General features: G+C 37.2%; 3 protein-coding genes across 4 annotated transcripts; 1 reads left to right on the top strand and 2 right to left on the bottom strand.

Annotated features, from left to right (window-relative positions):
• Positions 1–34,427: 34,427 nt before the first annotated feature.
• On the bottom strand, positions 34,428–38,470 carry LOC136206070 (auxin transporter-like protein 1). The gene is made up of 9 exons (XM_065996986.1): positions 38,130–38,470; positions 36,967–37,371; positions 36,436–36,621; positions 36,237–36,349; positions 35,979–36,162; positions 35,801–35,898; positions 35,495–35,649; positions 35,298–35,406; positions 34,428–34,724 (listed from the first exon to the last, which is right to left on the bottom strand). Exons 2-6 carry the CDS (start codon positions 37,021–37,023, stop codon positions 35,827–35,829), a joined length of 612 nt encoding a protein of 203 aa, XP_065853058.1. The 5' UTR covers positions 37,024–37,371; positions 38,130–38,470; the 3' UTR covers positions 34,428–34,724; positions 35,298–35,406; positions 35,495–35,649; positions 35,801–35,826.
• Positions 38,471–45,702: 7,232 nt separating this feature from the next.
• LOC136206448 (uncharacterized) lies at positions 45,703–54,317 on the top strand. Of its 2 annotated transcripts, none has more exons than XM_065997505.1 (7): positions 45,703–45,845; positions 49,225–49,314; positions 49,490–52,738; positions 52,824–53,066; positions 53,169–53,327; positions 53,461–53,619; positions 53,838–54,317. In XM_065997505.1, exons 2-7 carry the CDS (start codon positions 49,237–49,239, stop codon positions 54,072–54,074), a joined length of 4,125 nt encoding a protein of 1,374 aa, XP_065853577.1. In that variant the 5' UTR covers positions 45,703–45,845; positions 49,225–49,236; the 3' UTR covers positions 54,075–54,317. The 2 variants fall into 2 exon arrangements, with proteins under 2 accessions (XP_065853577.1, XP_065853578.1); XM_065997506.1 differs by having other exon boundaries at positions 45,728–45,845; positions 49,209–49,314.
• A 1,537-nt stretch (positions 54,318–55,854) lies between these two features.
• LOC136206112 (uncharacterized) lies at positions 55,855–59,711 on the bottom strand. Its single transcript, XM_065997038.1, has 5 exons — positions 59,433–59,711; positions 57,173–59,307; positions 56,849–57,050; positions 56,572–56,771; positions 55,855–56,481 (listed from the first exon to the last, which is right to left on the bottom strand). Exons 2-5 carry the CDS (start codon positions 59,286–59,288, stop codon positions 56,426–56,428), a joined length of 2,574 nt encoding a protein of 857 aa, XP_065853110.1. The 5' UTR covers positions 59,289–59,307; positions 59,433–59,711; the 3' UTR covers positions 55,855–56,425.
• Positions 59,712–72,089: the final 12,378 nt, after the last annotated feature.

The following is a 72,089-nucleotide window of genomic DNA, read 5'->3' as shown; positions in this document are numbered from 1 at the left end:
GCCCCACGTCACCACAATAGTGGCACCTTCCTTTGGGCTTCTTCAATTCCTTTCCCATTATTTCGGTGAGCACAGCCTCCTTGCCTTTATCAGGATGGTTTGGATCGGGAGAGATCCCTTTCCTCTTCTTTGATCCTTCAATAGCAAGGTCTGATATCTCCTTGTTTTCTTTTATATTGGGCTCGACTGTCTCGAGCATATTAGCAAGCTCTTCAAGAGAGGTTTGCAAGCCACTCATTTGGTAGTTCATGATGAACTGTGAGTAACTCTCGGGGAGGGACTGAAGAAGTAAGTTCTCACTTAGTTCACGGTCCATCGCATCTCCAATACTAGAAAACTTGGTGATAAGGCTGATCATCTTAGCACAATGTGCCATTACAGATGTGCCCACCTGCATCTTGCATCTATATAACTGCTTTGTTATTTCGAAGCGTTCGCACCAAGTTTCATTCACAAATAACTCTTTCAGGTGCTTGACCATGGAATAGGCATCCATATCTACATGCAGTTGCCTTTTTACTTCCGGTGTCAAGGATGCAAGTATGATGTCTCCAGCTTGATCGTCATCAGCCTTATGCTTCAAGTAAGCATAAAATTCTTGGTAGGGAGCATCATCCTTTGGGTAAGGGGGTATCGGCGTATCAAGTACATACCCTTTCCTCTCCAACTTCAAAACAATTTTGAGGTTGCGAAACCAGTCGGTGAAGTTTGAACCATTCAATTTGTTATCGGTAAGAATGTTTTGCAGATTGGTTTTAGTCATGATTTTAAGAGTGATTTTATAAACCTGAGAGTGAGAAAGAGTAAACGTATGTTATTCATTTGCTTTAAAGTGTATCAATCTAAAATTATAGGCCTTTTGTTTATTTTAGATTGCTCCCACTATTTTGCCAAATTAATAGCCCTCCATATTAATTCGAAGAATTTCACAAATCCTTTAGTGAGCTAGGATCCTAACTCCTGAGATTTCGCCTTGAGTTTGCTCAACAAGCTAGTCTCATTCGTTAGGTAGATTCATGTAATCAATCACATATTTAATGTGATTCCCAGGTTATTGGGTTACTAACCACATTAGTAACTAATATGCTATTCACATTAATCCCAACCATATTGCCCATTAGTTTATGACAACATGAGTTTGCTCATCCAATTATCATAATCTAATTTAAGTATTACCCCATATTCATGAAAAGTAATTTTCGATAATTCAGGTGTTACCGTAAGACCCCGAGCTAGAGTTTGCTCAACAACCCAAAGGCCCCCAGTACTGCCGGCTGAATTATAATATTAGGGAGGGGCAACCGATTTTTATAACTTGTTTATTTACTTAACTTTTTAATGAGGGATTTTATTTTAGGTCTCATAATCTAACTTAGTCTTGATTTGCTTTAGCATACATCAGACACATACATTGGCGTTATGGACATATCATCTAAATTATTCCGTCGAGCCATAGACGGAATAAAAGGCCAAACCTAAGGAAATACTAACTATTATATATTTCTCTTTAGGTCCTCCGTCTTCTCCATGGCGCCTTGAAATTACATATTAATTTCTATACTACTAAAGAAAACTTCAATTGAATTGAAGGGAATTAGATGAGAGGAGAAATTACAATATATAGTAGAAAGGCAGGACGCGCAGACCCCATTTCAAAAATACCAAAAGTTTAAAAGAGGGTCCAAATATGTCCATAACTCCAAACATGCATAGACTCAATTAAATAAATTTAATTAGTTGATTACATCACTATTTTATGTAATATTTATGTTAATCACATTAACTTATCAAATTAACTTTTATCCAATTTTACTTCTAATAGTTTCGTATCTTCTATATTAATCTTTTAGATTAATACAACTATACAAAACTTTAATTATGCACGTCCCAATTATTTTGATTTTAATTCATTTAATACTTTTGATTTACAAAAGGGTAAAACAAACTTTTAAATAAATTTTCATTCGATAACCAAAATAGAAAACTATCAATTTCTGAAACATATATATTTAATTATATAGAAAACTGATTTTAAACAATTTAAAATTCAAGTGGGTCTTGGGCCGGGCCCGAGGTTGGGCTGCTGCCGATTGGCAACAGCCCTAGGGCGGCTGAACCGCCGCTGCCTTGCGGCAGCGGCGGCCAGGCGCCGCACGCGGCCGGTCGCGCCGTTAGGCGCGACCCGAGCTGCTGTCGTATTTAATTTTTTTTTAATAATAATTTTAAATATATATATATATATATATATATATATATATATATATATATATATATATATATATCAGTTCTAAAACGGTTTTAAAACGATTTTCAGAAAATAGGAAAACCTACTATAAATTTTCGTTTTATCTTTAGAATTAATAAAACTGATTTTATCAATCTAACTATAAAACCAATAGATTTTATTATAATGATTATCAACCAAAATAATTAGGAACATACGCATAATCTGTTTTAATTAACAAGTAATTAAAACTTATTTATCTTTAGAATTAATTAATAAAAAATTATTTGTTAATTAACCTAACCATAAACATTTATTCAATCCTATTGAAAAACTTCTAAATTTTCATATATGAAATAACGGATTTAACGATGTCTCTGATACCAATGTTGGAAAAATAGGCTAATGTATAGCAGCGGAAATATAAAAAATTTAACCTATTTCCATAAACCATAAGATCCGTTAACCGTTATTTCATATAAAGAGGGATAAGAAGAAATATCTTTTGATGTTCTATCTACCGTTGTAAACGAAGTGCCCACAACTCTTACTTCGAGTTCCCGAGCACAGAACAAAACAAATGTAAGATCAAGTTAGAATCAACCGTTGAATAGCAACCAAAGTAGATTGCCTCTAATTAATCAACACAAGATCAAGGATAAAGAAAGAAAGATGAAATCAATTGAATCGGTAGGAAGCGGTGGAAAATCTCGTCCTCGAGCTAGGGGTCGAAATTCTCTCTCTTGTTGCTAGGGTGGAATTCGAAATTCTCTAGCTTATTTTTAGGGGGGGGATTTCGAAAATCCCTATAGGGGTATTTATACTCTCTCTTGTATCTAATCCCTAGTTAGATAGAATTAGGTTATTGAAATAAGAATTCTATTCGGAATAGGATTCATAATTATTATCCATTAATATATCTAATATATAAAGGATAATAATAATAACCTTATTGGATAATAATAGGAGTAATTTAATCTAATTAAAACTCCTAACTCATTTATCCTTTAATTAATTTAATTCATAATCCTAATCTAATTAGAATAGATAAAATCAAATTAATTATTTATGTATTTACATACATAAATTTCGACCCCCCTCTATTACTGGGCCTTACTGGGCTCAGTTGGGCTTCCATCAATTAATTAACATCTGTCTCTCTTTTGGGTTCCAAGTCTTATGTGTGACCCATTAGGTTCTTATTGCTTCTAGCCGTATGCAACTATTAAAATTAACTTTCAAAGAATTATATTTAATCTTTGCATAACAGAATGATGTACAGAGTATGTGATTAGCAAGTCCGTAATCATTCCCCTAGAGCTATAAGAAGACAGGTTGATTCTGTCGTTGACCTTTCAGTATTAGTTACGGTATAATTCGATCCTTTATCAACTACGTCCTTGAACTTAATCTTATGACTATGGGTAATGTCAAGTCACATATAGCGAGACGTTCGTTTTACTTGTACAGGCCGAGTCAACTCAAAATAGATAGGTTAAGTGAAATCTGTATTTCAAGTCTTAAGCTATCACCTTGCAAGGATTTAGAGTCGAGTCTTCCACAAGCGATCCATGGACATATCTCCCATTTATCGGGAGTGATAAATGCTCAATCCAATATATAACGATCCCGCAATCACTTCCTGTGATACCCAACTTCTGCTGTTCACACCCTAGAGTCATCTCTGTTAAGGATCGTGTTACACCAGAGTCAAAGCGTCACATTCCGTAATCCAGAATACCAATTAATATTCCTTTGAGTCTGAGGATTATTTACACCTATTAATACCAATGAGATGAACAAGTGACAAGGATGAATCTACCCATCCTGTTATCTCAAGCCGGGTCCCCAATCCTAATGAACTACTTTTCATCGGATCCATGTAACTGTCCAGATATCTGTATATATGAAGCTTGTGAGATCAGCTTTCTGTCGGACAGAAGACATTGTTACATGCAAGTCTCAACAGTGATATATCAATCCTAAACATATCACTTGACTTGGGGTGGTTTTAAGTTTATTAGTTTATTATAAAGTTTTGTCTCACTTCATGCTTGTATGAACACTTTATAATCACTTTAAAACAAACTTACGGATTTCCTTTTATTAGACTTTATTTAGTGCTTAAAAGGGATTGCCTTTATATAGTTATAAAACATATATCTCATTAAAACAAATAATATAAAGAACAATTCATTTACATTAAGTTTGTATCCTAGAACAATTGTCTATAGGACACTAAACCCCAACAAGATTCCTGCTTGGGTTGTTGAGATTGGAGAGATGTCATGACACTCAGAAGATCCTTGAGACCTTTGATTTCAGTCAAGACTCGACTCTAAATCCTTGCAAGGTGATAGCTTAAGAGTAAGAAATACAGATTTCACTTAACCTATCTATTTGAGTTGACTCGGCCTATACAAGTAAAACGAACGTCTCGCTATATGTGACTTGACATCACCCATAGTCATAAGATTCAGTTCAAGGATGTAGTTGATAAAGGATCGAATTATACTGTAACTAATACGGAAAGGTTAACGACAGAATCAACCTGTCTTCTTAACGGACTCTGGGGGAATGATTACAGACTTGCCAATAACATACTCAGTACATCATTCCGTTATGCAAGGATTAAATATAATTCTTGAAGAAATTAATATAATAGTTGCATACGACCAGAAGTAGTAAGAACCTAATGGATCACACATAAGACTTGGAACCAAAAGAGAGATGGATGTCATTAATAGATGGAAGCCCAATTGAGCCCAGTAAGGCCCATTTAATTAGAGGGGGCCGAAATTTATATGTAATAATAAGGAATTATTTTAATTCCATTAATCCTAATTTGATTAGGAATATGAATTAAATTAATTAAGAGATAATTAAGTTAGGAGTTTTAATTAGATTAATATACTCCTATTATTATCCAATTAGGTTATTTATTATTATCCTAGATATATTAGATATATAATGAGATAATAATTGGGAATTCTATTCTGAATTGAATTCCTATTAAGTAACCTATTCCTATCTAACTAGGGTTTAGATACAAGTGATTATATATACCCCCCTACTACATGAATTTCGACTAAGCCATATACAACTCCCCTTTGTGATTTTCGAAATTTGCAAGTAAGAGAGAGAAAGAGAATTCGACTCCCCTAGTTCGTGGACAAGAATTCATACGGCTTCCATCGATCGATTAATTTCATCTATCTCCTTTTTCTTTGATTTTGTGTTGGTTAATTAGAGGCAATCTATTTTGGTTGCATCTCATACGGTTGATTCTAACTTAACCTCACCGTGTTTTACTTCGTGCTTGGGAACTCGGAGAAGAGTTGTGAGCGCTTCATTAACAACGGTAGATTGTTCTTCAAAAGGTATTTCTTCTTACCCCTCTTTATATAAAATAACGATTAACGGATCCTATTGTTAAAAGGAAGTAGGCTAAAAATTTTTATATTTCTGCTGCTATACCTTAGCCTAATTTTCTTCAGTGGTATCAGAGCCATCGTTAAATCCGTTATTTCATATATGAAAATTTAGAAGTTTTTCAATAGGATTGAATAAATATTTATAGTTAGGATTAATTAACAAATTGTTTGATTAATTAATTCTAAAGATAAATAAATTTTAATTAATTGTTAATTAAAATAGATTATGCGCATGTTCCTAATTATTTCGGTTGATAATCATTATAACAAAATCTATTAGTTTTATAGTTAGGTTAATAAAATTAGTTTTATTAATTCTAAAAGATAAAACGGAAATCTATTTTAGTTTTTCCTATTTCTGAAAATCGTTTTTAAAACCGTTTTAAAATCTGATATATATATATATATGTTTTATATTAAAAAAATATATATATAAATACGACAGCGGCTCGGGTCGCGCCTCACGGCGCGACCAGCCGCTGTCGCGCGGCTGCTGTCTCGCGACAGCAGCCCGGCTTTGGGCCCCCGGCCCGAATCCCACTTGATTTTAATCGTTAAAATCGGCTTGAATATAATTTGTATATATAAATATATGTTTTGGAAATTAATAGTTTTCTGTTTTGATTATCGAATGAAAATTCGTTTAAAAGTTTGTTTTTACCAAGTTGTAAATCAAAGTGTTAAATGAATTGAAATCAAAATAATTGGGACATGCATAATCGACGTTTTATATGGTTATATTAATCTAAGAATTAATATAAAGATACAAAACGATTAGAAGTAAAAATGGATGAAAGTTAATTTGACGAGTTAATGTGATTAACCTAAATATTACATAAGACGGTTATGTAATCAACCAATTAAATTTATTTAATTGAGTCTATGCATGTTTGGAGTTATGGACATATTTGGACCCTCTTTTAGTCTTTTGGTATTTTTGCAATAGGGCCTGCGCATCCTGCCTTTCTACTATCTATTGTAATTTCTCCTCTCATCTGATTCCCTTCAATACAATTGAAGTTTTCTTATAGTAGTATAGAAATTAATATGTAATTTCAAGGCGCCATGGAGAAGACGGAGGACCTAAAGAGAAATATGTAATAGTTAGTATTTCCTTAGGTTTGGCCTTTTATTCCGTCTATGGCTCGACGGAATAATTTAGATGATATGTCCATAACGCCAATGTATGTGTCTGATGTATGCTAAAGCAAATCAAGACTAAGTTAGATTATGAGACCTAAAATAAAATCCCTCATTAAAAAGTTAAGTAAATAAACAAGTTATAAAAATCGGTTGCCCCTCCCTAATATTATAATTCAGCCGGCAGTACTGGGGGCCTTTGGGTTGTTGAGCAAACTCTAGCTCGGGGTCTTACGGTAACACCTGAATTATCGAAAATTACTTTTCATGAATATGGGGTAATACTTAAATTAGATTATGATAATTGGATGAGCAAACTCATGTTGTCATAAACTAATGGGCAATATGGTTGGGATTAATGTGAATAGCATATTAGTTACTAATGTGGTTAGTAACCCAATAACCTGGGAATCACATTAAATATGTGATTGATTACATGAATCTACCTAACGAATGAGACTAGCTTGTTGAGCAAACTCAAGGCGAAATCTCAGGAGTTAGGATCCTAGCTCACTAAAGGATTTGTGAAATTCTTCGAATTAATATGGAGGGCTATTAATTTGGCAAAATAGTGGGAGCAATCTGAAATAAATTAAAAGGCCTATAATTTTAGATTGTTATACTTTAAAGCAAATGAATGACATGCGTTTACTCTTTCTCACTCTCAGGTTTTGTTTAAACACACTCTTAAAATCATGACTAACACCGATCTGCGTTACATCATTACCGATAACAAATTGAATGGTTCAAACTTCACCGACTGGTTTCGTAACCTCAAAATTGTTTTGAAGTTCGAGAGGAAAGGGTATGTACTTGATACACCGATACCCCCTTACCCAACTGATGATGCTCCCTACCAAGAATTTTATGCTTACTTGAAGCATAAATCTGATGATGATCAAACGGGGGACATCATACTTGCATCTCTGACACCGGAAGTTAAAAGGCAACTACATTCAGATATGGATGCCTATTCCATGGTCAAGCACCTCAAAGAGTTATTTGTGAATGAAACTCGGTGCAAACGCTTCGAAATAACCAAGGAGTTATATAAAAGCAAGATGCAGGTGGGCACATCTGTAATGGCACATTGTGCAAAGATGATCAGCCTTATCACCAAGTTTTCTAGTATTGGAGATGCGATGGACCATGAACTAAGTGAAAACTTACTTCTTCAGTCCCTCCCGAGAGTTACTCACAGTTCATAATGAACTACCAAATGAGTGGCTTGCAAACCTCTCTTGTAGAGCTTGCACATATGCTCGAGTCAGTCGAGCCCATTATAAAAGAAAACGAGGAGATACTGGCCCTTGCTATTGAAGGATCGAGAAAAAGGAAAGGGGTCTCTCCCAATCCAAACTATCTTGATAAAAGCAAGGGGGCTGTGCTCACCGAAATGAAGGAAAAGGAATCAAAGAAGCCCATAGGAAAATGCCACTATTGTGGTGACTTGGGGCATTGGAAGAGGAATTTCATGGAGTACCTAACCTTCCACGAGAAGGAAAATAACGGTGCTTCAGCATCTGGTATGTTTTATATTGAAATAAATACAGTTTCACTGTCTGAATCTTGGGTACTTGATACCGGATGTGGATCTCATATTTGTACAAATATGCAAGAGCTAAATCAGACTAAGGAACTAAAGAAAGGAAGCATAAACTTGCGAGTAGGAAATGGAGCAAGAGTTGCCGCCCTCGCAATTGGAGATTATGTTTTACCTTTGCCCTCTGGGCTTGTAATAGAATTAAGGAATTGTTTATACGTTCCTGAGATGTCTCGTAACATTATTTCTATTAGCCGTCTTGTTGACGACGGTTTTCATATTTCAATAAAAGACAAGAGTTGCAATTTTTATAAAGATTCGATCTTTTATTTTTCAGGAATTTCACAAAATGGGATTTATGTGTTAGATAACAAAATTCCTGCTTTTGCAATTGATACCAAAAGACATAAGCTAGATAATTAAACTTACTTGTGGCATTGTCGTTTAGGCCATATAAACAAGAGACGCATGCTAAAGCTACATTCAGATGGGCTTATAGATCCAATCGATTCCGAATCATTGGAAACATGCGAATCATGTTTAAAAGGTAAAATGACAAAGACACCCTTTAGCAATAAAGGTGAGCGTGTATCAGACACTCTAGGACTCATTCATTCAGATGTATGCGGTCCTATGTCGGTCCAAGCAAAAGGAGGATTCAGATACTTCATAAGCTTCATAGATGACCATACTCGATATGGTTACATCTACTTGATGAGGCACAAATTAGAAGCTTTTGACAAGTTCAAATGCTTCAAGAATGAAGTGGAAAATCAATTAGGAAAGAAAATAAAGACGCTTCGATCCGATCGAGGTGGCGAATATCTTTCTGATGATTTTCTGAATTATCTAACTGAATGTGGGATATTCTCACAATGGACACCTCCCTACACACCACAACACAATGGTGTATCCGAGAGGAGAAACCGTACCCTATTAGATATGGTACGATCCATGATGAGCATGGCCTTACTTCCAAAGACGTTCTGGGGCTATGCCTTAGAAACTGCCCTTTTCACCCTGAACCGAGTACCAACTAAATCCGCTAGTTCCACACCATATGAATTATTCGTTGGTAGGAAACCCGTGTTCTCGTTTATGAGAGTATGGGGTTGTTCAGCGTATGTCAAACGCATTGCGTCCGACAAATTAGATTCTAAATCTGATAAATGTTTCTTCATTGGATATCCTAGGGAAACCATAGGGTATTACTTCTATCATCCAGATGATCAGAAAGTAATAGTATCCAAGCACGCAACCTTCTTAGAGAAAGAGTTTCTCGAAGAAACACAAAAGGGAAGCGTGATTGAACTCGACGAAGTTCAAGAAGAAGAAACACCGACTGAAACAACAGAAGCGGTTGAGGTACCCGAAGTAGTCCCATTAAATGAGACTCCAGTGGCACCTATTCGTAGATCACGAAGAGTTCGTGAACTCCCAGTTAGATATGGTTTTCTAGTGGGAGATGATAATGAGGTTCCCGTGTTAGACGACGAACTCGAAAACTACGAAGAGGCTCTTACTAGTCCAGATTCTAAAGCATGGCTTGAGGCCATGAATTCTGAAATGGATTCCATGTATACTAACCAAGTGTGGACTTTGGTTGATCCACCCGAAGGGATAATTCCCATTGGGTGCAGGTGGATCTTCAAAAAGAAGACTGACATGGATGGAAAGGTTAGCACCTACAAGGCTAGGTTGGTAGCGAAAGGATATCGTTAGAAGCAAGGTGTTGATAATGACGAAACCTTCTCTCATGTTGCTATGTCCAAATCAATCAGGATCATGCTTGCTATTGCCGCTCACTACGATTATGAGATTTGGCAAATGGATGTGAAAACAACTTTCCTGAACGGAAACCTGCTTGAGGATGTATATATGATGCAGCCTGAAGGTTTCATATCGAAGGATGCAAATAAAGTTTGCAAACTTCAGAGATCCATTTATGGACTCAAGCAAGCATCTAGAAGCTGGAATAAGCGTTTTGACGAAACCATAAAACAATTTGGTTTCGAACAAAATTGCGAAGAAGCTTGCATTTACAAGAAAGCAAGTGGGAGCTCTATAGCATTTCTCATACTATATGTGGACGATATACTGTTAATGGGAAATGACATTGCTTTATTACAGTCGGTAAAAGTATGGTTATCCGGTAACTTCTCAATGAAAGACCTTGGTGAAGCAGCTTATATACTTGGTATAAAGATCTATAGAGATAGATCGAGAAGACTGCTTGGTCTTTCACAGGCTACATACATTGAAAAGGTGCTAAATCGGTTTAGCATGCTTGAATCGAAACGAGGTAACTTACCCATGCTACATGGAGTAAAGTTAAACAATCATCAATGTCCTAAAACTGATGATGACAAACGACGCATGGCTGTAGTCCCGTACACCAGCGCGATCAGTTCGATTATGTATGCTATGCTATGCACTAGACCCGACGTAGCGTTCGCGTTATCTGTAACGAGTCGTTACCAAGGGAATCCGGGAGATGAGCATTGGATTGCCGTCAAGAACATTCTTAAGTACTTGAGAAGGAATAAAGATATGTTCCTAGTGTACGGAGAAGGAGATCTGAAAATTAAAGGATTTTCAGACGCTAGTCATCTCATAGATGAGAATGATTTTAAATCCCAATTAGGATACCTGTTTATCTTGAATGGGGGCGCGGTCAGTTGGAAGAGTTCCAAGCAGGGAAGCGTAGCTTTCTCTACGACCGAGTCAGAGTACATCGCTGCTGCGGAAGCAGCAAAGGAAGCAGTTTGGATTAGAAAGTTCATTACAGAACTAGGTGTGGTGCCTGACATTGTCAATCCCGTTACTCTGTACTGTGATAACAATGGAGCCATTGCGCAAGCAAAGGAACCACGGTCTCATAATGCATCCAAGCACTACCTAAAGCGATACCACATCATAAGAGAGATTATGGCTAGAGGAGATGTGAGAATAGAAAGAGTACCTACAGAGGACAATGTTGCAGATCCGTTGACAAAGCCTTTAACCCAGAAAGTACATGATCGTCATTTAACTTCTACTGGGATAAGTTTTAGAAACAATTGGCTTTAGTCCAAGTGGGAGTATGTTGGGGTTTAGTGTCCTATAGACAATTGTTCTAGGATACAAACTTAATGTAAATGAATTGTTCTTTATATCATTTGTTTTAATGAGATATATGTTTTATAACTATATAAAGGCAATCCCTTTTAAGCACTAAATAAAGTCTAATAAAAGGAAATCCGTAAGTTTGTTTAAAGTGATTATAAAGTGTTCATACAAGCATGAAGTGAGACAAAACTTTATAATAAACTAATAAACTTAAAACCACCCCAAGTCAAGTGATATGTTTAGGATTGATATATCACTGTTGAGACTTGTATGTAACAATGTCTTCTGTCCGACAGAAAGCTGATCTCACAAGCTTCATATATACAGATATCTGGACAGTTACATAGATCCGGTGAAACGTCGTTCATTAGGATTGGGGATCCGATTTGAGATAACAGGATGGGTAGATTCATACTTGTCACATGTTTATCTCATTGGTATTAATAGGTATAACTAATCCTCAGACTCAAAGGAATGTTAATTGGTCATCCTGAATTACTGAATGTGAGACTTTGATCCTGCTGTCCCACGATCCTTAACAGAGATGACTCTGGGGTGTGAACGGCAAAGGTTGGGTGTCATAGGAGGTAATATCAGGGTAGTTATACATTGGATTGAGCATTTATCACTCCCGATTAATGGGAGATACATCCAAGGATCGCTTGTGGAAGACTCGACTCTAAATCCTTGCAAGGTGATAGCTTAAGAGTAAGAAATACAGATTTCACTTAACCTATCTATTTGAGTTGACTCGGCCTATACAAGTAAAACGAACGTCTCGCTATATGTGACTTGACATCACCCATAGTCATAAAATTCAGTTCAAGGATGTAGTTGATAAAGGATCGAATTATACTGTAACTAATACGGAAAGGTTAACGACAGAATCAACCTGTCTTCTTAACGGACTCTGGGGGAATGATTATAGACTTTCCAATAACATACTCAATACATCATTCCGTTATGCAAGGATTAAATATAATTCTTGAAGAAATTAATTTAATAGTTGCATACGGCCAGAAGTAGTAAGAACCTAATGGATCACACATAAGACTTAGAACCAAAAGAGAGATGGATGTCATTAATAGATGGAAGCCCAATTGAGCCCAGTAAGGCCCATTTAATTAGAGGGGGCCGAAATTTATATGTAATAATAAGGAATTATTTTAATTCCATTAATCCTAATTTGATTAGGAATATGAATTAAATTAATTAAGAGATAATTAAGTTAGGAGTTTTAATTAGATTAATATACTCCTATTATTATCCAATTAGGTTATTTATTATTATCCTAGATATATTAGATATATAATGAGATAATAATTGGGAATTCTATTCTGAATTGAATTCCTATTAAGTAACCTATTCCTATCTAACTAGGGTTTAGATACAAGTGATTATATATACCCCCCTACTACATGAATTTCGACTAAGCCATATACAACTCCCCTTTGTGATTTTCGAAATTTGCAAGTAAGAGAGAGAAAGAGAATTCGACTCCCCTAGTTCGTGGACAAGAATTCATACGGCTTCCATCGATCGATTAATTTCATCTATCTCCTTTTTCTTTGATCTTGTGTTGGTTAATTAGAGGCAATCTATTTTGGTTGCATCTCATACGGTTGATTCTAACTTAACCTCACTGTGTTTTACTTCGTGCTTGGGAACTCGGAGAAGAGTTGTGGGCGCTTCATTAACAACGGTAGATTGTTCTTCAAAATGTATTTCTTCTTATCCCTCTTTATATGAAATAACGATTAACAGATCCTATGGTTAAAAGGAAGTAGGCTAAAATTTTTATATTTTCGCTGCTATACCTTAGCCTAATTTCCTTCAGTTGGCTCAGCTTGTTCTTCAACCTGCTCAGCGACCACTGTTACATGTTGCTCAACATCTGCTGTTTCCTCTGTGTCAAGCTGACTTCCTAGATTACCCAACTCTTCTTCTTGGTCAGCATGTGGTTTTTTGAGATCAATTCCTTGGCTTCTCACAAAGTGTGAGTCTTCAGAAATCTCCGAGGCAAGAGGGGGTGCAGTTATAGGGTTTAACCCAAATGAAATCTTTTTCTTCTTTCGCAGAGGCTGCTCGGGAGTGTCTTCTTTCTCTTCTTCCTCAGGCTCAACTTGCCTCTTTTGTTTTTCTGCTGACTTAGGTTCCTCCTAACCTTGCTCAGCTTCAGCTTTCTTTCCTCTGGACACAAATCGAATCTTTTTCGGGGCAGCATCAGTGTCTTTGGAAGAGGTTGAATCGATTTCCTCTTTCTGTCAGTGCGAGCTTGCTTTACTTTCTTCCTTTCTCTGGTCAGCATGCCCTCTGTTTCCTTAACCGCGGCCCCCTTTCCTTTCTTGGGCATAATGGGCTGGTCGAAGGCCAAACCGAACAATATTCCAGCTGTAATCTCTGTACCCCAGACATTGATTTCCTCTACTAAGCTCACTTGGTAGTATTTTAGGATTTTGGTAATTAGTGAGCCTAACCTGAGGGTTCCAGTACTTCGTTGGAAGGCACCGATGAGAAAGACCGGCATGTTGATTGGTTTGTAGGTCAGCATATGCCAGATAAAGCATTGCTCAAAATTTGACGCTGAGGATGTGGAGTTGACCTTGGGGAATAGGAAGTTCGTCAGGATGTAATGGGCCATCTTCTGGTTCTGACCCATGGAAGTGCTAGCGATTTCCCCTGCATGACCGGCAGGCTTGCAAAACTCAGTGCGATATTCGATTTTAGTGTGGTCGTTGGTGGTTTTGAGTTTGGCACCGCTATTGGTCAGCTTAAGCAATTTGGCGAGATAGGGAGGATTGATGAAAATATCTTTCCCTTGGACTTTTGTGACCATGTAGTCCCTGTCATCATCAGCGGCTCGCAAATTTCTATAGAATTCTTTTACCAGTTCTGGGTAGGTAGCTTCTCGAATGGAAAATAGCTCGGTCCAGCCATTTTTAGAGATCCATTCGTAGAACGGTTTCTCAGCGTCTACAAATCCCTTAGAAAACCATCGGGAGTGATCAACCTTGTATCCCCTGACACTGTTGTAGACTAGAGAGTAGGTACGTTCCATTGGTTTCTTCCCCTTATCCTTTTTCTGGTTCTTTTTCGATGAAGCTGCAAAGTCAGCGTGGGGGCTCTTTCTCGGAGTATGGTTGTGCTGACCATATTCTTGAGACTTGGTGGGAGTATCGCTATATTCCTGCTGAGCAGGAGATTTAGGGTTTTCATCGGAGCGGTTGTCGTCGTAACCAGCACCGGAGAGATTTTGTGAATCGTTAGACATGATTCTTAGAGATTTTTGAGAGGTTTGGGAATTTTAGATAGAGAGAGAGATTGATTGCCAGAAATTTCAAGTGTAAAGAGGTAGAAGTGGGAATTCATCCACTATTTATAGGGGTGTCGAATTGATCTGAATCGTTGAGGTGGCGGTTTTGACCTCGAGATAATCAACCGATAATGATTCTGGCATTTATGACACAATCGGCGCATGTGTCTTCTAATTATTGTGATTACGTCATCCTAGGTAGCTATTTAATACGCGTGCCAGCATTAATTGTGCAACGGATCTTTTACTCAGCGTTAAGAATTTTAAACGTTTAAAATTTTAAGTAGTCAGTTTTACGTAGGAGAATTATTCGTGTGCTTAGTAACTTTGCTTAAGATAATCACTCAGTATGTAAGTCTGCTTAGTATGAGGTGATTTTATATTATGTTCGACTCAGCATGCAAAAGTTACTAATTTTGGCACAAATCACTCAGCATGGTAATCACTCAACAGTCAATTTAAACATAGAATTTTATTGAAGAGGATTAGACATACCGATTGCTTCCCTTAGTATGTTGAATTGCTCACAAGCCAAAGGCTTAGTGAAGATATCCGCAAGTTGTTCATCTGTTGGTACGTAGGTCAGCTTAATCTCACCCCTGAGTACATGATCTCTGATGAAGTGATGCCCTATGCTGACATGCTTCATCCTGTTGTATTGGATTGGATTCTTAGATAGGTCAATAGCGCTTTTGCTATCACATTTGACTTCAATTGTTTCTGTTTTAACTCCGTAATCCTCAAGCTGTTGCTTAATCCACAGGACTTGGGCCACACAGCTTCCAGCAGCAATGTACTCAGCTTCAGTAGTAGATAGGGCCACTGACGATTGCTTCTTACTGAACCATGATACCAGACAGCTTCCTAGGAAGTGACATCCTCCTGAAGTGCTTTTACGTTCTAGCTTATCTCATCCATAGTCAGCGTCAGTGTATCCAATGAGTGTGAAGTCATTTGTATTTGGATACCATAAACCTCATTTCTTTTGAATTGATCAAACTCCTCTTGCATAGCATTGATCCAATGTTCGTCATGCTCAGCTTCTGAGAAGTTCTTTGGCTCCTGCACATAGACGAATGCAACATTGCCGAGATACTTTCTAATCTGATCTATTGTCATCAGCTTGTTGTCAGCGGCATCAAGAATGGACTTCTCTGAATTTCCTCTGGGAATTTTTATTTCTTTGGGTAATGTTGAGTTGTCTGGAATAGGTGTTTCTACAATATCTGCAGGAGTAGATTGGTCAGCAAAGGTAATTTCGGTTTCGTTTTTACCTTTGGTCAGCCTTTGTACTGATGACTCAACGGCTCTTGTTTGGTCAGCGGAAGCTGAGCTTGGTTCATCTTCGGTGGGCTGAGTTGTCTTTCTTGCAGGGTCAGTTTCATCGAACTCTATATGGACAGACTCTTCTACAACCTGAGTTCGTTTATTATACCCCTTATATGCTTTACTATTAGTTGAGTACCCTAAAAAGATCGCTTCGTCAGCTTTAGCGTCAAATTTAGCAAGGTTATCTTTTGTATTGAGTATAAAGAACTTACACCCAAAAGCACGAAAGTAGCCAATGTTGGGCTTTCGTCCTTTCCAAAGTTCATAAGGGGTTTTCTTGAGTATAGGTCTAACTAAAGCCCTATTCAGTATGTAGCATGCTGTGTGGATAGTTTCACCCCAGAAATACTTTGGAAGCCTATTTTCGCTTAGCATTGTCCTAGCAATTTCAACTATTGTTCTGTTCTTCCTTTCAACAACCCCATTTTGTTGAGGTGTCCTAGGAGCAGAAAAGTTATGGTCAATACCACTGACTTCGCAGAATTCATCAAACTGTTGGTTTTTGAATTCTCCGCCATTGTCACTTCTAATATGAGCTACTTTTAGGTCTTTGTCATTTTCAAGCTTCTTAATCGATGTTGTGAACATCTCAAAAGTTTCATCATTGCTACTCAGCAAGATGATCCAAGTATACCGAGAGAAATCGTCTCAAATGACTAAGGAGAATTTCTTACCGCCCAAGCTGAGTGGCTGGACAGGTCCGAAAAGGTCCAAATGTAGTAATTCCAATGGTCTTTTGGTTGAGACAATGTTTTTACTTTGAAAAGACTTTTTCGTTTGTTTACCTTGCTGACAAGCATTACATAATTGATCTTTTTCAAATTTCAATTTGGGCAGTCCCTCAACTAATTGCTTTCTAGCTAATTTAGCAAGGAGGTCCATGCTTACATGACCAAGTCTCCTATGCCATAGCTAGGAGTTATCCTCTTTAGACACTAAGCATATATTTTTTGAAAACTGTTTTTCTAAACTCAACATATATACATTGTCAACACGAGGGGCAGTTAAAATCAAATTGTTTGTTTTTTCCTCAAGTATTCGACACTGAGTAGCATCAAATACAACCTGTCTACCGCTGTCACACAATTGAGCTACGCTCAGTAGATTGTATTTGAGACCCTTAACTAAGGAGACTGACTCAATAGTGGGATTACCTCCGATAGTACCTGATCCTACTATCTTTCCCTTTTTATTGTCTCCAAAGCTTACGTTTCCACCTCGTTTAAGCTCAAGTGTGATGAACTGAGTTTCATCACCAGTCATATGCCTCGAGCATGCGCTGTCAATATACCAAAGCTTTGACTTCTCCACGCACCTCAGGCTCACCTGCATTTTGAATGATTCATCTTTAGGTACCCAATTCTTTTTGGGTCCTCGTTTGTTAGCATAGACAGGTGCAAAGTCATGTTTTAATTTGTGACGACATACTTTTATGGTGTGGCCTTGTTTACCACAGAAGTCGCAATGAGTTACCCTTTTAGGGTGACTTTGTTTTTGGTCGGCACCATTGTGCTGAGCATGCCAACATACCTTAGTGGTATGTCATTTCTTTCCGCAGAAGTCACATTGGACAATCCGCTTGTTATACCAACACACATCTGTTGTGTGTCCCCTTTTTCCACAACAGTCACACTGAGTGAACTGTCTGCGCTGGCCAGTACCTGAGTACTTAGCATGGGATTTGGTTGGACCTTTTATTTGGTTCTGTAGATTTGTGACATCCTTTCTCAGTTTCTTTGAATCTGATTGGACCTCCGAGACAAACTTGTGCATAATTTCTATGTTGCTATGCAAAGTTGAGTTGTCTTGGAGAAGATATCGAAGGTCACTAAGTTTGACCTCTTCGATCTCGTCACATCGCCTGTTGAGTGCCTTTATTTTCTTGTTACACTTTTTAGTTAGTGTATATAAATCACTCAGGGCGTTAATCATTTCATTTCTAAGCAAGTGTAAGGATGTTGCCTCATTTAAGTACTCCTCCTATTCAGATTCTTCAGAGAGGTCAGCTTGCTCAGATCGAGTGTGGTCAGCAGCGTCATCGGCCATGAAGCATATGTTTGCTGACTCGGTGGCATCAGCTTCAGATGATGTTGACTCATCGCTGTCACTCCATGTGGCCACCATTGCCTTTTTGCTTCCCTTCTTTTCTTTCTTCAGATTAGGGCAGCTTGACTTAATGTGCCCAGTTTGATGGCACTCAAAGCACGTGACAGGCTTGGAGCTGTCCTTTTTGTATTTATCACTGGACTCAGCTTTGTACCTATCTCCTCTTTTGAATGGCCACTTGCTGTTCTTTTCATTTTTTCTGAACAGCTTCTCCATCTTCCTTGTGAACATGGCCATTTCCTCATCATCCGATGAGTCAGCTTCGGTTGAGTCAGCTTTCATGACAAGTGATTTTTGTTTCTTGTCTTCTGACTTTTCTTTTGCTTCAAAATTTTTCATAGAGATCTCATGAGTCAGCAGAGATCCGATCAGCTCGTCGTATTTATATGTGGTCAAGTCTTGAGCTTCCTCCACGATAGTTTTCTTAGCTTGCCAGCTCTTGGGTAAGCTTCTCAGGATTTTCTTCACCTGCTCTTCTTCAGTGAAGTTCTTGCCGAGCCTCTTTAGCTCATTTATGATGTTGGTGAATCTAGCGTTCATTCCAGAGATATCCTCATTGTCGTTCATCTCGAACAGCTCGTATAATCTCATATGTTGGTTCACCTTTGATTCCTTGACCTTGCTTGTACCTTCATAGGTTACTTCAAGCCTTTTCCAAATCTCCTGTGCTGACTCGCAACCTGAAATCTTATTGTATTCTGCAGCATCTAACGCACAGTGAAGCATATTGATAGCCGAAGCATTGTTTTGTAATTTTTTAAGGTCATCTTCTGACCACTCAGTTTCACTCTTAACAATTTTCTCATTGTCAACAGTTTTATAAGGCACATATGGGCCTTGAACTATTGCAAGCCATGCACTCATGTTTGTGGCTTGAATAAAGTTCTTCATCCTATTCTTCCAGAACGTATAATTAGATCCAAAGAATAGGGGAGGCCGACTAATTGATAGTCCCTCAGGAAGTATCTGTGTTGTTTGGTTTCCTGGAAGGAAACGAGTGCTGTTCTCAGCCATTTATCGGGATCAGCTCAAGGTAGTTATATCTTTGAGTAGTGAGCTATTTGGCTCTGATACCACTTGTTGGTCCCGTGTGATTAGTTCCAAGGGGGGGGGGGGGGTTAGGAACTAATGTAACTTTTTTGGTTTTAATTACACTGACTTAATTCAATTCTTTGAGTTTCACAACTCAGCTTTGGTCAGCGCGGCCGAGTGAAGCGTAAGACGGCTTTAGTCAGATACTGACTAGAACTGTTTTACTTTGTGAGTTGGGAAATGACACTTTTACGGTCAGCTTCCAACTCAGCACTCAGATTTACTCAGTGTCGGGTTAAACAATTTATATACTGATTAAATATAGCAAGCAACACATACAAATATATATTGAAAGAGAGTTAGAAATTACTCAGCACGACTTATCCTGGTTCGGCCTCTCCGCCTACGTCCAGTCCCCAGAATCCCTCTGGGATTTTTTAAATCCAATATTGAGCTCTTTAAAGGTAGAGCGCAAACCGTTTACAAGGTAGTTGAATATGCAAGAGTACCGTCCTCTATTCGTCTACTCAACTCCATTAAGCGCTACAACCCAACACTTAGATTTTGTCTACCACTGAGTACCAAACCGAGTACTCAGCACACTCTCTCAATACAATGATTGATACAAGATTGTTCTCTTTCAGACAAAGAACACTTTAGATGATTACAAAGAAAATCACTCTAGCATTTACACAGGAATAGAAATTTGGTGTAAGATCTCTTTCTTATATTGATGTGCTTTTGTATGTATGCTCTTATTCTCTTTTTGTTTTTACGATCGACAAAGGATCCAAGAAGTATACTTTTCCTTTTATAGTTGTATTCTAAAGACTTGTTCATTTGAATTATGGTTTTGTCCGTTGAATCCAAACGGCTCCTTTTTTCGACAAGGCTCTGGTCAGCTTCAGATTTGCAGGCCAATCCCGTCGTCTGAATTCCACAGGCGTCAGGTTTGTCTTCTTCTCACAGGTTTCGTCTTTTTATGCCAGTTTGTCGTTTAGCAAAAGAACAGTTGACCCATGCATCTTGAAATTGGCTTTTGCGTAATTCCAAGGTTTCTATTATTGGTGCAGACAGTTGTCGGATCTTGTCTTTTAGCGAACGGATCATTCGCGCTGTCCTGAAGATCACTCAGCTTGTCTTTGACAGCCGTTGTCTGCGATTATTTGCTAATACAAATACCGAGTTCTCTTTTACTCAGCTTCCATGGTCAGCTTCGTTCTGCAAGACACGGTTCTCAAGAAGACTTCTTTACTTTTGAAACTGAGTTGCGTTCCACTCAGCTTCGCTGATTTGTTTGATCTTTAAGCTTCTGTTCTGAAGATCTTCTATCACGCTGAGTTATACTCCACTCAGCTTGTGCTGTTTTCTCATGCTGACTTCGTCCTGTCTTACTTTTTATTTCCATTTGCATTTATATTTACACTCAACATTGAACAAACATATTAGTATAATTCAATCAAAGCACTTAAATTTAATTGTCCCTTAATCATGGATTAACTTAAATAATTTTGTCAAATCAAAATCATGTGGAAAGGTGTTTCAACAAAAAGAATCGAGAAAAAAATGGAGGGGCACAAGACCACTCCCCACGATCAGACACATAATTGACCGCTCTTGCTAAACAATGAGCCGCACAATTCGTTGAACGTTTCACAAAAGAGATAGATAAATTACCTAACTCATTTAACAATTGAATACACTAAAAAATAATATCTAAAAGATAAGAATGAGACACACACGGCTTATTAATCGCTTGAACAATAGACAAACAGTCTGAGCGAACATCAACATTCCTGTAACCGTTAGACTTAAGCCAGGAAAGTGCTTCTCTAATTGTAATTGCTTCAGCAGTACTCGGATCAAAATTTCCTTGATAAGCAGCATAACGGGCATAAGAACATTTACCTTCAAGATCACGAAGTAAAAATCCATACGAACAATAACCCTCCTCGTGAAAAAGTTCGGCATCTATATTGCACACCAGTTTACAATGCAATGGACGAAATCAAACATCAGGAACAGTTGCTGAAGTCAAAACTGGAACAGCGAGCAGCGTCCTAGCAGATTCCCATTCCGAGCAATTATGAAGAGCAAGCCTAACTAACTCATAGGCCAAATCACATTTCTAATTCCACACATTATTGTTCCTATTTTTCCACAGCCACCAGAGAAGAAAAGAAATTCTACCATCAAGCTTATATCTCATAGTAGCAATCAATTGAACAAGCCAAGACCTGATATTAGAAACTAAAGACATTTGATTATTACCAAAGAAAGTCACCCAAACTTGTTGGGCATAGGAATAACCAAGAAAAACATGGTTCTGATCTTCATTATCAATCGTACAAATCAGACAAATGGGCGAGAGAGTACTGTGACGGGCCTGAAGATTGCACAGAACCAGAATGCTACCCGCAAATAACCTCCAATGAAATTCTTTATCTTAGGTGGAGAGTGCAACTTCCAGATAAACTCCCATTGAGTAGAATCGATATTGACATGAAGATAATACACATTACTGGTTAACATATACCCAGATTTTACCAAGTATTGACCCGATTTTTCAATTCTCCAAAACCAACCATCATTTTCATGAATACGAACATGAGGAATAGCCAGAATAAGTTTTTTTTTCCCTGTCATTAAATGTAGAACAAATCAACTCCCACTTCCATTGCCTATTAGAATTCAACAAATCAGCCACAGTACCAGTAGGTAAATTGATATCAATTGGACTGGAAACCATCACATTACTAGAGTCTGGTAACCAAGCATCACCCCAAATTTGGGTCATCATCCCATTACCAATCTTCCGCCTTAGACCTTGCATAATAAGAGACCGACTAGCTAGGATACTACGCCAAATAAATGACGGGTTGTGACCAATCTCAGCGCATAAAAAATCTGATGTAGGAAAATACTTGGAATGTAAAACACGAGAGGGAGTAGTATAGTTGGATAACATATAATGTCAATAAATGTATTTATATATTTTTTCTAATATTTAATTGACATTCGGTCGGTTTCGGTTAATAACAATTTTTGGAGTACCGAAACTGTAACTGTAACCATAATCATTAACCATTATTTTTAAAATTAAAAACCATATACTAGTCCATCTGTTTCAATTAACCTTATTTTCAATTTGGATCCAGTTTGGTTTTTTGGATTTTTTGTGTGCACCCATAGTAGGCAGTCATCCTTATAGTAACTTGGTTCTTTTTTCCTCTATGAAGTCTAGCTTTTCTCACAAGTTTCCCTCGTTGTCTACTTCAGAGTAAAAAGTCATTCTAGGACTAGATGTCTTGATTTTCTACTGGTATAACTGCCTTAGAATCATATATGAGAGAGAAAGGCCTTGTTGTATGCACTCATATAGACTTTTTGTATGTCTCTGACATGATTATTTTATTCTTACTCTTTAGGATCTTGTTATCGACATAAACCGTGGATGTGCTCGCCAGTCTTTCCCTAAAAAATGGTATTCATTAACCTTTGGTAGATCATCCCAACATTCTTCAGTCTGAATGGCATTCACTTATTATAATATGTGCGTTTGTGAGTGGTGAATAAGGTCTTTTCATCATCCTCATCCTCCTTCTCCATCTCAATCTGATTATATCTGCATCTGGCTTCAAAGAAAGAATACACCTCGTGCGTAGCAGTGACATCCACAAGTTGATCTATGTTTGGTAGAGGATATTTATCCTTAGAACAAACTTTATTTAGGTCGATGAAGTCTAAACACATTCGATTAGACCTATTAGGGGTTTTCACCAGGGCTACATTAGCGAACCACTTGGAATAGAATACTTTATGGATGAAGACGACCTTCAATAGCTGATCTATTTATTTATCAACTATTTTTTTTGTCTATCTTACACCTGATTGCTTTCCTTTTGTTAGACATGTTTGTCTTTGGGATTGATATTGACAGGAAGCTAATACACATTATTGGTTAACCTATACCCTGATTTTACCGAGTATTGACCCGATTTTTCAATCCCCCAAAACCAACAATCATTTTCATGAATACGAACAAGGAATAACCAGAATAAGTTTTTTGTCCCTATCATTAAATGTAGAACAAATCAACTCCCACTTCCATTGCCTATTAGAATTCAACAAATCAGCCACAGTACCAGTAGGCAAATTGATATCAATTAGACTGGAAACCATCGGATTACTGGAGTCTGGTAACCAAGCATCGCCCCAAATTTGGGTCATCGTCCCATTACCAATCTTCCGTGTTAGACCTTGCATAATCAGAGACCGACTAGCCAGGATACTACGCCAAATAAATGACGGGTTGTGACTAATCTTAGCACATAAAAAATCTGATGTAGGAAAATACCTAGATTATAAAACACGAGAGGGAGTAGTATAGTTGGATAACATATAATGTCAATAAATGTATTTACATATTTTTTTTAATATTTAATTAACATTCGGTCAATTTCGGTTAATAACAATTTTTGGAGTACTGAAACCGTAACTGTAACCATAATCATTAACCATTATTTTTAAAATTAAAAACCATATACTAGTCCATCAGTTTCAATTAACCTTATTTTCAATTCGGATTCAGTTTGGTTTTTTGGATTTTTTTGTGCACCCATAGTTGTAGGCAGTCATCTTTATAGTAACTTGGTTCTTTTTTCCTCTAGGAAGTCTAGCTTTTCTCACAAGTTTCCCTCGTTGTCTACTTTAGAGTAAAAAGTCATTCTAGGACTAGATGTCTTGATTTTCTACTGGTATAACTGCCTTAGAATCATATATGAGAGAGAAAGGCCTTGTTGCTATTGTACTTATAGGGATGGCTCTATAGGCCCATAAGACACTATGTAATTCATCTACCCAAGAAGTTTCTCATGCCTCTAATTGAGTGTTTATCCCATGTACGATAGTACAATTCATTACTAAAAGTGGCTCTGACAACTAAGATATGCGCTTGAAAATATGGTCGTAATCGAATCAAGGTTGTAAGGATAGCTAAATATAGCTGATCTATCTTCGGGTATCAATGTTCCACATCATTCGATACCTTGATGGTGTAGCTAAATATAGCTAATCTATCTTCGGGTATCGACATTCCAAATTATTCGATACCTTGATGGTGTAGTATAATGGGTGTTGTTTGTTTTCTACCTCCCTTACCATCACTGAGCATATTGTTTCGTTAATAGCCTCTAGATAGAGGTACATAGTTTCCCCTTTCTCTAGGAAACTAATTAGATGTGGTGGTGCTAGGAAGATTATAATTTCTTCGAATGCTTTTTGGCATTCTTCGGACCATTTGGTTTCTTTTATCTTCTTGATGGCCTTGTAGAAGGGTAGACATAATTTCATAGAGTAGGAGACGAATCTTCATAGGGAATTTATTATACCATTCGCTTTATGTACCCCTTCGAAGCATGTAGCTATTGTCATATCAAACATAGTTTTAAACTTATAACAATTTGCTTCAATTCCCTTCTAGTACTGTATATTACAAACCTAAGGAATTTCCTCGGGTTTACATTGAATGTACATTTTTTTCGGTTGAGCTTGATCTAGTGTTGCCTTAAAGTGTTGAAGACTTTTTTGTATGTCTCTGACATGATTACTTTATTCTTACTCTTTAGGATCTTGTTATCGACATAGACCATGGATGTGCTTGCCAGTCTTTCCCTAAAATGGTATTCATGAACCTTTGGTAGATCATCCCAACATTCTTCAGTCTAAATGGAATTCACTTATTATAATATGTGTGTTTGTGACTGGTGAATAAGGTCTTTTCCTCATCCTCATCCTCCTTCTCCATCTCAATCTGATTATATCTAGATCTAGCTTCAAAGTAAGAATACACCTCGTGCGTAGCAGTGGCATCCACAAGCTGATCTATGTTTGGCAGATGATATTTATCCTTAGAACAAACTTTATTTAGGTCGATAAAGTCTAAACACATCCAATTAGACCTATTGGGGGTTTTCACCAACGCTACATTAGCCTACCACTTGGAATAGAATACTTTATAAGACAACCTTCAATAGCTGATCTATTTCTTTATCAACTGTTTTTTTATCTATCTTACACCTGGTTGCTTTCCTTTTGCTAGACATGTTTGTCTTTGGGATTGATATTGAGTTTATGAGTGACTGTTGTTGGATTTATCCCCTCCATATCATCCAATTTCCACGAGAATACATCGTGTTCCTTTTTCAAGAGCTCCAAGATTTCTTACTTCATGTATTATTTTAGGTTTTTGGAAATCCGGAGCATCCGACCTCTCCTACATTAAAGGGTTTCATTCTCTCCTCTAGGCTCGATATTGGGAGTTTCATCCTCTTCTATCACCGAATCATCTTCTAGTGAGAGAATCGTTAAAGCTTACATAAGTCTCTAATGCACGCTTCTACATATCACTATCACATCCTTCATTGGGATGCACATGATTTTATCCTTGATCGATATGAGGGCCTTTCTCTCGGATAGGAAAGGTCTCTTTGTGACGATGTTGTAAGCGAAGTCTGCATTTATGATTACAAACTCACAATCTTCTTTCCATTTGCATTCTTCGTCCCTAAATGTGTAGTTTAATTCAATACAACTACTAATATGGATGTTGCGTTGGCTCAATCCCACCACCGGTTAGGGGTGTTCATCGCTCGGTTTGGTTTGAAAACCAAACCAAACTAATATAACCGAAAACCGAGTAACTCTAAATATAAAAACCGAACCTAATCGAATAATAATAAAAATCGAACCGAACCGAAATAATTCGATCGGTTTGGTTTGGTTTTCATTAACATTAACAAATTTTATTAACAATGTTTTTTTACTTACTAATACAATGATGTTGCTGGGCATTTTAAATGCAACCTTTTTTTTTAATTTTAATGTTTTCAAGTTTTTTGGCATTTATTTATAGGCAAGAATTATTTGCTTATATGCAACAATGATGTTGCTGATTTTGCATCAACATTGATATTGTTGGAAATTTAATTATATGCAATATATTGCTGATTATACATATATTGAAATGTCATGCTTAACAAAAAAAAACTTTAAATATGTTATAAGTTACAGATGAGAGATCAGGTATGACACATTTCTTATGGTGTGACAAGCCTTATTGTGTGACAATGACCAATTTTATAATTAACCAGGGGAATATGGCAAATTTGTAAATAAAAGGAAAAAGAAAATTGTTTTATTTCTTTTCTTTAAAATGCATTTTGCCGACTTTTCTAACCTCGTTTTTCAAAAACTTTTATACCGTTGGACTCGTCTTAATTAGACGGCCATTTTAAGATCCTAGAAACTTAGGTAAAAAAAAATTCGGTGAACAAAATCCAGCGATTTGTTTTTCTGTGAGGAAAAAATTGCCCAGAAAATTTTTCAAAAATTCTAAAAAATGTAAAACATCATTCTAAGAAACTTTAATTCTTGACTCAAAGTGAGATTCCTTACGGTTTAGTCCCAACTCAACAGAATCCGGCGATTAGGTGGACGTTTTCCGGCAAAAAAACAGAAAGTACCCAGAAAATTCTCAAAACATTCCAAAAAATGCAAAACATTATTTTGAGAAACTTTAATTCTTGGGTCGAAGCAAGATTTCTTACGGTTTAGTCACAATAAAATAATTTCCTTAATTTTATCCATTTTACATGCTTCAATAATTTATTGGGTCAAAACCGTAAAAAATCTCATTTTGAGCCAAGAATTAAAGTTTCTTAAAATGATGTTTTACATATTTTAGAATTTTTTGATAATTTTCTGGGCACTTTTTGGTCTTACCTTTCAGCACTATGTTTGCAATATTTTGTTGGAACAATATAACAATTCCGTTGGAACAATATAAGTATTCTGTTGGAACAATATAATTATTCTGTTGGAACAATATAATTATTCTGTTGAAAAAATTGGTACACTGATTTGAAAAAATTGGTACACAAATTTATTCTGTTGGAAGAATATAAGAATTAGAATTATTTTCTAAATAATATAACTAATATAAATTTGAAGATACTATATTAAATACTAAGAAACAAAAATGAAATTGAAGACATAGATAATAAAATTGATTTGGAACAATTGGTAAACTGATTTATTATGTTGGAACAATATAAGTATTATGCTGGAATAATAAAACTATTTTGTTAGAAAAATTGGTACGCTGATTTATTCTGTCGCAACAATATAAGTATTATGTTGGAACAAATGGTACACTGATTTGGAACAATTTCGTACACTGTCGGAACAATATAAGTAGGACAAAAAAACATGCCCAGAAAATTATCAAAAAATTTCAAAACATGTAAAATATTATTTTAAGAAACTTTAATTCTTGGCTCAAAACGAGATTCCTTACGGTTTTGACCCAACAAATTGTTGAAACATGTAAAATGGATAAAATTAAGGAACAAGTTTTATTGGGACTACCGTAAGAAATCTCACTTCGACCCAAGAATTAAAGTTTCTCAGAATAATGTTTTACATTTTTTGAGAATTTTCTGGGCACTTATTTTTCACCAAAAAAAGCCCACCCGGATTCCGTTCACCAGAATTTTTTTTACTTGAGCTTCAGGGATCTTAAAATGACCGTCTAATTTAGACGAGTTTAATAGTATAAAATTTTTTGAAAACCAAGGTTAGAAATGTCAGAAAAATGTATTTTAAAGAAAAGAAATAAAATAATTTTCTCTATCATCTCTTTCCTTTTATTTACAAATTTGTCACATTGCCCTTTTCAATTATCATCAAAACTACGTAGTTTTGTTATGTCACACAATAAGCTGCTTGCCACACCTAGACCCATTGTCGCATTGGATCTCACCCCATAAGTTACAATTGTAAATCTAAGCTAACTTATAACAGTAAACAGGAGGTATAATTCTAATAATAATAGATCTAATTTTTAATTACTTCATTCATTTCGATCGGTTCAGTTAATTCGGTAATTTTGATTCAAAAACCGAACCGATCAAAATTACTGAAATATTAAAAAAATAAAACCGAAACCGAATCTAATAGACCGAAACACCAAACTGAAAAACCAAAATGCATCGGTTCGGTCGGTTATTTCGGTTCAGTTCGGTTTTTGAACACCCCTACCACCAGTGCTGGTATGATCCTAATAGGATCCATTTGCAATTTTCGTAACGTTTCTCTAATGATGAGATTGTTAGAGCTGCTAGTGTTTATCAACATCCTCTTCAAAGTTTATTTCAGTAGTTGCGCCATGACGCCCAAATCATCGGTAGGAGAACCTCGTCCAACATGAAAGGAAGGAATAATATGTGGATCAATGTCATCGAAGCAATTTCTTTACCTTTTGAGAGCTTTATTTTTGTTTATCCCAAGAGGTAAGGGGTTTGTTATTTGTCTTTGGGGAAGTCATGTTCGTTTCAAAAGAGAGAACTTTCAAGCTCAGATAAGGCAGTTCTCATGTCCACGCTCATTGTACCAATGATAACAGGGTGTAAGATTATATTGTTATGGATCCATTGGATGATGGAACAGGATTCAAGACTGGTTTATGGGAACTTATATGTGTTTATCGAGGACAATATCTAAAGCTTCTATGTGTTGATATGTTCCCACAAAACAAGAGAAAGGCTTGACCAGATTCTGACGAGGACGACTCGTATACCTAAGTCATTTGTGGTCTTAGAGAAAAAATAAATAGAGAACTTATAGAGAGAGAAACTCTAAAGAATAATGTACATTTTATGAATATGGTTGAATCCCTTTAAATAGGAGCAAGAGTCTTAATCTAATTATGAGAAAATTGACTATGTATTTGATTAGAAAAAGGGACCGAAAAATTCGATCTTCTCTTATTGACGAGACATTATCTGTGCGTCTAAAAATTCATGTTTAGGAAATAAATTATTTAACCAACTTTAGAGAAGACTTTTTTTTTTAAAAGTGTTTTTAAATATCTAGTAAGCATAAAAAAAAAAATATGAGTAAACTTAAACTTACGATAAGATCAAATATTCACTTATATTATGATCTTACCATTTGAAAAGGAAAGGTAACCAAAATGAAAATAGCGAATATATTATCACCAAATTGACATTCCTAGAAGTAAGTTGGTAAGTGAGGAATGGTTTTGAAGTGAGAAAGATTAAAAAATATGCAACTTATTTAATTTATTGATTAAAATCATGCAACTTCTTAAGAAAATATATTTTGTAAATATCTTAGGAGACTCTTTCCATTTTCAAGATGGAAGGAATGTGTTAGGTCGGCCACTGTGGGTATTATTATTTTCTCATTTTTCTGCTCTTTCCCCCATCAAATAAATAAAAAAAAAATCTTTAAAAAAAAAAGTCAACATTTTATTTTATTTATTTATCAAAAGAAATAAAATCTATGACCGTCCCTCAAAAGAATGTGTATGAGAATGAGAACAACAATTAGTTCATATTTGAACAATTCTAGAAGAATTTATTTCTGTTTTGTTTTAGTTGATTTTAAATACAATTCATTTTGGGAGTAGAATCTATTAGTTTAATTTTGTAAAGTAAATCTATTAGTTTAATTTTGGCTGGCTACAATAAAATTAAAGAAATTGTACAATGGTTCCGATCAAATGAAAAATCACCTAATATACAAAACAAAGATACCTATATGAGAGAATTTTTACTGTATGCCCGACGTACAGCTGATGTGGTATGCCATAAAGCTATAGCAAATAGGATCAAAACATCTGATTAAAAAACTTGTAATTAATTAAAAAAAACAAATACACATTCCCTTCATCTTTTAGGTTTAGTTTTTTTCATATTCTTCTCTTTAGCAGACTACCACTACTTTCGTCTACCACTCGCCGGACCACTACCACTGCTTTCGTATGTTCTCCTCTTCCGACCACCATCACCTCGTTTCTTCTCACCGGCTCACTTTTTAACTTGAAAAGATTTAATATCGGAGGATACTAGACTAAATCAGATTTATTTGGGAAATTAAATACTTCCATTGAAATCTCCTCTCATCCCTTGTTTTTCACTCTACCCGGAAGGTCATGACTCTGGTTCAATTTAATTTCCTGCACTCTCTCTTTCTCTGTGAATTTCAATTCATATTGTTTATTTGTAAAATTCATATTGTTAATTAGTAACTTTGATTTTAAATTTGATTCAATTTCTACGAAATTAGATTTCGAGACCTGTTATTTTACAGAAAATCAAATAAATTTCTTTGCTTTGATGATATCACAGCAATATAAATTCTTATCATTCAAAGAATATCTGTGTTATTTTTTTGGATGAGCAAAAAAGTAACAGAGGTGATGGTAGTTGGTAGAGAAAAACAGGCGGAGGTGGTGATAGTTGCCAGAGGAAAACGAACGGAGGTGGTGGTCAACTATGGTTAAAGTATGTTGTCCACGTGGTGAACAGATGCTTAACTGTTTAGAGCTGTGAGATAATTTAGTTTAATTATTGAAAAGAGAAATTTAATTAATATCATAACTAACACGTGTGTTGGTCCTATTTGTTAGGACATACCACATCAGATGTGGATGAGGTATGCCGGGCATACAGTAAAAATTCTCCCTTCATTAGTCCAATCTATTTAGTATTTAGAATTTGACCAAAAATACATTCTACAATTTTAAATATATATCAATATTTCTTTTTAATAAATATATAATTTGATTTGATAACCATTGAAAGATCGATTTCTCCTTGTTGGTCGGACTAGAATAAATCAGCGCTTGACCTGCATCATATCATATGTGAAAGTACTTAATTAGCCAACTATATGGCCTTATATTGGTCAACCTAATTAAAAAGTTTTTCTAACTATTTGTTTTTATTTTTCTCACACACATAAATTTGTTATTTAATAACTTATATTTCATAAAAAAAAAAAAAAAACTTATGATTCTCTTCTAAACAAATTGCACACATTTTGTTTATTAATGGACTATTATTAAGAAATAGAAACATTATTAATACAAAAAAACACCATTTGTATAATTAGGAGTAACAATATTATTAAAGAAATTAGCATTAGAACAGAAATGACGAGCCATTAAAAGGTTACGCCGTTGCTAATATTAGGATAAAAGTCACAAAATAATTTGGAGGATAAGTAACAAATTTCGAATTTCTTTTATAACAATCCTGAACTTAGTAATATCATGGTGAAATGTGATCCACCACTTCTTTAGCATCCGTTTCGAACTGAATATTCTAAAAGTGGAGTGAAACTACATAGAGTATCGCGTCACGGAGAGTAAATGCCTCAACTAGCAAAACTTGAATACTACCTGTCGCAAAAGAGCTGCAACACGCAATAAAATTATTGGTACAAGCCAAAGAACTGCTACCATACCGAAACTATTCTCTAATTAAAAAACGACCGCATCAACGTTACACTTAACATAACCAATAGTTGACTTCTACCAATGGATCGTTGTTTCTCCCAGTTCACACCGAACCTTCCGAACTCGACCAACCCTCTCCTTTCACGTCTCTTTCCATTCTAACAGAAAATGACATGTACTTGTAACAACAGCCATGGGAGACCGGCACTTCCCCGTCCACAACTTGGCATTATGTTGCTGCCAGATTTCCCATAAAGTAACAGGTGACATGATCGCTTCCTCTGTACCCACTAGTGACAGCATATGCAAGACCTAGTCCTCCACCCAATCTCATTCGGGTGTAGGAGCTTGTAAACTAGCCACTTCCGAACACGTCTTGGTATAATCACAAACCGAGAATAAAATTGCATACAGTTAATAGCGCGCACACAATATATATATAAGTATGTAAAGACACGTGTTATAAGAAGAGCCGTCAGATCAAGTTGAATGATGGCATATAACTGCCGAGTCATGTGGATCAATAGTAAAAGAGTTTTGAAATCGCACTAACATTCTTGATCCTGTGTTTAGAATCATAGGATGATAGTTTTAGGCCGATACAAACTGTCACGAGCTACCAACAAACAATCTCCATTCAAAAGTTAACACGTGATGTTGAGCTCCATTAGGACATACAATCTGCCAAGCTACCAGATTTACCCCTCACATCCTATGAATAGAACAATGTTATGCAACTAAATGTACATATGCATTCCCTATAACTAAAGCCCTAAATGCATACTTTAGAGTATCCACCCTTCTCAACCTTGCTCACTTTAGCATCAGAGTGAGGTTGTGTGTTCGGCCTCTCATTTGATCTCATTTTATGTTTATTTTCCATACTCATCGTTAGATGACTCTTCACAAATTTACTAGCATCAAATTGGTACGGTGAGCATGGATCGAACAAACGCATTTATATCTCATCTAGAAAAAAAATTAAACCCGTCATCTTCAAATCCTTCTAGAGAACCAAGAACCCCTTTGGAATTTGGTAGGGATAATCCACACAAATGTGTATTGATAGGGATAATTCAGACAAACACAATTTTCGATAGGGATAATTCAAACAAACGTGTATTGATTCTCAAGACGCCTTATTTTTCTCCCACCATGACCCAAATCTTCTCTATAAGCACATACATATCTTATATTCAAATATAATTTATAAATACAAATATATTATGGAAAAAACAAAAGGATAAGTTGGAAGGTCTAACTGCGTAGTTATTGGAACATTACGCTTAAAAATGAGACAAGTGTGGAATTCCAATTCAAATTAATGGAAGCACGTAAAGTATGAGGAAAATTTAAGAGAGTAAATTTTTCAAACCAAAACACACATCCATGGCGCTAGGCACCCCATTACCGTCCGGTGAACCACCAACCTCCTACTTAACATTACTATGCATTAAATGACCTAATTACACATTCCTTTAAGTTTAAAACTCATTTGAAACCTTTTCTTTCTTGTTTTGAAAACTCATTTTTCATTCGAAGATTAGCATAATAGTTAAAGCCAAATTAATAAAGCAATCACCCGTATTATAATAATTGATAATGTGCGGAAATAAATACGATAAAATATATGTAGACCAAAATAAATACAACAACAATATATATAGAATACCTACTAAGCATGTACCCAAGAATATACATATAACTAAATATATACTAAAGGTCCGTTTGTTTTACCTACTGTTTGTTGTTACGGTTTGCTGGTTACTGTTGCTGTTTGCTATTTGCCGTTTGCTGTTGCTGTTACGGTTGGCTGTTTGCTGTTGGAAAAAGCTTCTTTTCCAAAAAGCAGAGATTCTCTGCTTTTGTAAAAGGTTGCTTTACGTGTGTAAAAGGCAAACATGGGTCACTAACCAAACACCTACTGCTGCTTTTCCAAATGTAAAAGAGGCAAACAGGAGGTCACTAACCAAACACCTAAAACTCTTCCTTTTAAAGTGAAAAGTCAAACAGAAGCCTGAAAATGAGCAACCAAACACCCCCTAATTAATACCCAAAATACGCATGATATATACATAACCAAATACATACTAATTATATCCCCAAAAATACGTATAATATACGTATGTAAGCTATATACTAGTTATATACCACTAACCCAAAAAATGATATAACGTATATACACATATAAACTATATACTAAGATATTTATATAAAACATCCATCATACAACAAGATACATAATAACTCTATATAACACAATATATACTATATAATATAACTGTATATAACAACTATATATAATACAGATATATACTATATAATATACATATAACATAAATATACTATAACTATACATAACATAACATAAATATATAATAACTATATATAATATAAACATATACTATATCATACACATACAACATAAATATATAATAACTATTTATAACATAAATATGATATCACATAATAAAAAAAAATAAATAAATAAATATACTACAAAAAAAAAATATTTTACCGACAGAATTTTTCTTCTTTAGCGACGGTTAAAACCGTCGGTAGAAATACTAGCGACGCTTTTTTAAACCGTCCGAAAAGTGTTGTTAATGCTGCTGTTGCTACTGTTACAGACGGTTTTATTAGGGCGGTGGGGTAGGGTTTTTAGTACCGACGCTTTTCTAACCGCGGTTTGAACCGCCTCTACAACGGTTAACACACTTAAAAGAAAGCATTACTGACGGCCGATCTGTCGGTACTTTATATTAATCCGTCAATTCGTCGCTAAAAGATTTTTGGTAGCTTTATATTCTGTCGGTAAAATCCTAATTTGTATTATAATTTCACTTAATTTAGGAGATCCAAGGCAGCAAAAATTAGATAAAACATACATAAATTTCATTCAAAAACAATATCAGTACAATTAGCCTCATCTTGGCACCAATTTTGTCATAATTAAAACTGAAAATAACAAAATCCAAAATAACATAAACAATGTGACTTAAAGTTTGATGATATGTTCAAAAATATCATCAACCTAATCAGGATCAACCTCATATTGTTTGTGAACTAGACGCTAAAATCGCATCTGTTGTTTCTATATCATCAGTCACTTCTATCTCATCCTCAAGTTCCATCACCATTGCCACTTGTGATAGATCGGCTTCAAGGATCTAAAGTAGAACAAACACAGCAGAGATAGTCAAACTATCATCCCAGCAAAGAGATTATCAGGGTGGGTCAGTTAAATAACCATGAAATGATTCTTCATGTTCTGATTAAAAAAGCTACATGGAATTCTCTACACATTATATTACAATCTTGAACCTTGACTAGAAGGCACACAATAAATTAACAGTTGACATTTTATAGTTATGGAACTAAGATAAAAAAAAGGCCTAGAATCAAATCATGAAGGACATCACCATTCATCTTTTGATCATTTTCAGCATCAGCAAACAGGTCTGACATTTTTTTCAGTTTCACCAACAAACTTACTCAGGACATCAGGGCCATTAACAATCTAGCGAAGTTTTCACCAAAGCATTTTACAGTCTAATATACTCCTAGTGCCATTCAGTATTGATATACTCTTTATCTTCCGTTTCAAATCAAGAGTTCAAATTTCAGTTTTCACTCAAATTCATGCAAATATAACATATATGACAAAGCTCTGTCCTACTAAAACTTTACCACACATAAAACTCAAAGCAAATTCATGCAAATATCAAAATTTATGTTCAAACCTTTGGTTCCTTCCCATTCATGACTTTCCCAATTTGACGAGCCATTAGTGTTTTTCCCGTACCAGGAGGTCCATACAGAAGTGTACCCTTCACATGTTTCATCCCCAGTCTATAACATAAAGTGCTTCATTATTGAAAAGCTCAAAGCATGTATCCCAAAAAATAATGCACATAACTTAAAGAAATAATCATATTACTTGCTTGTCACATGAGACAGGAACACTCTAGAGGCGAATGCTCTCTGAAATATATCTGCAAACTCTGCACTTAAGCCACCTATACCCAGCGACTGTAGATCAAACTCTTTATGCTTGAAGATGCTTCTACTGGCAGCTTCACGTTGATTAACAATCTGCAAAAATGATAATATTGATGGATTAACAATCTGCATAATTACCCTGTTCAAAATCAAACCAATTTCAACTTTAACCAAATAGAAGCTGTGTAGAAACAAGTGAAAATAATAGTGTCTCTAGCTTCAAAAAGTTTGTTAAAAAGCTTACACAGTAACAACATGTCCGCCGAATGTTTAGAGGATATTGGTGGCTCTGGTGAAGTATAGCACTAGCTTTTTTGGACCGGAGTGTGTTACTCCGTCCACCTGAAAAATCAATACAAACAAAAAATGAATGAAACTAATTGATAATGATAGGAATAATAGTAAGAAAGTTTGTTAGTTACCTGGCCATGAACAAGAGCAGCTACGGTTAAATACCAGGCAGTGTAAGTGGTCATACCCAGACCAAGAAAGGACCAAATACGATAGTTATGGAAAGAGGGTATGAAAACAATTGTAGCACAGCAAGCTCCAAAAATGTATGTCCATGTGCTCTTGTCCAGATGGTCATTGATGTAATATATGTTACTGTGATCACATGAAACAGTTAAAAATCTAAATTCAAGCAACATCCAAATTAGAAAAAATGAAGAAGTTACTACCTGGCACAACCAATAAGCTGAATTACAGATCCGAAGAGAAGGAAAGTACAGTTGAAAGCAAGTCCTAGAGCTTTCCAGTATGGACCCAGTAACCCATCAAGCACTTCAAACCACTGCAGTAAAAAATGGACAATTCTCAGATTTGAAGATTGGAAATGGGTGGGTTGGGTTTGACGAGTGAGTGAGGAAGAGAGTAAACCTGTATGACATGGTTTTTGAAGTTAAAGTTCTCTTTCTTCTTTCGGCTTCTGTACTCAATGTAGAGTACACTGATAAGATAAGCACTCCAGCTTCCAACAAGTCCGTAGAATACTTGGAATACAATCCCTGACACCATACCCAGTTGAGAGAAAGAATAAGGCAGTGTCAATAGTACTTGAGCTACCTGCAATTTTGTTTGGCAAAAAGAATAATATTGAAGTTAGGAACACAAATTCAACTTATACAGACATGTCCATCTTAATATCCTGTTTTGGAAACATCAGGCTGTCAAAGCTATCATGAAGACAAGAAATAAGCATTACAAACAGCAAAAAGAAAAATAATTTAATCAAATGTGCATTTAATTAAACTTCATAAGGATATACAAGTTAAACTACTTCATAAGGATATACAAGTTAGACTTCACAATCTGAAGTTGAAAAGGAAAACTAGAAGCCAGAGGCCATGAAAGGTCATTAAGTATATAGGCTGAGTAAGAAGAATAAAACATGAGCCTGCCAATGCTGACCTTTATACCACTTGCATTTGATACCTCAAAGATAAAGTATGTGTCACTTGAAATCATTCCCCTTTCAACATCTTTAGATTTATCTCGGCCCTCTACATTATGTTATATATATGAGGACTTTAGCACCCATAAAAATTATAGCACCAAAAAAGCATAAAAAAAATCAAGTACCCATAGACATTAGAGCACCTTTGTCAATAAATTCTAGATTCGTAACTATCATATACCTCTAGAGAATCTCGAAATCGTATGGTGTTTTTGGATTGAAAAGATTTAGATTAAGTCATTCAATAAGGCATCATCAAGCAATCAGTATAACTTTTTTATTAAAGAACAAAATCAGATAACAGATGGCAACCGCCTGAATTCATTCGTTGATAATGGAATTCCCCTATCAGATTTTTCCTGCAAAAATAACGATAATTGGTTAGTTATATAAGAACAAGATACTATGACTTAAAACATGTCCACATGGTATGTTCATTACTTGGTTCTTTAATTTGTTCTTGACGAATCAATGTAGAAAAAATCAACTATGGAGTTAGTTTATCTATTATAGGTTGAGCACTGACTTTTGCTTTCTCTGTTTCACCAGAGGCAGAGCTTGAAATATCTGATAGATTGAAAATGCAGCCATTCTATTTCTAACAGATAGATAGATTGATTGAAATATCTGATTCATTCAATTTTAATAAACAGAATATCTGATTCATTCTATTTCTAAAACTAGTACTTCCATTTAAAGTTCAGTATATGTGTTCTATAAAACGTAACATGTATAAGTAAATTAAGCTTAAGCCCTTGAACAAACTTGGAAGTTGATTGAAATTACAAACTAACAAACTTGGAAGTTGCAACGCTGAAAGGGGAGACTCAATATTCATTTATACACTCTGCAGATAAAGCAACCATGATATACATTTAACAATCACAACCCCAATACACAGAACAATTCGAACTAAAAGTTCAATCAATAAGCCCATGAACTTAACTGAAATTAGAAAAGAAAAAAGAGAATTAATAAAGAGTGGAGCTGTATACATTCAACATAGACAACTAACAAACCAATCATCTAGGAAATTCACTATCCTGAAAGTAGCACCAAGCAAGATTGAGCAAACTAAAATCACGATGTGGAAGCAGAAATTAAAAATTGAGCATACCTAGCAGTGATTAATCCAGATTTTTGAAAATTTAGAAAAGGAAGTAAACCACAAGCCATCGACCAGCTATTCAGTCGTGTCCATAGTTCCAACTGAAAGTGAGGAGGTGATTGCGTGATAGATCTGAAACTCGTGGATCTATCAAAACAAGCGACGTCCCCAGCCTTCTCCTTAGCTAACTAGACTATTGCCCACTCCGCTGTCTTGAAGACTCAAAATGGATTCCATCTTTACACCTCTCGGTCTTGTGTCTCCACTTCAGTGTCTCTAAGTTTTGATCTATAAGATTGGATTTGATTATGAGGTGGATTAGATAGAGACGGCTATTTCATTCCGAAACAAGAGAAAGAGTAAAGTGGAAACCGTGTGAACATTTGCTGTATGCGGTGCCCCAAAGTATAATTTGGGCTTTTTAGTTTCCAGCCCATGGAACACTTTTTTAAGGTGTCACTAAAAAAGTGTTGTTAAAGGCCCATTTTTTTGTAGTTATATAATAAAAATATATAAGATAAATATATATCATATAATGTAAATAAATATCACAAAACCTCAAAAATGATCTAACTGGATTGTTTTTAAATTTCCAGCAGCTTTACAATTCGTCACAGAAAGTGAAAAGAAGTGTCTTAGCAGCTTTAGCGGTAGATCTGACGAATCTAATCCATCGCTAAATTGATGTTAGGTGACAGAAATAAGTAAAATACATAAAAAAAAAGTCCTTTTAAAATCCCCTATTTGTTTGATCGACGTTCGGGGAAATGCAACCAATGAGTCCTTACCAGTAAAACTCCTTAAAAACTGCACTGCATGGCCGTTCTAGATCAATGAACGTCGGCCCGTCCGATCTGCTCGAAGAAGTATGGCGTCTATAGTGTCAGTCACTATAGTGTCAGTCAGTCAATACCGTCAGCAACTTGGCTATTCGCAAATTCTCATCCCAAAGCAGTTTTTTCATCCAAGAAAGATGCAGTTGCAATAGGCCCCCAACACGTAAGTCTGGCATATCATTTCCTACTAGCGGAAACTTGACGACCTAAAATCTTTCTCGGTCGTAGACTAACAACTGGAAATTGCCTCATAAGTCTCACTACGAGAACCAACAGTCCGTATGAAGACATTGGTCCCACAGATAACTTGATTTCTTAGGTCGTCTGTCCTCCTAAACCAATTGGCGGACTCCTCAACTTCTACCCGGAAGTTCTATCTCTTCGGTGAGCACGATATTTGGTACACATATGGGTGTAATATGTTGAAGATAGCTTTTTGTACCTTTAGCACATTCGTCGAATCGATTATGTCTCTCAATGGCATTTCGCTAAAACTCCAAGGAAGAAATCAGGCGCAAAGAAAAACCAGTGTTAATAGTAACTCTAAAAGATAACTTCATTTTTATACTAAAATAAGGACCATCAAAAGATAGAACCAAGTACAGACAAGTCTAAATCTAACATCATAAGTTTAAGAAAATTAAAAGACATGAACAAAGTAATAATTAGATTCATATATCAAATAAGTAACTCTTTTCTTACAAAAGATAGAGTATATTCAAATACGGGTACACTACAAAACAAAAGTTAAGCTAAAAGCTAAAAAACATAAAGCAACAGTACATCAGGGCCACTTTTTTTTACGAAAACGACAGCTTTCTTCCGTTCATTGGCATCATAAACGTTCAAATTCATCACCATTTCCTTTGGCACTGTGAAACTTGCACTGTAAATGGATTCAAGCATGAGAGCACGATCCAGCCGCACCAGCTTAGTTTCTTGCTCCGCCATGACTGCCTTTAAATTAGCACTTTTTTTTTCTTCACAGTCTTACACTGTAGGCGCAAAGCCTTTTCTGTCTCATCAGCCCAGAGCCTAACATCCGCCAAAGTATCCTGCATAATTTTATTTTTCGTGCTCAGCCAACTCATGAAGTTTCTCCACCTCCCTTAGCCTCTCACTCTTCTTCGCATGAGCCTAGAGTATCACGAACTTGGTCGAAGAATTCCACCGCCGAAGCTCCACCCCCTTCCATAACACCCTCTAACTCCGCAATCTTGGTATTTCTCTCATTCAGTTGCCTGCACAATATAGCCTCAGAACCCCGTAAGGCCACCATTTTAGCATCTTTCCTCTTGAGTTCCTCCCGTAGTAGATGCACCTCAGAAGCAGTCCCATCAGCACCAATCCTCAGCTTTTCCACCTCTTCCTCCTCCTGTCGGTACAACATGTAAGCTTACTATAATCCACTAAGCCTTGCAAGTATGAAATCAGATAAGTCAATGGAAACAATAATTAGAGTAAAAGGTTATGCCAAAAGTAACTAAAAATCCAACTCTCACCACTCTATGAGTCATAGTAGCATCTTTCAAATAACAACTGACGGACAATGCTTTTCTGCTCCCCGAGCACATTTGCCAGCTTCGACAGTTCGTGAGCCATCATTTACTTAGTCAAGTCCTCTTTGGCACCCATCTTCCCAACAAACTATAAAAACAACCAAACTTTAATCTGCATATCAGTAATAAAAAGCTTCTTTCCTCTGGGGCGAGACGACAACCGAACCGCTATCACCATATAGTTCCTCAATGACATCCAGCTTCAGATGCTTGGTACAACTGGAGCCTTCCTCCTCTTCAACATTCTTTTGCACTATGATAGAACCATCTTCCCTATCTCTATATTTGCACTCGTCCTTGGAGATATCCACCACAGATTCAATCAGGCGCTTCTAGCTAGCTACCTTTGATGCATTATACTTCATCCGTCCAGGCTTAGTTGCAGAAGCAACTGCAAACTCTTCATCATACCCTCGCCATTCCCCCATAGACAACAACTTCATCCACTATTACTATTGGGATCCCATCCAGTATCACATCATCTCCTTCACCCTCTACAACCGCAACCGAAACCCCAATAATGCTCCACGCCACTTGATTCACATCATCTAAGGAATCAAAGGCTGACAAAGATACATAAGGAGACTAGTAAGCCCGTCTGGATGTTGCAGATCATAATCGAACTCCAGGTCATTAAAATCCATACCACTTTTTCCACTCGATTCCGCTACAACAATCAAAATAGTATGTCACTACTACATCACGTAATTCACAGTACGACAAAAGAGCTTTCAATAAATAAATAGCGAAGTCCAAACCCCCCACCAAAATTAAACTCACCGTGAATAGCCACCTCTACAGTAATAGACTCTAACTCAGCCATATCACTAGTCGAAAATTTATGGGCTCCTATCCAGCTGGTCAGAGTATTTCGCGTCCACCCATTCAGGTGCACCAAATGCCATTGATTCCAAATGTGCCAACCGCACATTGGGAAGTGTTCAATCAAACGTTGCACATCCTACTTCGGTTCTAACGGGATGCCCTTCAAATACTTTACCAAACCCACCTCTTTCTTAGTCAACACCCTTTCCACAAACTAGTTGCCCAAATCCATAGGGTCTGCATTCCAATTTACTCGATGCATAAATCCATGAGCTCGCAAAGACACCTTCAAAAAATGGTGTCTCTATTTTGGCAAATTATTTCGAAAACCCGCTGATAACATTAAATTTGGCACGCGAGAAAGTCACTTGTTGGGATCTCGACTCCATTGTTGGCTTAAAAAACTTCCCAAAGATTAGCCTCGTTGCTCGAAAACCGACCGACTGACAAAGGGAGCAGAAGCCAATCATCATCTGCCATCCATTGCGTCACCCTCGCCACTTTCGGAAGCGTGACCAACTCATATGGCTCCCCAAGCCCACTAATATCGCACTGAGGTCCTTGCACACAATTATTAACCACACCGATGCCTTCTCCATTGTTGCCAACTCGACCCTACCTCCATCCAATTTCGGCACCCCGACCCTATGCGACTATAATTTTTTCTGCATCCGCTCATACAAATCACCTAAGGCCAACTCGTCGCTGACTATGTAGGCAAGTACCTTCACTACCACTTCTATAACACCCGGTCTGACACCACCCTCTAGTCTAGGGACAAAAGGCAACTGCCTCATCATAGGAGGTCCATGCACACGAGGTTTTCTCGCACCCTTCTCACCCTCCTCTCCAGCAGTACTGCTATTAAGGGCTTTACACTTCCTCTGCCTCACACGACTCGAGTCTACCAAAGCGAAGTCCATAGGCTCTACTTCGGGCAGTTTAACCACTCTCGCTCGACTCGACTCACCATTAGAGGAAAAACTCTGATTAGCCCACCGACAACTAAGAAGGTCTCCACAATACTCAAAATAAAGCAAAGCAAAAAATTTGAAAAAGTGGCAAAAGAGGATCTGACCTCTTCAGTCAAAAAGCTCCGAACAAACAACGCTGATGACGTTTTCAGATGTTGAACACCTACTCCTTGATTGAAGTTTAGGACCACAATGCTCCAAAGAAATGACTGATCCTCGAACCTATTTGCTGTAAGACGACTAAAACAAAAAGATGTTTGCTGCAAGACAATGAGGAAGAAATTTTGCTAAAAAAATATTCTTCAAATTCAAAAATAACAACCATTTATAGGAGCTAGGGGACAATGCAAGAGGTACGTTGCTTTTTCGACTGCAAATTCAACAAGTGTCACTCACAGCCGCTAAATCATCCACGCCTAATAAATGACCGTCAAGTCATTATTACGACCCATTAACTTAAGTAATAAGCATTTCCAACTCCAGACAACTGTTTTCCACATATCGAATTGACCACTCTGCGCCCTCTTGATATCTTCACATTGCTCCGCATACATCTTCACCAGTCTGCTGAACGAGAACCTCTTATCCAATTCATTACCAGAACCTAATGTCTTCACTCGGAAAGCACCACACGGAGACCTCACATATAATGGTTTGGTAACGTACTCTGTAGGGAGGCTAATTGATAAGGTATATGTGCCAAGCCCACAAAGCATAACAGACAAGCACTCGAACCAAATTATCGACACACCCGGATCCGGCTCATCGAGTAGCTCTATATAAAGGCAACTAAGTCTCATTAATGAAGTCTGCTCTCTCTCTTTCTCTCTAGTGAACCCTTTTTCTATATAATTTGAACGTCAGAGTGTTTTTAGAAACCGATCCCAGCGCATGAGGCGTCCGCAAGCGAAGGACAACACCCAATGTCCTACATCTCCATTAATATGTACTCAATGTGTCGAATTAAAAAAAGTTGGTGGTTTAATTTATAAAAAATCAAAACAGTAAGGGCTTAAAGATATGTTTTCCCATACAAAGACATATATAAAGAGCAATTTGCAGAATCAGCTAAAGTAAAGACAGTCGTCATCGTAGGCACGCATCGAAAGGCGGTTTGGTCGGTCGCCAATGGCCGCCACTTTGAGACCAAAAAGACAAACATTTTTCTTTCTTCTCCAATTACCAATTTAACCCTGCCGTTTCTTTTAGAATTTATATTTTACATCCATAATTTTTCGAAAAGATTTTACATCCATAATTAATAAATTCGTTTTATGAACATAAATTTAATGTTGAAATACATAGGAATTTATTGCTAAAAAAAAATACATAGGAATTTATACATGTTTCAAAAAAAAAATCATAAGAATATATATAAATAAAATCTATTCATATTATAAACTATTTATTATTATTATTATTAAATTAAGAATCTGCAGTTTTTTTCCTAATAAATTAGGTGCAGCATATGATTTGAATTGGAGTAAAAATAAATAATTTTTTATGTTAGAAATCATAAATTAATGTTTATATAACCAATTTTAACTCAATGATAAGAGTATTTCCAACAGTCTTTTAAGTTAAAATTTGAGAAGAGGAGATGAAAATCAGTTCTTAATTTTTTCTTATTAATAATTTATTATTGAGGAGTCCCCCGTCTCACTATTGGTAAATATAATAACAGTTAATAATTTTAATGATAAAATAATAAATAAAGAATGAATATAAAAAGTATTATTGGAGATGATATGTCTTAATCACTTTTAAATCAATAAAAGTCAATTATTTATATTATTTTTAGAGAGTGCATTCAGAATTTCTGAAAGATGTTCTAAATATATATTTGTTCTTAGGGATTCTTACTGATAATTATAGTAAAAAAAAAATTCTGATTACAAGAAAAAGGCTATAACGTTTAGAAAAAAATAGACAAAAACGATAGCGGAATAAATCAACAATAATAAAAATGAAAATGATAGTTGTTCTAAATAACAGTTCAAAAACAATTGTTATCAAAATCCATTTATTAATTATGATGAACCAAGAAATCAGTTCTATAATCTGTAATTATATTCAATAATTAAAAACCAGAGAACCGTATTGGTTAAAATGATTATGATGAGCTAATTGCTAGTAATTTTGCTATAGGTTTAATGACCGTTAGCTGTTATGGTTAATTAGAATTTTCGTCTAATATTTCTCCAACGTTCTTAACTTGTTCAAATTTATCATTTTACCCCATCAATTTATCCAATGTCCTATTTACCCCCTTAACGTATTTCTCACCCCCTCAACTTGTCCATTTATCCTCCAACTCATAGAATATCCTATTTACCCCCTTAACTCCATAAAAATGATATTTCTCACCCCCTCAACTTGTCAATTTACCCCATCCCCAACTCATAGAATATCATATTTACCCACTTAACTCCATAAAAGTAGTATTTTCCACCCCTTACAATCCGTCCTCGAGACCTAAACTGATACATTTTTTAAACGTTAAACTTATATTGGTGCTATTTTGTACGTGGAACCTAAATTGATACTTCCCCAAAATCATAGGCCTATTTTAGTACATTTTCTCTATCTATAATGTCTTTAACTTGTTTATATTAATGTTCTTGTTTTTTTTATTAAAAAAAAAATGTTCTTGTTATTTGTATTTTTTATTCATTCTTTCCCTTTTCAATTTTTTTTGCTAGTTAAATTTTGATTATCTAATTATTATAATACAATATTATTATAATAAACACATGAATGATCAATATAATTATCAAATTAAAACAAAATAAAAAGTTGATATTAAAAATATATATTTTCAAACTCATTTGAATAAGTGCTATTAATTTTGCACTATAAAGGGGTAAAAAATACCACTTTTATAGAGTTAAGAGGGTAAATATGATCATAAGAGGTGAGAAATGCCACTTTTATGGAGTTAATGGGGTAGATAGGACATTCGATGAGCTGAGGAGGGGTAAAATGACTAATTTAGACAAGTTAAGGAGGTGGGAAATACCATTTCTATAAAGTTAAGGGGATAAATAGGACATTCGATAAATTGGAAGGATAAAATGACCAATTTAAACAAATTAAAAGGGCTGAAAGAGCATTGGGCCTAGAATTTTTAACAAAAGATTTCTTCTCTTTTTTGATTATTTTTAATCAAAATAATAATAATACTTTTTACCTGGCTGCTTTTACTGTTACTAAAGACATATATGATCTGGAATTATGTAACGGTGATAAAATTGTAAATAAAAAGAGATGGAGAGGCAAATAAATCGGAAGGAAACAAAAAAAACCAGTATAGGAGCCAAATCATGGCAGGATTGGCTGTTTAAATGGGACCCACAAAGCTATAAGTGGAGTCCACACCCTCTCCCTCTCTGTCCTCCTTTATATTTGAAAGATTCTTTCTCTCTTCTCCCTCACAATTTTCAATTTCTTCTTCATCATCACCTCCACTTCCCTTTCTTTTTCTAAATTAATTAAGAACACTTCTTCCAACCAGAGGATAATCGCTCTCCGGTGAGCTTCTTTTACTTTATTTGTTTTCTTCATCGGTTTTATATTTTGCTTTCTTTGCTATTGTTGATTCATAATTATTAACTGAGATTTTATACTTCTGTTTCATCATGTTCATGTGATTCGATCATGATCTAGTGCTTATTATTCATATCTGATCATTTCTTCCTTTCGGTTACTGTGATTCACTTTAATAAGCTCTTCGTATTAGAATCGATTATCAAACTCTTGATGATGGATGCTATATGACTTTTTTTTTTCAATTTAATTTCTGATTATCGTTTCTATGATCCGATATGAACCAAATCAAGTTCGTGCTCCGATGGAATGCGCTCGAAATTCGAATAAAGTAGAGTCGATCGCTGTTTTGATCAGAGAAAGCTATGATTATTAACTTGTTCATCTGATTTACTCTTCTTTTTCTTTTACTGGCGTGTTTGGCAATTGAATTGGAAATTGAGTTGTTGAGTTTCCATTTCTGTGTTTGCCCTGGGGTTAGGTGGGGGGTTTAAAACAGCAACTTGGGATCAGCTTTGACTTAAACAAGGGAGTATATATTTTATAAAATCCACTAAGAAATTATTTCCACTCTGTGTTGGCAGTAGATTTAATATTTTAATCTTATGGCTTCATTTGGAAATTTAAAATAGGTAGGAAGAAATAAATTAGCTGTTTTTTCTAGTAATTTGTTTTTATTTGATCAATCATATGTCCTTGCATATAAGGAAAATCTGACTTGTTAAGCTCTACAAACTTTCAAATTATAAAATCGTAATTAAGTTTGTGCAAGAATTACAAATCTATGATGATAGATATATAATATTAATATGGATAAAATTTCTATGAGCCGAAAGCTTTCAATTAAGTTAATGTTTCCCCTGCCTCTCATATTCCTTTTTCCTTAATTTCCCAAAGTAGTAAAGTTAGAAAGCATTTGTCATTATATTGATGATAGGATAGGGCAATAAGAAATTTGTGGGACTTGGGAAGGCGAGATTGATTGCTAATAGTAATGGTACTAGAAAAAGGGTATCCTTGAGCTGTCACGCGTAATTTAACCTTTGAACAAATTAGATGAAAACAAACTATTTCCCAAAAGAAAATTGGAGATGGGGATGGGGGGCCTAACTTTAATGGGTTCCACCCAATATGGTTCCTTTTTTGTGCTTATATAAAAATATATATGTTAGGGTTTGTTAACGGGGTAGGGATCCGCTTTTACGGGACAGAAAATTTCTGAAAAAAAAAAATTCTTACGGGACAGGATGGGTAATTTTTGGTCCCCGAAATTAAAATGGGGACATCGATGAGGAATATCCTCTCTCTGCCTCGTGATCGTGGGAATCCGATCCCCAAAATTATTAATCAAGTTATATATTCTTAAAATTTTAATTTTAATTTTTATACTTAATATGCGTATTATGTATTTAATTAATATGTTGAACTATTATAGTTGTCTTTTACTATTAATTTGATATTTTATTTTATATAAATTTAATTTTTAACTAGTATTAAAATGAATAACTAAAAAATTAAGATCCCGATGAGAATCCCCGGGAATGTATCCCGACAAGAAAATATTTTTTTTTTCCAATTCATAGACGAGCCATAAGGTAAGAATTCCCTAAATAGTCCATAAGGAATCCCTAAATAGTCGATAACATGGATAGGAACCATATAGAGAAGATAGAGAGAAGTTAAATTAGTAGTAACTAAGTATCTCTCAAAGCCTTGGGGAATAATATTCTGAAATGGACAGCTAATGTTGCAATTTTTTTAAGCATTGGGGAAAAAACTTTAGTTCCATACCCCTACACCATAATCACCTTTTTGTATATATTCCGGACATCAGAAAATGAATTAATTGGGACCCACGAAAGTTAATGGTCATCACATGATAGATCTGAACTAGAATTTTGAAGATTTGGATCTTTAATCTGGTTTTTGTCCAGTTATATAGTAATATATATAATCGATCTAGTTCCAGCAGTAACAGGTAGATGATTTTGTTTTCTTGTTACAGATCGCTTGTCCTAAAGTTGATTTTATAAGAAGTTTGCATTTTATCTACTTTGGGTCCAATGTTTGTTGATAATTATGTTGAAAAATAATGATGTAGGCCTAAGTTTCTGCATGCTGCATATCTTAATTGAATCGCAATGAAAGATGGGTCTATCTAATTATAGTCCATAAAATTATTAAATGAAAATTTCGGTGAAAAAATCCTTAAATTTCGTCTAATTCACATTTAGGTAATTTCATTTTTCCGCATGAAGTTTCAACTTATTTATTTATTTCACGATTCAATTTGCAAATTTTCGATGCCAAAATTTGTTGCCAATTTTTAGACATCGATTTATCCCAAAGAAAAAAGAAAATAGAAAGGAGTTTGTATTTTAAGGACAAAATGATATCTTCAAATCTCTATTCTTTTAGAGATTAATTAGGTTGAATATTTTTTTCTTCGCTTTTCGATAGCACTACTTTTTATATATAAAATACAAACAATAGTTCTCTAACCAAACAACTAAAATTTAATTTTTAATATGAAAAGTAAAACAAATTAGAAAAAATAAGTAAATAAACATCCCCTTAGAAAGACTATTTTTTTTCTAAAATTGTATCTGAACTTGCTAACAGAAAAGAGTTTAGGAAACAATTTCTGAACTTGATACAGGCAATATAATTTATTAAATAACAAAAAAAAAAAAAAAAAGCAGACTGCCCATGTGGGATCTTATGATTTGATATTTATTGGGTTAGTGATACTGTAACTACAAAAGTTTATTTTCATTTGCTTCCCAATTACATTATTATAAAGTAGATTTTTTCCTTTTTAAATATGTACTTAATAGAAATTAGTACATCGAGATGTGATTATTTGAAAGATATTGTAGGTTGAAAATGACACTGTTACAAAACTTTATTCAAAGTTTAAATAGAAATGCAGTTATGGTTCATGAATTGGGATTTTTTTCGTATGAATTATATGTTTGTGTGTGACATACACATGTTCTATCAACTTCTTCGTCTCTCTTTTTCTTTTTATTTTTTCTAAAAGAAAATCCACATCTTCTTTTCCGCAGTTGTTATTTATTTATTTATTTTTCTTTAGAAATCGAATTTGGAATCAACATTTCAAAATATGGTAATAATAAATGTGAGGGAAAAAAAAGTCCTAATTTGAAGAATGTGAAATTTGAACTTTTACTTGAGGTTTATTTTTTCCGAGCTTCTTCTACGCGATACATAATTGTATTTCATTTTGTTTTCATGCCAACAACTTTGTATAGAATCAAATGCAACAGATGAGCACAAAATAAATCTTGCTCTACCTACCTTACTGATCTCAAACTTAACTACTAGATTTTGACAATATCAGAGTTCAGGCAGCATGGATGAGGAGGTCCAAGTTACTTCAGAGATCCCAGTAATGAAGGTCGAGACTGAGGTTAAAGCCGAGGTTGTCAAGGTAATAGATTAAAGAGTTCATTTGTTGGCTTTTATCTTCAATTCCATATAATTCGAAAGCCTTACCACGACTTGCAATAAAATGTACAATGTATTACCAAAGTAACAATGGTTGTAATTTTTCATTGTTGTAATTCTAAACTTTTCGACAACCAATCATTGATCCTAATTGACAGGAATTTAATGGTGACATATCACGAGTAGAAAAAGATGGGAAGAAAGAGGAGGATGAGACTGATGGAGAATTCATAAAAGTAGAGAAGGAATCCCTTGATGGTAAGGATGCCTCACATAGAGCAGTGGAAACCATTGCAGATAATGGCAAGCCATTGGTGGTAGAAAGAAGTTCAAGCAATACAACCCGAGAATTATTGGAAGCTCAAGAGAATGCAAAGGAACTTGAACTTGAACTGGGAAGAGTAGCTGGAGCATTAAAGCATTCTGAGTCTGAAAACGCAACACTGAAGGAAGAGAGCTTGCTTGCAAAGGAGAAGTTGGAGGCAAGCGAAAAGAAGATTGAGGAGCTTGAACTGGATCACAAGAAATTGCAAGAGCAGATAATTGAAGCTGAGGAGAAATATACATCACAGCTCAATACTCTGCAGGCAGGTTTGGAAGCACAAGACACGAAGCACAAGGAATTGATCGAGGTGAAGGAAGCATTTGATACTCTTAATCTTGAACTTGAGAACTCACGAAAGAGGATGCAAGAATTGGAAGAAGGGCTGCAAATTTCTACAAGTGAAGCAAAAAAGTTTGAGGAGTTGCATAAAGAAAGTGGAGGACATGCTGAAAATGAGACACAAAGGGCACTGGAGTTCGAGAGGCTCCTTCAAGAAGCAAAATCAAGTATACAAGAAATGGAAGATCAGATGTCATCCCTTCAGAAGGAAGTTCAAGGCCTGAATGAAAAGATCGCAGAAAACCAGCAAGTTGAAGAAGCCCTTAAGAGCACTGTGGCAGATCTTTCAGCAGTTAATGAAGAATTATTGCTTTCAAAATCACAGCTGGTGGACATGGAGCAAAAAATTTCTTCCAAAGAGGCTCTTGTAAGTGAAATTACTGGGGAACTGGACCTCAAGAAAGCTTCAGAATCTCAACTGAAGGAAGACATATTGGCGTTAGATAACTTGCTCAAGGCTACCAAAGAAGACCTCCAAATTAAGGTTTCCGAATTGGAAGCCATCCAGTTGAAGCTGCAGGAAGAAGCCACCGTAAGGGAATCATTTGAAGCCAAGTTACAAACCCAGGAATCAGAGGTTTCAATTGCGCATGAGGAATTAGCTAAAGTAATGAAAGAAAAAGAAGCTCTTGAAGCAACTGTGGCAGGTCTCACTAGCGACGTAGCTCAAGTGAAGGAACAGTGCAGTGAACTTGAGGACAAATTGAAGCTTTCAGATGAGAATTTCTCTAAAGCAGATTCCCTTTTGTCTCAAGCTTTGTCGGAAAATGCAGAATTTGAACAAAAATTGAAGTCTTTGGAAGAGCTCCACAGTCAATCTGGAGCTGATGCAGCATCTGCTGCTCAAAAGAATCTGGAGCTTGAGGATTTACTCAGAGCTTCAACTGATGCCGCAGAAAGTGCACAATCCCAGCTGAGAGAACTGGAGGTACGATGCATTGCGGCTGAGCAGAGGAATGTGGAACTTGAGCAACAATTGAATTCCATTGAACTTAAAAGCAGTGATGCAGAGAGAGAAGCAAAAGAATTCTCAGTGAAAATATCTGAACTCGATGCTTCTCTAAAGGAATCGGAAGAAGAAAAAAGGCAGTTGAATGTCCAGATTCAAGAATTCCAGGAGAAGATAAACCACTTTGAATCTTCCCTAGCTCAGTCATCATCACGCTGTGCAGAGCTTGAGGAGCTGTTAAAGGATGCTACAGAGAAGAGCGCCGAACATGAGAACAGAGCTACGATGAACCACCAGCGTAGCCTTGAACTTGAAGATTTGTTCCAGATGTCCCATTTCAAAGTAGAGGATGCTGGAAAAAAAGCGAGTGAGCTAGAGTTGTTACTCGAAGCAGAGAAATATAGAATTCAGGAACTTGAGGAGCAGATCAGAACATTAGAAACGAAGTGTGTGGATACAGAAACTGAGTGCGGCAAATACTTCAACAAGGCATCTGAACTTTCATCAGAGCTCGAGGCGTTCCAAGCAAGGTCTTCAAGCCTTGAAACTGCACTGCAAACAGCCAACGAAAAGGAGAAAGAGCTAACAGAATGCCTGGATTCGTTGACCAATGAGAAGAAGAGTTTAGAAGATGTATCAAACAGTTCTAGTGAGAAGCTAGCTGAAGCTGAGAATCTTGTAGAAGTCTTGCGCAATGAATTAAATGTGATGCAAGAGAAGTTAGAGAGCATTGAATATGATCTAAAGGCCACTGGATTGAGAGAGAGTGATATAATGGTGAAACTCAAGTCTGCAGAGGAGCAGCTAGAGCAACAAGAAAAGGTACTAGAGCAAGTTACTGCAAGAAAGTCAGAGCTTGAATCATTGAATGAATCACTAGCAAGGGATTCAGAAATCAAAATTCAAGAGGCTATAGCGAACTTCAGCAGTAAGGATTCTGAAGTACAATTCCTGGTTGAGAAGCTGAAGAGTCTTGAAGAACAAGTGAAGTCATATGAAGAACAGGTTGCTGAAGAAGCTGGGAAATCTGCATCGTTGAAGGAAGAACTAGAACTGTGTTTGTTGAAAGTGGCTTCCTTGGAAACTTCCAATGAAGAACTGAAGACAAAGATTCTAGAAGCAGACAGTAAGGCTTCTAACTCTCTCTCTGAAAATGAGCTCTTAGTTGAGACGAACAATCAGCTTAAAACCAAGGTTGATGAACTTCAAGGACTGCTAAGTTCTGCTGCTTCTGAGAAGGATGCCTCAGCTCAACAGCTTGCTTCTCACATGAGCACTATTACAGAACTAGCAGAGAAGCACTCAAGGGCTCTAGAACTTCATTCGGCTACTGAGGCTCAGACTTTAATGGCAGAAAAAGAGTTACAGGAGGTCGTTCAAAGGCTGGCTCAGAGAGATGAAGAAACAAAAGATTTGAATGATAAGCTAAATGCTTATGAAGGAAAAATAAAACTCTACGAAGAACAGGCTCATGAAGCTTCTGGTATTGCTGAAACTCAAAAACTTGAGCTGGAAGATGCTCACCGGAAACTAGAACATCTTGAAAGTATTATTGAGGAAAAGCAAATCAAGTCAACTAACTTTGAAAAAGAGAGTGGTGGACTGGCTGAGGCAAATTTGAAGCTCACTCAGGAACTGGCCTCGTATGAGGCCAAATTGAGTGATTTAGAGGCAAAACTGTCTGTAGTTCATTCTGAGAAAGACGAAGCAGTAGAACAGCTACAATCTTCAAAAAAAGTGATAGAAGACTTAACTCATCAACTTACTGATGAAGGACAGAGACTACAGTCTCAGGTTTGTCATAATAATCCTTATATTATGTCTTCAAATCATTATCTGGCAATTTAGTCTGCTGACGTAACGTGTTTTCATGCTGCAGATATCTTCGATAATGGAAGAGAACAACCTGCTTAATGAAACATATCAAAATGCAAAGAAGGAACTTCAAACTGTGATTATCCAGCTTGAAGAGCAGGTGAAAGAGCACAAGGCAAATGAAGATGCCTTAGAATCTGAGATTGAAAATCTCAAGGCTGGGATGGCAGAGAATTCAGCACTGCAAACCCAGGTGAAGGAACTCGAGGATAAATTGGCAATAGCCGATGCACGACTGAAAGAAGAGGTACTTTTTTACTAATTATAAGAATTTAAAGAAACCCCAAAATAAGATTTTAAGGTTCAATTGAAGTCCCTCAGCTAATCAATACATCACTACTTCCAATAGGTGAAAAGCATTCAGGCAGCTGCTAGTGAAAGAGAAGCAGAGTTAAATTTGAAAGTAGAGGATCATGCACTAAAAATCCAAGACAGATATGTACTAAAAGATCAAGTTTTACAGCTTCAAAAAGAGTTACAACTTGCTCAGAGTACTGTTACAGAAAAGGTTAGGCACCAGATTTATGTTGTGCTTGCTTTTGGATTGTTTAAAATTAAGCCAACGTCCTGTATATGAATATAGTTTTGCAATTATTTTATTGACTTTTTGCAATTATCTGGTGTGGTGTGGAAATGAACAGGAAGAAGCAAATTCTCAAAAAGATATAGAAAGAGAAGCAGCTCTGAAGAGATCCCTTGAAGAGCTTGAAGCTAAGAACAAAGAGATTGTAGCGCTAGAGAAGCAGGTGAAGGAGATCGAGCAGAAATTGCAAATGAGTGATGCAAAATTATTAGAAAAGGTCAGTACATTGCAAAGAACATGTGACACATGAAATCTAAATGAAGTTGACTTTGTTTGTTTGTTAGTGCACTTGCACTAAGAGAAGGAATTCATCAAACTCATTTAGATAAGAAAAGAAAAAGGCATGATCCCGTACATATGCATATATAACATGTTAATTTAGTTTGAAATGGTCATGATTTTGCATGATTATATTATATAATGTTTCCATTGCAGGGGAAGTTGGCGGATATGAAAGACAGCACAGAGATAAAATCTAGAGACATGGGATTTGGGTCATCAAGTCCAGTGAAAAGGAAGAGTAAGAAAAAGCAAGAGGGTGCAACATCCCAAGCAGTAGCAGAGACACATGCACAAACAACAGAGGCTTCTCCTGTGATGCACATCAAGGTCATTTTGGGAGTGGCCCTTGTATCTATTATCATTGGCATAATTCTTGGGAAACGCTATTAGTTTTCTTGCTTGCTGTTTCTTTTTTTTTTCTTTACTTTGGTTTTATTGGTTATGAAAACCTCATGGACAAGGTTATGCCCATAATATTGTAAGTTATTATTATTTTTTTTCTTTCTCTTTTTTTTTTTTTTTTTTTTTTCTTTTTATGTATAGTGGAGAGCTAGGTCTTTGATATCGGTGGGGGGAATTTATTTTTCAATTATTACCGAGAATGTGGATGTGGTGATATTCAAGTTTGCAGTTTTTGTGGTGTTATTTTTTTTAATTGGTGTATAAACAATGAAAATTCGTTCTTCTTAAAAAAAAAAAAAAAAAAAATCGAAGACTTAAGTTAAAAGGTATTTTCTAAAGAAAAGGATTTGTATTAAATTCTTACACTTTGAAATACAAAATTCATCTGAATAAGGAATTTATTGGCAAATCAAATGATCTCATGATGGAATTGAAATAAGAAGCTTTCAAATTTCTATCATACAAATTAAAATAAATTATGGATAAATTAGAATAGTGGAAACGTCTTTGACCCACTTAATAAATTTAGCTCTATGTTGGGAGAGAACGGATTTAGCTTCCACAAAAAAAAAAAAAAATAATTGTAACTTTAAACCTGATATTTTTATCAAGTGTGTATAATTTCAAGTCTTGTTAGGTGACACAATGATAGAGGATGATAATAACATGAAATTGCATATAAAAAAAACTCATTTTTTGTATGAAAAAAATTAGGTTTAATTGCAGCATTTTATACGTTGAGGCTAAATCCGCTCCCTCTCGGTAACCATTGGACTAAATTTGTAAATTATCTCATACGTAAATGAGTTAAAGTCGTAAGCTTTGTCATAATTCGGGTTCGCCTGTCCAAGCCATTTTTGGAAGAGAAACAAACTCTCGTGTTACTTTTCTTTCCTTTTTCGAAAGTTCTCTTAAAAAACAAGAGAGAATGACAAACCAACTAATCTGTATAATATTGAAAAACTAACAACAACAACAACAAAGCCTTAGTCCCGAAATGATTCGGGGTCGGCTAACATGAACCATCATATAAAACCGTCAAATCAAGTCGTGTCAGCGACACAAATTCGATCAGCGACACAAATTCGATCCCTTCACTCCGTCCTATCCACTACCATATTTTCCTCAATTCCCAGTAAACTCATATCACTCTCGATCACCCTCCTCCAAGTTTGCTTAGGTCTTCCCCTACCACTCACCACTACATCCATTTGCCACTCTTCGGTTCTCCTAACCGGCACATCAAGCGCTCTACGTCTCACATGACCAAACCACCTTAGTCGGTTTTCTCTCATTTTATTCTCAATAGATGTGACCCCTACTTTTGTCCTAATTATTTCATTAATCACCCGATCCTTTCTCGTATGACCACACATCCATCTCAGCATACGCATCTCCGCTACCGACATCTTATGGATGTGGCAGTGTTTCACTGCCCAACACTCCGTACCATATAGTACCATATAACAATGCTGGTAGGAATATTCACATCTCAGTTAGTAGGAATTTTATGATTATCAAATATGTAGAAGCTGATTTTGATAAAGCCATTTCTTGTGCAATTTATGCAAATCCACAAGTATCTAATCTATATATGGGTTGGATTATTAAATGGACTCATCTAACAACTATTTCAATCAGTAAATGAACTAAAAACAAGTTGAGATGGAGAGGCACAAATTCAATTCAATTGGATAAATATGCAGGCAGTTCCTTATTGGCATTAAACAAATTTAGAATCACAATCTGATCATAGCAAAAATAAGAATTATGAAAATGTTAAGGAATTTGTAATTTTATCGTGTTAAAAGATAGCATTTAAATATTTTCCAATAAAACCTGAAAACATTGAGAGGTCAGCTGATCATGCAGTAAGACAGATGAAAATACATTTTGCACACCTTACTCATAAACCTACAATGGGTTTCTCTCACTAATCATATTTTTATTCTTCTAAGTTTGTCTATCTACCATAAAACAAAGCTTCGGCCATAGCTTGCCAATATTAAAATTCAGCCCTTGTATTTGGCACAATTTGTCACTTTCACCCATGTACTTCATTTTTCGCACATTTGGCCCTTCACAGACACTTCCATACCATTCTTAGTGTATTACTAGTAAAAGAACAGTTTTGTCACTGGTCATATCTTTTATCAAGGGTCAGATTTTATGAGAAATCACAGTACAGGAACTAAATGCACTTTAAATTAAGTACATGGGCTGAAGTGAAATTGTGTCAAACACAATAGATCAAATTTTAGCTTTTGCTGTCACGGATGAGTTGATACCTTTCTCCAGAGTGATTTCAATGCAAACTGCAGCCAGTGTTGTTCCAGTTGCTATTTAATTTCTTTCAAGTCCTTCAATCCATCAAAAATCTCATAATCAGCAAAACCTGGATAAAAGAAAAACCACTGTGTAGTTAACTCGAGAAACGTTTTTCCTTAATTTAAAATTCTTAAGTATCCAGAGTAAGTGCAATTACCAACACCCAAGTCTTCAATTTCATCAACTGGTGCTGCAACCGGCACACTCGGGGGAGCAGAAATCGGAACCAGAGACATCCAATCTGAGTTTTCATAGTCCTCTAAACAAAGATCACTTTGCATGATCCACTCTTCAACAATGCTAATATTGTCAAACGAAATAGGGTCTGTAGAAACTTGATTTTTGTTTTCATCAGCCCTGAAGTAAAATCAGTTAGAAAACTTGTATATAAATCAACACTACATATTGTTGGATACCACTTTTTTGCTACTTACATTCCTTCAAGCCGTAAATTGTACTGCACGAAAACAAGATCATTGAGTCTTTTCCGCTCCAGGCAGTTTGTAGTGGTATGTACCTTTTCAAAAGGAATATGACTGCGCTTACACCCAACTGAACTGCAAGTTTGATTGAGAATTCTAATGGCCAAACGTGCCAAATTCGGACAGCCTCCGCCATATGTAGTCCACCATTCAGCTAAAACATAGGTAAGTCAAACACAAAATCAATGACATAAGAAAGTATATCTTGTTACAAATCTATTACCGGACTGCTAGAAATAATAACATCAAACAATTAATCTAATGAAAGCTTCTCACCAGGAAGCAAAGTCTCGCGCGATCTAACTGCCATCTTTCTCCCGAGATCTCCAACAGCATCCTTGTAAAAGTTTAATTCTTTGGCAATCTTATCTTGGACTTCTGAATCAGGAACTAACCTTTCTATGCAATCAAACATGCTTGACCTCATCTCGTTATGTGCATCTTCGTCTATGCTATAAAAGAACTTGGGATTAAGGAAGAAACCTGCAACATGAAGAGGAGGATGCTGTTGTTGATTCCACCTCTGATCTATCATATTCCAGTAGAACATGTAATCCTCTCTCTTAACAAGTTCTCTCTTAATTGTTTCTTTTGCTCGATACATTCCTGCAAGAACATATCCCATTGCAGCTTTTTTTTTACTGCTAGCTATTCCTAAAACTTGTAAGAGTGGAGTCGTTAAACGGATGATCAAGATGCACGAAGACCAAAATGACCGATTACTGATAATATCTAGCATTGCTAATCCTCCCAGTTGCTTTGCATAGGGGCAGTCCATCCACTCTTGTGAAGTAACCATAGTTTGTAAATTGAGTTTAAAATCAGCCAATCTTTGCAACATTGTAAAGTTAGTAGCAGCACGGGTTAAACCTTGTTGGACAATATCTTTTCCAAAAGTAAACCTTCTCATTAGATTCAAGACTGCACTATGATTGTAGACAAATCTAGTAACAGATCTAGCCTGTTCAATAACCGAATTTATCCACTCTAGTTTCCCGAAATCCTCTAGTATTAGATCAACGCAACGGAAAACACAAGGAGCCCAAAAGAGAGACGGAAAAGTTTCCATCAACCTTTTCCCAGCAACACTATAATGCTCATCATTATTAGTAATCACCTGCAGAACATTTGTGGCTCCGACTTCTTCAACTACCAGTTTAAGCAATGCATACAGAGAATCTATAGAATATAGGACACGTGAGGCTTCCACAGTTCTTAGGAAAACAGTTCCTTGAGAGCAATTTACCAAGAAGTTGAGTACAGTTCTACCACTTTCTGTGTTCAATTCTTCAACCATGATAGAACAACCATTCCTAGCCCATGTTTTTCTATGCTGATTAATGTCATTCTTTATTTCTTCAACTAAATTCTTCAATATCCAACCACGAACTTCATGATGTGATGGAGCAAGCATCCCTGATACTCCAGAGGAAAGCGTATCAATCAACCGTTGGAAATAACTGGAGTCCAATGCATCAAGATTGGCTCCGATATCATATAAGAAGCGCCCGATCATCATGTGAATCGGATTCTCTACCATTTTCAAAGCTACTACATTTAGAGGATCAGTAGCAGCAGCAGCAGCAGAAGCAGAAGTCTTACCTCTTTCCCTCTTCCTTGAATCCAACTTTCCACTATTCACACCATTTTCCTCATCGAACAACAAATTCAAATTGGGTTCGGCACCGTCACAATAATAAGCATCATCATCATCATAATCACAACCATCTTGAACAGAAACATTAACAAGTTGTTCTACAGCAGCAGGAGAAGCCACATTGGTGACTTTCTGCTTCTTCTTTTGCTTTCCTGAAACCTCATTTAAACTCTGCTGCATCAAAAGACGAACATCAGGAGGAACTTGATAGCAAATAGGGGAAGCGCCTTTTCGACCAGCAAGATGCTCTTTGAACCTATGAATTCCTCCACCCTTAAACAGTTTAGCACAATAATTACATTTAATATGCACTCTATCATCAGTTTTGATCATTTGACAATACTTCCAGGCAGTGTCTTTCTTCTGGCGAGTAGTAGGAGACATTACAGTTTCATTAGGGGTTATAACTTGAGGAGTCTCAGTCTCAACCCCATCATCTGATTCTGCAACTAGATTACATTCTTTTTGCTGTTTCACATTTTGCCTAGTGAATGCCTTGACTGAAAAAGCATCTAAAGTTTGTTGAATCAACACACGCACGTCGGAAGGAACGGTTTTACAAACCGGACCACCACCCTTCCGACCGGCGAGGTGCTCCTTGAATCTGTAAATTCCACCTCCCTTAAATAGTTTACCGCAATATTTACACTTAATATGTACTTTTCCATCTTCTTTCAACGATTCACAATGATTCCATCCTATGTCAAGTTTATGCCCTGAATTGGGAGATTCCATTCTTCTTCCAAAATTAATTCTGCTTCATTATAACAGATTAAACAACTGAGCTTACAACGAATTAAATTCATAATCTTGGTAATTCAACTTACAATAATTTAAAAGATTCATCAAAACATATAAGAGGGGAAGAAAACACCATACTTGGTTTGTCTGGCAGAGATTCAAAATAAAATCTGAAATTGGGCGAACCGGTTAGAGCAGCGGCGACCCGATCAATGAGTAACCCAATCTGGTTTAAGATTTCAAGAATGATCTGAGAAAAACTGGGAGTTTTTGCGGCAACACGAACCCGAAACTTATGACAGAGTAGCCCAGGGGTGATTTGGGTCAACCGTTAATTGGGTGTTTGGGTTTGGTTAGGTTTCGTATTCCGGGAACAAACTTCACCAATTCCATTACTAATATTTTAATCTAAATTCTAAGGGAAAATGTCCAAATTGGCGCCTAATACTTTTATGGAAGTGCAATAATATTTCTAATGTAATAAACAATGAAATTTTGTTCTTAACTTTTTCAATTTGAATTAGTTTTGGGTACAGATAACAATAAATATAACAATTTTAGAGGCATTTAACTCATTTCATAAAATATGACTCACTTATGTCCAGAGTCGGAGGTAGAAGGGCATGAGGTGTCGATGCACTTCGACCACCTGAAACCATTCCGATTGGGATAGTTAAGGGGTGGTACTAGGGATAGCAACTAGTACCGGTGGTATCCGACACTAACCCGTCTCTAATATGATTATCCGTATTCTGTATAAAAAAGTATTAGATAGCGTATCTTTTACCCAGTACCCGTCATATATTTGACTATTTATTTTAATATATTTTACTTTCTTGATAATTGGAATGATTTAGAATTTAGAATTTATAATATCTGTAGATGAATTATTTATGGAATTTATTCTTTATTAAATTTGTAATATTTTTTGTTTTATCTATTGATTTTTAACGGGTGAAGACATCCGCGGGTATCCGCAATTTAAATGGGACGGGAATGAGATTCATGAAGTATAGCCGTTAGGTAATGAGACGGTACAAGTAATAAAAGATAAACGAGTAAGAGTTTGAGATTGACAATACTCTACCCGTTGCCATCTCTCGATCGTACCGCCCCTTTTATCCCTCTACCTTCAACTATGGGATACTGGTTGTACCTCAGGTTGTATCTCAGCAGATGAAAAATTGTGCATCTTTTTTTTTTCATTTAGATCTTGGTAGAAAAAGAAATTAAACTCAATTCATATGGACTGAATTATTTTGTTTTTTTTACACTTTAAGTAATCAAATGTGGATTTTGTTACTAAATGAACCCAAATTAAAACAGAAAATTATAAAAATGAGCTTTGTGGGTTGGTCGATTTGCAAAGATATATCCCGTGGTTTGAAAGTTTGTAAATGAAAGTTCCGAGTTTCGTGAAATTTTTAGTTAAAGGATATGTGAGCCAATTTTTCGATCAAACATTCTTGTCATTTGGTTAATTTACAAGTGAGACCCTGTATTTTAAGTAATTTGTAAAATCAGTTTTTTTAATTGTTCTAACTCACTATCTTCTAGAATTAATAGTAATTACAACAATTTTTGACAGAATGATTGAGTTTGTAAACTGCATAAAACAAAATACCTATATTTACAAACTTTTAAACCACAAAAACTGACTTTATAAATTGATTAAACCATAAAAAATGTAGTTTTTTTCTCTTGCAAAAAAAAACCAACTTTATTATAAATTTTCATCTCTAAATCTCAATTCAAACGACAGTTAGCTTTACTTTTTTTTATATAAATAATTTATTAATTCTTTGTTTTGTTAGAAATATTTGATATTGGTCAAATATAATTCGACCGTAAGAGAAATGGATAATTAGGGTTTAAACCCAGCTGATGGTTAGCTATAAATAGATAGCCACACCCCTTTTAACCTTAATATGAGAGAGAGAGAGAGAGAGAGAGAGAGAGAGCGCCAATGATAACACGGACGTCCAAAGGGACGAAAGACATTGTAATCAGGTGGTTTGTTATCGTCGTAATTTATAGTATTTATAGTATTTAATTACTAGTTATTTTGTACCATTTTAATAAATTTTAATAATGGGTTTTGTATATTTTCTTCATTTTATGTATCTAAGCCAATTTGTGTGTATTCTAGGCACTTTTGCAAGGTTTTCGACATAAATAACCAAATCGGGACTTAAGACGACAACTCGGGAGTAAAAGGAACCAGAAGAAATGAGTTTTAGTGACAGCCAGCGTGCACCTCGTCGCGGATGGGTGCTGTAAGATAAAAGTCCAATTGTTCACATTAGGACAGATTTGACAGATTTTCGTATTTTTGACATATCTCCCTCATACGGACTCGGATTGAGGCGATTCAAAATGCATTGGAAAGCTAAGAGAAAGATGAAAAAGTGACTAATAATAATCATCTCCAAATTCGAAGTGTATCAGGCCCAGAAAATTATCCAAAGTTGATGAACATGTTGGAGCCTACGATTCCTTTCCCACCTTTACACATTTCAACTCCTAAATTGTCAAAGTCTTCCACCACCCTCTCTTAAAGGCTGAATTCAGAAGATTAGGGAGTGGGAGGCCATAAGGAGACTTGGTCTTTAGAATTATGTGTGCCATTTTACTATAAAATGAGACCTTGGGTGCCATTTGAAGACACACCAAGCTTAGGCTTAATTCTTCCCTCTATAATGTTATTTTGCTGATTTTTCTCTTCAAAAATCAGTTGTTTGTGTTATTATAATTGTTGTTATTGTTCTTAAAATGTTGTTTGTGCAAAAATTCATCCAATAAAAGTAAGTTTTAAGTTACCGAAGAAGTTCGTTCGGCAATCGTCATTACGGTTTCTTTTAAACTTCAATCTCTTTTATTACTATGAACTCCATTATCTATCTTTTTAAGGTGTGTTTTAATTTAATCATGAGCTAAAACCCCCTTAACTAAGGCTAAAAGAGGATCTTAACCTTAATTATATGGTAATTACATTTAACTTATTTAAGATATGTTTATCCTTTTTGAGAACTAACTTATGTTTCTTAATGCTTGTAGGAGATGAGCCAACTTTTTACTTGAATATAATTAATCGTTTATATTGACCGTGATTAAATTGATTAATCGAAATTCATAAGTTGGACCTAAGAGCATCCTCAGTGCATACAAATTAGTTGTAACTTTCAGATGTGGAGTTATAACCTCCCATTCGACACTTTGTTACCTTTTCTAGTTTGTTAACAAACTGTTTCATTTAAAATAAAAAAAAGCATAAAAAAATAGATACCCCACAAAGCAGTGATGATGCTGCTTTCTTTTTCTGTATTTCTAATGTTTTAGTCCATAGGCTTTAATTAAACTATTTTTGAGACCCCACAAAATTTTGAAATCACAATCTAATACAATGGGTTGTTACTTCAACTTCTTACTTTTCCTATATGTCATGTGAGAGATTACAAAGTTTGTAACCTTGGACTAGGGATGTTTCAATGACCATTTAGTGTGGCTTATTGGTTTTCCAAGGTTTTTCATGAATCTTACAAATCTTAGATTTATTACTTGAGTCGGACCAAGGGAAAGTAATAAATCGAAGGTTTGGAAATAAGAAAACTTAATGCTTCTTTGGATTAATTACTTGAACCGGACCAAGGGAAAATAATTAATCAAAAGTTTAGAATTAATTACTCGAGCGGTTTTTCTTGAATATTAAGTAATCACTTTAGCCGGACTAAGGTAAAGTAGGTTAAAAATGTTTAGATTAATAAAACCTAATGCTTCTCTAGATTAATTACTTGAGCCAGACCAAGGGAAAGTAATTAATCGAGAGTTTAGAGTCAATCTTGAGAATCTATTAGTTAATAAAAAAAATCGTCATCTTAAAAAGGATAAAACAACTTAAAAAGGGTTAAGTGTTATTACCAAGCAAAGAGGTTAAGTGAAGCTAGAAGCCTTAGGCTTTGTTCTTTATCACTGAAAACAACTGAACTGAACTGAACTGAATACTGAACTGAACTGAACTGAACTGAATTTAACTGAATGCTACTGAACTTAACTGAATGCTACCGAACTTAACTAAACTTAACAATAATGATGATATTAGACTTTAAAATAATTTTAATGATAATATTGGACATTAATAAACTTATAATAATAATAATGGTTCTAATAAATTTAATAATATCAATAATAAATAAATATATTATTAAAGATAAAACTAAATTGAATATCAAATAAAAGCCCGAGTTGATAAAATCTTAGCTCGATAAAAGCCTATGAAATTAAATAAAAATGAGTCTAATTTAAATTAAAAATACTTACATACAAATACAAATTTACATATAATTTAAAGCCTATGAAATTAAATACAAATCTTCATATGAATACAAACTCTTAAATTTTTATTTTAATTAAGGGTTAAAGTGCAAAAATAACGTTTTGGATCAGGAGTAATTTTACATCTAACGTCTAAAATTGTGCAATTTTACCCCTAACATTGATAAATTTGGTAAATTTGAGAAATAATTCATAATATGGATGCAATTCCTAATTTTTAAATATGGATGCATACTTTAGTTTTAATTTTTTTTATTAAATGATATATACTTTAATAAACTATCATTTCTTGACTTTTATCTAAGTTATAGATAATGATAAACTATAAATAATAATAATAATAATAAATAATAATGATAAATTATAGATAAATAATAATAATAATAATTGATTCAGAATATCACTTAGGTCCAAGAGGCCCAACGGAGCCCGACCAGCGAAAGGGCCAGGGTAACAGAAGGCCCACAAGTCCAAGATAATTCACTATAAATATACCAATGAAGGAAGGAAAGGAGATCGGGTAACTATTTTCTACCTCACTCTCATTTGATTAGAATACACTCTCGAACTAATAAATGTCTTGACCGTCGGAGCATCCGCAGGGACCGTTCCCCACGCAGAGATGACCCCTGAAGAAGCCAGACCTTCCCGACGAGGATCCAGATCACTGTTCCGCATTCCCTAATTATTTGGTGCGGTGAACGTGGACTACAAGTGACCTCGGAGCTTCAAACAAAATGCAAACCCCAACTGAGTCTGTTCCGACGCTAGCGCCGGAAGTAGGAGCAATTAGCTCCATGACTAACATCGAGCGTTCCATTCCGACAATTCCAATTTCCCCTAGAAACCTAGGACCACTGATGGAGGAGGTGAGCCCTGAAGAATAAGAAACTTACAATACCACACAGCTCCTCAGTGCGATACAAGGTTTTCAGACCACACAGGCTATTCATACGGCGGCTCAGATGAAGATCATAGATCAACAGAGAAGCTTGAAGGAGGAGAACGCCAAAATCTGGCAATACCTTAAAGAAGCAGCGGAAATGCAAAGAGAGGGGGCGCTACCGGGGGAGCCCTCAGGACCCGGAGTCCTCGCAGGGAGAGGCGCTGGAGATGCCACGGCCAGAGAGAGCGGTGCGCGGTGCGACGAGACAGCGGCCGCGAGTAATGAAGACATGTTGGAGCTGAAGATCCAGCGTTTTCTAGACAAGAGGGCCCTCGGGGGCATTATGGGAGGAAGCATCACCTCTAGTAAAACACCGCTAGTACAAAGGATCATCGAGACAAGGTTCCCACGAGACTGGAAGGCTCCGTGGCTATCGCAGTATTCGGGAACCGAGGACCCGAACGACCACGTGGCATCTTTCATGAGTACCGTCAACTTGTACTCAAAAGACGAGGACATCATGTGCAAAGTTTTTCCAACCACACTCTCTTCCAGTGCGCAAGAGTGGTATCGAGGACTCGCTCCGGAATCAATTGACTCATTCGATCTCCTAAAGGACCTTTTCCTCTCCCGTTTCGCCGTGGCAGCGAAGGTAAGGAAGATCAGCTCGGACCTCAATGGGCTCAAACAGCGAGCAACTGAGCCACTGCGCAACTTTCTTTCCAGGTTTCACCATATGGCCTCTCAAGTCAAAGGCCTCAACCTCGAAGTGGCTCATGATGCCTTAGCAAAAGGGACCTCGTATGAACCCCTAAAGCAGAAGTGCTTCAGAAAGATGCCGCGATCCTTCGAAGAGCTCATGACCATGGCACAAAACTTCGTCCGGTATGACGACTGCGACTGGCCCGCAGGGTACGAAGAGTCAGAAAGAGACAAGGCCAGAGGCGACACGCACAAACAAGAAAGGAGCAGGCCGACCGTAGAGGCACGTGACGAAGGCCGGGCGTGTAAGGAGGCCCCGATGCCTTTCCCAGCTCGAGTCGAGCGAACTAACATTGAGCGTAGAGGGGACCGATCCCGCGGGAAGGAGGTGCATTATGCTGCTCAGAGCCAGCCTAGCCGATTTGCACACCTGGCTCCACTGGTCGATAAAGGCAAAGCCCGTGTAGAAAAGGAGTACTGCAAGTATCACAAATCCTCCGGGCACTCCACGGAGAACTGCTACCAACTCCAGAAAGAGATTGAGCGGATAACTGAGCAAGGCGTGCCACCAAAAGCAGTTAGGTAGAGGGAGCAGAGCCCGAAGCAGCGGGACGCCGGCCGAGCAGATGAACCAAAGCGACCTAGGTACCACGGGGAGATCCACGTCATAAGGGAGGGAGCTCTGGCACTCTGCACGCCTCTGGAGAGCTCACGAAAGAGAAAAGCAGTTGATCAGACCTTGACGTTGGAGCCACCACTCTAGAACAACCATTCGGAGGCACTTGTGGTCACCATCAACATCACCGGCTTTAAAATGCATCGAGTGCGGGTGGATACAGGCAGCTCGATGAACTTGCTCACCTGGAAGGCACTCCGCGCAATGAGGAATGCTCACACAGCCCTCCGAGCCGGGACTTTCCCCCTGGTTGGCCTATCGAAAATCGAAGTCCCAGTGAAGGGAGTCATCTCTCTGTCAACAGTCTTTGCCGAAAGCGATAAGGAAGTAGAGGACACTGCAGAATGGGTGGTGGTCGATATCCCCTTGGCCTACAATGCCATCATCGGAAGACCTCTGTTGGCTAACCTGAAGGCCACGGTTGATATCTCCGAATTATGCTTGACTTTGCCGGTCCAGCATGACAGAATCACCATCCAGGGAGATCGCATATTGGCCAAAAGATTGCAGTGGGAGGCTACTCAACCTTGGACAGCACTTTACCTGGAAGACGGTCTGATGGACATGAGGGGATACAATCCCACACCTATTGAACCGGTCATCGACTGTGCCATCGCGGACACCAAGACAGTGAAAATTAGGACCAAACTCACACCCCATTTGGCCGACGAGATCAAGGCTATTCTATCAGAGCATTCAGACGTGTTCGCTTGGTGCACCGAGGATATCACGGGAGTCTCACCCAAGCAAGCAACGCATAGAGTGAGCATCGACCCCTCCGTGGAGCCCCTGAAGCAGAAGATGAGAGTGCAAGCAAAGGACAAACAAGCTGCAGTCAAGGAAGAGATCGAGAAGCTACTAGCTGTAAAATTTATTCGCGAGGTTCACTATCCGGATTGGCTTTCTAACGTCGTACTTGTAAACAAAGCCAGCGGAAAGTACCGCATGTGTGTAGATTTTACGAATGTTAATAAAGCATGCCCCAAGGATTCTTACCCACTACCTAATATAGATCAGCTTTTCGACCAGACAGCTGGTCGGAAAATCTTATTTCAGTTTGACGCCATCGCTAGTTTTCAGCAGATCCCTCTGGACCCGGCCGATGCCGAGAAAACCTCCTTCATTACGCATAAAGGCACTTATTGCTACAACGTCATGCCTTTTGGGTTGAAGAACGCAGGGGACACCTACCAGCGACTGATAAATAAGATGTTCGCTCACCTCATCGGCGATACTGTACAAGTATACATCGATGACATGGTTGTCCTAAGCACTGATGAAAGCGACCATCCGCGTGACTTGGCGGAAATGTTTAAAATTTTCAGAAATTACAACCTCAAGCTGAACCCGGAGAAATGTTTCTTCAGAATTCGTAGCGGCAAGTTCCTTGGTTGCATGGTGTCCGAGAAAGGTATCGAACCGAACCCCACAAAGATCGAGGCAATCTTAGCGATGGAAGCACCGCGCAACTTACAGGGAGTTCAGAGGCTCAACGGGAGGATAATCGCTTTGGGACGGTTCATTTCCTGCTCGGTGCAGCGATGTTTACCTTTTTACAGGGCAATCAAGAAGGAGCATCTTTTCAGGTGGTCTACGGATTGACAGACGGTATTCAGCGCCATCAAAACTTTCCTCGCTACCCCTCCCCTACTGTCAGTACCAAAGCAGGGACGGGACATTCTTTTATACTTCACCATCACCGATGAAACGGTAGCTATCGTTTTAGCTCAAGAAGAGGAACCAGAGCTCTACCCAATTTACTTCTTGAGCAAGGTCCTGAAGGGTGCTGAGATCCGATACTCCGAGGTTGAGAAAGCACTGTTCGCCATCACACAGGCGTCCGAGCGCCTTCGACCATATTTCCAAGCGTATACGATCGTGGTCAGGACCAATTACCCTCTCAAAAAGGCAGTCCAGAAACCAGAAGTCTCCGTTCGGATCACCAACTGGTCGGTCCGGCTATCCCAGTTTGATATACGTTTTGAACCTCGCACAGCGATCAAAGCCCAAGTGATGTCCGATTTCATAGTGGAGTTTACCGGGTCATCAACCAGCAGCCCCACGCCGATAAGAATTTGCAACGGCGACATATGGACCATGAGTATGGACGGATCCTGCGGCCCAGGACGGGCAGGCGCATGCATTGCGATTCAGGGACCTAATAATCTCCGAATACGGTATGCCATCCGTCTCGACTTCCCGACCACGAACAATCAAGCAGAGTACGAGGCCCTGATCGCAGCTCTTCGGTTATCCAAAACAATTGTAAACGGACATCTAACGGTATATTCGGACTCTAAACTCGTCGTTAGCCACGTCAGCGGCACTTACAAGGCGAAGGACCCAACGATGTGTCAATACTTGGCCCTCGCAAAATCCTTGTTGAAGGATCTCGAAGACAAAAGAGTAAGCTTTGACCTTATGCTTGTCCCATGTGAGGAGAACGAAGAGGCGGATGCCATTGCCGCTCTCGTAGAAGGCCAGCAGTCCAGTGATCCGCATACCCTCATCGAGACTGCTGTGGCCCCGGCCATTCACACAGAGTGCTCGCTACAGATCGACACGGCGGACGCAGCAGCAAGCGGGTGGAAAAGTCCGATAATTAGGTATCTTCAAGATGGAACACTGCCGGAAGACCGGACGCAGGCATCCCTCGTTGTTCGGCGTTCCTAGCGATATGCGATGCATGATGGCTTACTCTATCGGAAGTCTGCCACCACACCCTTAGTTGCGTTGTATATCCGAAGAGGAAGGGGATCACTGTCTAAAGGAGATACATCAGGGCGTCTGTATCTCGCATCAGGGCGTTCGGATGATTGCGAAGAAAGCCCGGCTCTAGGGCCTTTATTGGCAGACCATGGATTCCGATGCGATGGGTCTGGTTCGCAGTTGTCAGGCGTGTCAACTACACGCTAATACTCATCACGCACCGGCGGCTCCACTCAAAGGCATTATCACACCTTGGCCATTTGCAGTATGGGGCATTGACCTGCTCGGCCCGTTTTCGATGGCTTTAGCACAGAAGCACTTTGTAGAGGTCGCAGTCGATCACTTTACCAAATGGATCGAGGCTGAAGCCATCGCCAAGATAACCGCCAACAACATAATCGGTTTCCTCAAACGAACAGTCATATACTGATTTGGAGTCCCTCACTCTTTCATCACCGATAACGGGAGGCAGTTCGACTGCAGTCAATTCCACGAATTTTGCGCAGAGTGGGGCATCAAAGGGCGATACACCTCGGTGGCACACCCTCAGAGCAACGGCCTCACTGAAGTAAGCAACCGAACAATCCTGCGAGGAATTAAAACGCGCCTATCCGACCAGGGTCGAGCATGGCCTGACCATATCACGGCAATATTATGGTCATACCGCACAACCCCCCACTCCGGCACAAGGCGCACTCCTTTTTTCCTCACCTATGGGGCAGAAGCAATGGCAACATCTGAGGTCATCCTTCGCTCTCCTCGGCAGACCACTTTCGAGGAGGCCGACAACAACGTGGAGCTTACGGAAGCAAGTGAGTGGTTAGAGGAAGAGCGCCTTAATGCTTTATTGTACATCACGGCCCATAAGCAGAGTATAGCGCGTTACCACGATAGGCGGGTTCGTCCCCGCACTTTTCAAGTTGGAGATCTTGTGCTCCGAGACGCCGCTGCTGCCCAGTCCCCGCTAGCTCACGGCAAGCTCGGACAATCATGGGAGGGGCCGTACAAGATCGACACTGTCTTCCACAATGGAGCCTACAAAATCGCCTCTTTAGACGGTTTGGTCTATGACAATAGCTGGAACATCCAAACATTGAAGAAGTATTATCAATAGGCTCCTGTAATGTGAATCATGAATAAGAATTTGTTTTTTACGAACAACCCCATGTTGTTACCAATTAAACAAGAAGCGAGCTACCCGATACGGTCCTCACATAGAATAACTCAAAACGTTATTCTCAAGGCTTCTCGATCATCTCGAAACGCCCGTTAAATCGCATAAACAACCCCATGTTGTTACCGATTAAACAAGAAGCGAGCTACCCGACACGGTCCTCGCACTGAATAACTCAAAACAGGCTTCTCGATCATCTCGAAACGCCCGTTAAATCGCGTAAACAACCCCATGTTGTTACCGATTAAATAAGAAGCGAGCTACCCGACACGGTCCTCGCACAGAATAACTCAAAACGTTATTCTCAAGGCTTCTCGATCATCTCGAAACGCCCGTTAAATCGCACAAACAACCCCATGTTGTTATCGATTAAACAAGAAGCGAGCTACCCTATACGGTCCTCGCACTGAATAGCTCAAAACGTTATTCTCCAGGCTTCTCGATCATCCCGAAACGCCCATTAAATCGCGTAAACAACCCCATGTTGTTACCAATTAAACAAGAAGCGAGCTACCCGACACGGTCCTCGCACAGAATAACTCAAAACGTTATTCTCAAGGCTTCTCGATCATCTCGAAACGCCCGTTAAATCGCACAAACAACCCCATGTTGTTACCGATTAAACAAGAAGCGAGCTACCCTATACGGTCCTCGCACTGAATAGCTCAAAACATTATTCTCCAGGCTTCTCGTTCATCACGAAACGCCTCTTAAATCGTGCCAACAACCCCATGTCGGTACCGATTAACTAACCAGCGAGCTACTTTATACGGTCCTCGCACGGATTGACCCAAAACGGTTTTCCTAAGATTCTCAAAGAAGTACCTAACCAATAAACCAACCAAGGGCAGCGTCAAACGCGATCCTCGCTCACACAACGTCGTGCAAATTTTGAGCACTTTAACTGCGTGCCCATGAGGAGGCAATGGGCGATCAAATATCAAACAGGATCGATTTTGTTGGGAGTACCAAAAAGGGAAATCTGAAATTGCAAATTTTCATTAGGCATAATAAACCACATAAATTTGGGAAGCTTAAGCAAAAGGTCCTTAATACAAACACTGGAGCGCAGACGCTCGACACAAGATAAATCCAATCTCTTACAACATTCCGTTAGCACTATCAGGATTAGGAATGGCCTCAGCATCCATTAAAGCCTGGTGCACTGCCCGCCAGTCGACACATTCATCGGTATTATGCCTATTTTGCCTATGATACAGGCATGCTTTCCCAACATGCGTCACTCGATGCACCGGATCAGCTGGGATAGGCCCCAGAAACCCCTGTCTAGAAAATTCAAGAAAAACCACACTACGAGGTTTCAGCGGGTCAACAAAGGTCGCCCCATGAGGTCGACTCGGCGAAGCATGGCGTCCAGAACGACGGCCTTCCATCTCAGGAGGAAGATTCATAACTCTATCAAGCTCGTCGGTAAGAAGCCTCCTTACCGAGGCCGGATGCGGATTCGTCACGGGCACCGCCGACTCGTCGGGATTCAGAAACCCAATCCCGTCCTGCGACTAAACTTTCTTCTCAGTAGAAGACAAGGCGCTGACAACTACATCGCATGAATCCGTCGCAGATCCAGTATAAGGCGCGGAACTCTCACTCTCCCCGTTTCGGCTTCTCCGTGAAAAACCCCGGTTCATCCACACAGGGGAAGCATATCGCACTTTCCTATCCAGCTCATGATCATCCCTCGGGGGGCAGTACACATAAGGATGAGGCATCGCCGAAATGGCCTTCTGCACCTCAAGCACCTTAGCGGAATCCACAACATCCCGAAGCGACATCACACGAAAACAGGAGTAAACAAACAACTAAGAATACGAGCACTCGAAGCAAGAACGCCACATGAACGAGAAACATAAACAAAAACCGACTCCTATTTATAGCAAGAATGGACAGGACATGAGAAACACATCATGAAGGCTCAAATCAAATCAAAGTGCAAAATGATGATCAAAGTAAACTTCCAAAAGATCCCAAAAGATACCAATCGTACAGCCAAATTATTACATCTTTGAAATCAGAAAACAAAAACACATGATATCTTCAGTTACATTTATTTATTCTTAAAACGACCGCAGAACTCTACGGCTTTCACCTGGGCCGCCTTATCGTACACATTCGGAGAGAATATGACCTCCGGAGGAACCTCATACCCGGCAGAGTGAGCAGCATCAATGAGCATCATTCGATCCATTTTGATCAGCTTCTCCTCGCATTGGCCCGCAAGGGCACGCAACTCGCTAGCCTCTTTCCGAGCCACCTCTAGCTCTTGCCTAAGTCTCTCATTCTCATCGGACATCGCGT

Source organism: Euphorbia lathyris, chromosome 9 (assembly GCF_963576675.1).
Source record: "Euphorbia lathyris chromosome 9, ddEupLath1.1, whole genome shotgun sequence".
NCBI lineage: Eukaryota > Viridiplantae > Streptophyta > Magnoliopsida > Malpighiales > Euphorbiaceae > Euphorbia > Euphorbia lathyris.
This window is presented reverse-complemented; position numbering and strand designations above follow the sequence as displayed.

Coding starts and splice junctions, on each gene's coding strand:
- LOC136206448 (XM_065997505.1), top strand. CDS start 49,237: ATGGATGAGGAGGTCCAAGTTACTTCAGAGATCCCAGTAATGAAGGTC. Junction 49,315..49,489: donor TTAAAGCCGAGGTTGTCAAG/GTAATAGATTAA, acceptor CCTAATTGACAG/GAATTTAATGGTGACATATC. Junction 52,739..52,823: donor GACAGAGACTACAGTCTCAG/GTTTGTCATAAT, acceptor TTCATGCTGCAG/ATATCTTCGATAATGGAAGA.
- LOC136206112 (XM_065997038.1), bottom strand. CDS start 59,288: ATGGAATCTCCCAATTCAGGGCATAAACTTGACATAGGATGGAATCAT. Junction 56,772..56,848: donor AATTTACGGCTTGAAGGAAT/GTAAGTAGCAAA, acceptor ATTTTACTTCAG/GGCTGATGAAAACAAAAATC. Junction 56,482..56,571: donor AATTGAAGACTTGGGTGTTG/GTAATTGCACTT, acceptor TCTTTTATCCAG/GTTTTGCTGATTATGAGATT.
- LOC136206070 (XM_065996986.1), bottom strand. CDS start 37,023: ATGATTTCAAGTGACACATACTTTATCTTTGAGGTATCAAATGCAAGT. Junction 36,163..36,236: donor CAGCTTATTGGTTGTGCCAG/GTAGTAACTTCT, acceptor ATGTGATCACAG/TAACATATATTACATCAATG. Junction 35,899..35,978: donor CTGCTCTTGTTCATGGCCAG/GTAACTAACAAA, acceptor TTGATTTTTCAG/GTGGACGGAGTAACACACTC.